The 72,089-nt window shown below is 36.7% G+C and overlaps 5 protein-coding genes across 7 annotated transcripts; 4 read left to right on the forward strand and 1 right to left on the reverse strand.

Moving 5' to 3' along the window:
• Positions 1 to 15,326: 15,326 nt before the first annotated feature.
• LOC129890640 (zinc finger BED domain-containing protein RICESLEEPER 2-like) lies at positions 15,327 to 16,519 on the reverse strand. The gene is made up of 3 exons (XM_055966152.1): positions 15,994 to 16,519; positions 15,473 to 15,873; positions 15,327 to 15,386 (listed from the first exon to the last, which is right to left on the reverse strand). Exons 1-3 carry the CDS (start codon positions 16,517 to 16,519, stop codon positions 15,327 to 15,329), a joined length of 987 nt encoding a protein of 328 aa, XP_055822127.1.
• A 2,298-nt stretch (positions 16,520 to 18,817) lies between these two features.
• LOC129889280 (profilin-2) lies at positions 18,818 to 22,430 on the forward strand. The gene is made up of 4 exons (XM_055964515.1): positions 18,818 to 19,119; positions 21,481 to 21,618; positions 21,997 to 22,139; positions 22,235 to 22,430. The coding sequence occupies exons 1-3, from the start codon at positions 18,997 to 18,999 to the stop codon at positions 22,129 to 22,131; spliced, it is 396 nt and encodes a 131-aa protein (XP_055820490.1). The 5' UTR covers positions 18,818 to 18,996; the 3' UTR covers positions 22,132 to 22,139; positions 22,235 to 22,430.
• Positions 22,431 to 27,052: 4,622 nt separating this feature from the next.
• Positions 27,053 to 30,346, forward strand: LOC129889281 (probable polyribonucleotide nucleotidyltransferase 1, chloroplastic). Its single transcript, XM_055964516.1, has one exon. The coding sequence runs from the start codon at positions 27,128 to 27,130 to the stop codon at positions 29,846 to 29,848; it is 2,721 nt and encodes a 906-aa protein (XP_055820491.1). The 5' UTR covers positions 27,053 to 27,127; the 3' UTR covers positions 29,849 to 30,346.
• Positions 30,347 to 30,483: 137 nt separating this feature from the next.
• On the forward strand, positions 30,484 to 33,463 carry LOC129889282 (uncharacterized). 3 transcript variants are annotated; one of them, XM_055964520.1, is made up of 3 exons: positions 30,484 to 32,290; positions 32,704 to 32,841; positions 32,984 to 33,463. In XM_055964520.1, the coding sequence occupies exons 1-3, from the start codon at positions 32,153 to 32,155 to the stop codon at positions 33,005 to 33,007; spliced, it is 300 nt and encodes a 99-aa protein (XP_055820495.1). In that variant the 5' UTR covers positions 30,484 to 32,152; the 3' UTR covers positions 33,008 to 33,463. The 3 variants fall into 3 exon arrangements, with proteins under 3 accessions (XP_055820495.1, XP_055820493.1, XP_055820492.1); XM_055964518.1 differs by having other exon boundaries at positions 30,484 to 32,517; positions 32,704 to 33,463; XM_055964517.1 differs by having other exon boundaries at positions 32,704 to 33,463.
• Positions 33,464 to 41,879: 8,416 nt separating this feature from the next.
• LOC129889284 (early nodulin-93-like) lies at positions 41,880 to 50,855 on the forward strand. The gene is made up of 5 exons (XM_055964521.1): positions 41,880 to 42,052; positions 42,161 to 42,281; positions 46,752 to 46,813; positions 48,742 to 48,817; positions 50,502 to 50,855. The coding sequence occupies exons 2-5, from the start codon at positions 42,188 to 42,190 to the stop codon at positions 50,585 to 50,587; spliced, it is 318 nt and encodes a 105-aa protein (XP_055820496.1). The 5' UTR covers positions 41,880 to 42,052; positions 42,161 to 42,187; the 3' UTR covers positions 50,588 to 50,855.
• Positions 50,856 to 72,089: the final 21,234 nt, after the last annotated feature.

The raw sequence follows: 72,089 nt of genomic DNA on the forward strand, positions 1-72,089 counted from the left end.
CAGGCACTTGGGGTGCCTCCGCATACCTTGCGGGTCGGCCTCTAGCCCTCGATGGGCGTACCTCTGATTGGGGCATCTCCGCATTATCAGTGTTCCTTTGGCTAGCAGTACGTTTGGGAGGCATTCTCTGTAACGTATAAACGCACGAATTAGAAATGAGTTTTATAGAGTTTAACTCTATCGCACGAATTCAGAGTATGAAAGAAGTGAAACAATTCCTTATGTCTTATAGCCTCCTAATTATAAGTGTAATGCACAACACACCCATAAGCAAGACTCTACTAAACACGGCTTCATAGACTCCCTAGGACTCTTGAACTCTGGGCTCTGATACCATGTTTGTCACGCCCCGGGAGGGTACCCTAGACGTGACCGGCACTCGAAAGTCATTTATGTCCTTCAAGCGAACCACCTAATTTAGTCACCCTATCAGTCAATCACATTCACTCAATAAAGGATTTAATCATAAACACACTATTCACATTATGGGAGCCGAAGGCCAAACAATATCAACTCAACAAAACAAATATAATACGACTCCTTAAAATAACAGTCCAACCTCCCCACACTCTAGTCCATGAAGCCTCTATCAAAGTCTAGGAGGTGCCAATGACAAGCCCATGGATACCAACAATCAAAATAAAGGAAACAACACAAAACTATACAGGGAGCTCAACATCCTCCGGAAACTAGGAGGACTCACCAAGTAGCTGAAAGTGTGTAGATCTTCAACAGTGTGCCGGTTGATAATCTCTAGTACCTGTCTCTGCATCATGAAACGATGCAAGACAAATGGCATCAGTATGTGGAATGTACGATTATGTAAAATGGCCGAATAAAACAACATCAGAAAAGGATCAACCAACTCAGAAATCTCAACTCATAAAGAAGAAACAACTCACTCAAGTGTCCTAAGTCTAACAAGAAATAGTTTAGATGGGACCAAATCGCATGCCACTCAACTCAACTAACTCGGAGTACTATCAAGACCTAAATGGGAGTTTCTCTTATCTAACAACCATCACTTATGAGCCAGTGATAGTACAATAATCAGACGTCATTGCCACGTCCATCCATACCTCGCCAGGGCATGAACGCCTCCCTAATCATGGATTCCATCGATTAGTCAAGTCCTATCATTTCAGGACAAAAAAATGGGAAACATCCGACTTTAATAGTTCGATCCCATGGGAAGCATCCGACTTTAACGGTTCCATCCCTACCTACGTTGGCAGCATAGTTTCTGGGGTTTGAGTATGGACTATACTCTCACCCTCTTCGGTGCTCGATACTCCTCCCATGACTCCATGCTCATATGACTCCATCCAATTATCTCAAACAATCCCTCACGGCTAGTTTCATTTAGAACCTTGTCGACTCATCAACTATATTCTCAATTCAACTCAATCGAGTCATAATGGCAAGTCTCATTTAGGACCTTGTCCACTCATCAATTCTATCCTCCAATCAACTCAATCAAGGCTAAATTAGATATGCATTTATAACATCCCACAAACATAACAAACCCTTCCTCTCCTCATTTGTCACCTCCTTAGGACTCATCACAACTCCAAGAATTTTTAACCAACAATTCAAGAGAAGTAACACATTTAAGGAGACATATTCAACATAATCACATAATTAAGGAAATCAACAAAGCATATTAACAACCCATCTCCATCAACTCATGCTAACATGAAGGTTTTACAAATTTCTTAGCTCAACAACATCAACACAATAAGAATCAAAGTAATTGGAGGGAAGACTCATTCAAACATAAACCTATCAAGAAACTCCATTCTTATGCACATCTAACCTCAAAGAAAGAGTAGGGCACATGGGTGGACTCAACCCATGCTTTGAGTAGCCTTACATACCTTAGAATAGATTCTTGAAGAATCCTTGTTGTTGGGTCTTCAATGGAAACTTAGAGTCTTGAAGCTCTTGGAGGCAAATCTTGTTGAAGAAGGATTTGGAGAAGAAGAGAGGAGAGGGAAATTTTCTAGGGCTTTTAGAGAGAGAGAGAGGGATTGAAAATGGTCCCAAAACGTGCTAAGGCTGATACATATATAATTTGGGACAATTCCCAAATTGCCCTTTTTCAAAAATTCTTAAAAATAGGTTGAAAACGCTCTTGGCGCGATAGTGGCGCGTTGCGCCATTGCAATGCCAGGTCGATTAGGCCTAAAACCTACATATCTATTAGTGGCGTGCCACGCCAAGGACCAAACTACTAAGGCATGTTCTTGGCGCGATAGTGGCGCATCGCGCCCTTACAGCGCCAAGGCCATAATTTTTGGGTTTTGGAAAATAGGCTTGAAAACCCGGCACATCTCGTAGTGGTGCACCGCGCCAGGGACCAAACTACTGAGGCATGTTCCTAGCGCGATAGTGGCTCATCACGCCACTGCGGTGCCAAGCCCAGATCCTCAGCAGTTGCAACCCAGGCCTAAAATTCCTGTCGAGCTAGTTCATCTTAGGATCATCATATCTTTTGTTTTCGAACTCCAAAATTTACATTCATGGTGGAGTTGGAAAGAAGACTCGACGACCTTTAATTTAATAGGTCATGGGCTACCCAGATTGTCGTCTTTCAAAAGGTAGGGTCGTTAGAAGCGACCCCTTATACGAACTCATCCTAAAACTTAGTCACGACAAATCTTTTGGACTTAGCTTGGTACTAGGGGTCCTTTGTGACCCCACATCACCTCTAACACTCCTTAATTCTCAAGGACTCATCTTAACTCATGCATATACTTCACAAAACTCGAGTTCGCCCCTACCCATATACAAAAAGGGTCCAAATCTTAGGAAAGATTTTTGAGGGGTGTTACATGGATCTTCAACAGTGCACCGATTGAAGATCTCGAGTACTTGCCTCTGCATCATGAAATGATGTATATCAAATAGCGTCAGTACATGGAATGTACAAGTATGTAAAATGGCCGAATAAAACAACATCAAAAAGAAATCAAACAACTCAAAATCTCAACTCAGAAAGAAGAACAACTCAATCAAGTGTCTTAAGTCTAAACATCACATACCATTCAACTCAATCTGACTCAGAGTACTATCAAGACCTATATGGGAGTTTCTCTTATTTGACAACCATCACTTATGAGCCAGTGATGGTACAACAAACCGATGTTATTGCCGCATTCGTTCATATTTTAACAGGGTATGAACGAATCAACCAATCATGGATCCAATCCAACCAAGTCCTATAATGTCAGGACAATAATTTGCGGAAGCATCTGACTTTAATGGTTCAATCCCTCCTAAGTTTGGCGACGTAGTTATTGGATTTGAGTTATTACTTACTCTTACCCAATTGATGCTCGATACTCCTCCCAAGACTCAATGCTCATAAAACTCCATCCAATCAACTCAATCAAATCATATCAACAAGTCTTATTTACAACTTTGTCAACTCATCAACTCTATCACAATCAAACCTCTCCCAATCATACTATCCGATCAATCCCAATCATATCTTTGAAGAGTAGATTAAATATGTATTTATGACAACATACAAACCTATCCAATCGTTCCTCTATTCATTTAACAAATCTTTTGGGACTCAACACAACTCCAAGGTTTTAAATCAATAATTCAAGATAAGCAACATATTTAAGAAAATTAACATTCTTTATCAAAATCAACATAGTTAAGAAATTAACAATATATGATCGACCTCTCATCTCAATCAACTCATACTAACATGTAGTACATCACTTTCTTGAATCCACAACATCAACATAATAGAAATTAGGGTGATATATGAAAAGGGCCTATTTGGACCTAACTCTACCAATAAACTTCATTCTTATGAATAATCAATCTCAAAGAAGATGTAAGGCACATGGGTGGACTCAACCCATGTTTTGAATAGCCTTACATACCTTAGTGAAGACTTTGAAGAAAAAACCTTGATGTTGGGTCTTCAATGGAAAGCTTGAAATCTTGGAGCTCTTGAAGACACTCTTTGTTGGAGAAGGATTTGTAGAAGAAAAAGAAGAAGAGAGGGAAATGTTAGGGCTTTTAGAGAGAGAGAGAGACTGAAAATGGTCCCAAAAATATCCCAAGGCAGATACATATATAATTTGGAAAAACTCCCAAATTGCCCTTTCTCCAAAAATATAAAAAAACAGGCTAAAAACACTCCTGGCGCGATAGTGGCGCATCGCGCCACTGCGGCGCCAAGTCAAATAGGCTTACAACCTGCACATCTGCTAGTGGCGCATCGCGCCAAGAACTAAACTACTGAGGCTATTTTATGGCGCGATAGTGGCGCGTCGCGCCCTTACAGCGCCAAGCCCAAGTTTTCTGTGTTTTGGAAAATAGGTTTAAAAAACCTGCACATCTCCTAGTAGCGCACCGCGCCAGGGACCAAATTACTGAGGCTTGTTCTTGGCGCGATAGTGGCGCATCACGCCACTGCGGCGCCAAGCTAGGGTTTCTAGCAGTTGTCACCCAGGCCTGAAATTCCTGCAGTACTAGTCTGTCTTAGGATAGTTATAACTTTGGACTCCGAACTACAAAAATTACAATCTTGGCGGTGATGGAAAGAAGTCTCAAAGACCTATAATTTAATAGGTAGTGGTCCACCTTGATTGTCATATTTCAGAAGATATGGTCGTTAGAAGTCGACCCCTTATATGAACTCATTCTAAAACTTAGCCGAGACGAATTCTTTGGACTTAGCTTGGTTCTAGGGATCCTTTATGACCCTATATCACCTATAATGCTCTTTAATTACTTGGAAACTCATCCTAACTCATGCATACACTTCACAATAGTCGGGTTCGATCCTACACGTATACGAAGAAGGGTTCGAATCCTAGTGAAGAATTTTAGGGGGGTGTTACATTATCTCCCCCTTGGGATCATTCGTCCTCGAATGATGAGTGAACCAAGGATGGAATCAGGGTACAAATCACAATCAGAATTCAGTCATGCAACCAGTCAAATTCTTAAAATAATCACTATCCAAACTCAAAAATGCACAAATGAATTCAAGTCAAGAAAATGGACATTCCCTTCAACATTCTCATCGGTAGGCACGAATAGATGTGGATATTTAGATTTCATATCTTCCTCCGCCTCCCATGTGGCTTCCTCCATAAATTGATTCCTCCATAAGACTTTGACTGAGGCAATCTCTTTGTTTCTTAATTTGTGAATTTGGCGATCAAGAATTTGGATCGGAACCTCTTCATAAGACAAGCTATCCTTAACTCCAATACTATCAATGGGGACTACCAATGAGGGATCACCCAAGCATTTCTTCAACATCGAGACGTAGAATACCGGATGAATGGCGGCTAGCTCCGAGGGTAACTCCAATTCATAAGCGACACTCCCTATCCTCCTCACAACCTGGTAAGGACCAATGTATCGAGGACTAAGCTTTCCTTTCCTTCCAAACCTCATGACGCCCTCCATGGGTGACACTTTCAGGTACACCTAATCATCCACCTCAAACTCTAGGTCTCTCGTCTTCACATCGGTGTAAGCTTTTTAACGACTTTGGGCTGTCTTTAGCCTATCTTGAATAACTCTCACCTTCTCCATGGCTTGGTGAACAAAATCAGGCCCAATCAACTCAGCTTCACCAACTTTAAACCACCCAATTAGTGATCTACACCTCCTCCCATACAAAGTTTCGTAAGAAGCCATTTGAATACTTGCATGATAGCTATTATTATATACAAACTCTATGAGAGGTAAGTGATCATCCCAATTTCCTTTGAAGTCAAGTACACATGCCCTCAATATATCCTCCAATGTCTGGATGGTGCGCTCTGCTTGGCCATCTATCTGGGGATGAAAAGCCGTACTAAGATTCACCTTGGAACCCAGTCCCTTTTGGAAAGCTTTCCAAAATTGGGAAGTGAACTGAGCTCCTCGGTCTGAGATGATAGAAAGGGGAACCCCTGCAATCTGACGATCTCCTGAATGTAGAATTTTGCATAATCTTCTACGGTGTTAGTAGTCTTAACTGCCAAGAAGTGAGCCGACTTTGTCATCCTATCCACAATCACCCAAATCAAATCATGTTGTTTTCGGGACCTCAGCAAATCCGTGATAAAGTCCATGTTGATCATTTCCCACTTCCATTCCGGAATTTCTATGCTTTGAGCTAACCCACATGGCCTTTGATGCTCGACCTTAACCTATTGGCAATTCGGACACTTAGAAACAAATTCTGCGATATCTCTCTTCATTCTACTTCACCAATAAACTTCCCTTGAGTCATGGTACATCTTTGTAGAGCCAGGATGAATAGAGTATCTGGAACTATACACTTAGACCATAATCCTCTCTCAAACATCATTGACATCTGGTACGCACAATCTATTTTGGTACCTCAACACATCATCTCCCCCTTTGGTAAAAATCATCACCTCTTGCTTGTGAACAACTTTCTTCTACTGGAGAAGGATGGGATCTTGATCTTGTTTCTTCTTTACCTCTGCCATAAGTGAGGATGCAGACCCATTCTGAACATTAACTTCGCCCTCATTGTTCTCTTCAACTCCCAATCGAGCTAACCTATGTACCTCATTTGCCAATTCTTTCCTTCCCTCCTCTATATGGGTAGTGCTACCCATAGACAACCTGCTAAGAGCATCAGCAAAAACATTAGCTTTACCTGGATGGTAGAGGATGCTCATATCATAGTCTTTGAGTAGCTCGAGCCATCTTCTTTGCCTCAGATTGAGTTACTTCTGGCTGAAGATGTATTGTAAACTCTTATGATCGATGAACACGTCAACATGCACTCCATACAAATAATGGCGCCAAAATTTCAGAGCAAATACCACAATCGCCAGCTTAAGGTCATGAGTTGGGTAATTCCTCTCATGAGTCTTAAGCTATCTTGAAGCATAGGCTATCACTTTTCCCCTCTGCATTAACATACAGCCCAAACCAACTCTAGACGCATCACAATAGATCACAAAATCCTCTGTTCAATCGGGCAAGGTTAGAATAGGAGTAGCGGTTAGCTTGGCCTTCAATTTCTGGAAACTCTCCTCACAAGCATCGGACCATTGGAACTTAGCCTTCTTTTTGGTCAGCTTGGTCAATGGCGATGATACGGATGAGAATCCCTCTACAAACCTTCGATAATAGCTGGCCAAACCCAAGAAGCTTCTAATCTCTATTGAGGATGTGGGTTGGGGCTAATTTTTCACTGCCTCAATCTTCTGAGCATCAACCCGAATGCCATCTCCAGATACAATGTGGCCTAGAAAGGCCACTGACGCAAGCCAAAATTCACATTTTGAGAACTTTGCATATAATACCTGGTCTTTCAAAGTTTGTAAGACAACTCTAAGATGATGGGCGTGCTCCTCCTTATTCTTGGAGTAAACCAAAATATCATCTTGAATACAATTACAAACATATCAAGATATGGTTTAAATACTCGATTCATGAGATCCATTAAAGTTGCGGGGGCATTAGTCAACCCAAAGGACATCACCAAGAACTCAAAGTGGCCATAATGGGTCCAAAAAGCTGTCTTTGGGATATCACACTCCCTCACCTTCAACTGATGGTAGCCCGATCTTAGGTCTATCTTTGACAAACAGGTGGTACCCTGAAGTTGGTCAAATAAATCATCTATCCTGGAGAGCGGGTATTTGTTCTTTAAGGTGACCTTGTTCAGCTGCCTGTAATCAATACACATTCTAAGAGACCCATCTTTCCATGAATAGGACGGGGGCACCCCAAGGTGAGACACTCAGCCGAATGAATCCCTTATCTAACAAGTCCTTCAACTGTTCTTTCAACTCTTTCAACTCAGCTGGAACTATTCTATATGGAGGGATTGAGATAGGCTGGGTATTAAGAAGAACATCAATCCAAAAGTCGATCTCCCTATCAGGAGGAACTCTAGGCAGATCTTCAAGAAAGACATCAGGAAACTCATTGACAATCGGAACTAATTCGAGGGATGGAGACTCTATATTATCACTTTTCACTCGGACAATGTGATAAATACACCTTTTTGAGATTAGCTTCCTGGCCCTAAGGTAGGAAATAAACTTACCCTTAGGCATGACAGGACTACCCTTCCACTCTATGATAGCCTCATTCGGGAATTTGAACTTGACAATCTAAGTCCTACAATCAATAGAGGCATAACAGACATAAAGCCAGTCCATGTCAAGGATCACATCAAAGTCAACCATGTCCAACTTAACTAAGTCAGCCAAGGTATCCCTGTGATGGATTGACACAGTGCAATCACTATAGACTTTCTCAGCTACGACAGAATCACCGATAGGAGTAGTTACGCAGAAAGGCTCACAAAGACATTCAGGAATTCTATTAAATTTACTTGCCACATAAGAAGTCATAAAAGATAGTGTGGCACCCGGATCCATCAAAATATAACAGTCAAGAGAAAGGACTCGAATCATACCCGTCACAACGTTTGGGGAGTCCTCCTGATCTTAGCGACTACCCATGGCATATAGACGGTTTATACCTCCGCTTGTACCTGAAGTAGTGCCCCTCTGATTACCTCTATCTAGTGGTGCGGTGGTAGAATAGTGGGCTCTATTCTCCCATGTTAGACACTCCCTCTGAAAATGGTCCATTTAGCCGCATTTATAACAACCAACCCTTTTCTCTCTGTACTCTCCCAAGTGGAGCCTACCGCACTTGCCGCATGGTGGCTTCCCTCTCGAACCTTGACCCACGCTAGCCTGGGATTGAGAACCCTAGGGTCTGACATTCTGATGACTCTGTCTCTGTTGATCATACCTGGGCTGCTGCATAGGTGCACTTGCAGTCGATGAGGCATAGCTAGAAGGCCTCTTCTGGAAGAAGGACTTGTTGCTCTTGTTCTGCCTCTGTTCATTCTCATGTCCCGCTGATTTTGCCTTCTTACTCAGATACTCCTCTTTTTCCTTCCTTTTCTCTTCCTCCACCTGTTGAGCATACACCATTAATCTGGAAATATCCATGTCAGAGATCAACAATGCTGCTTTGCACTCCTTCTTTACATGTCTCCCCAATTCGGAGACGAACTTCCCATCTTCGACCTCACATCTGGGATCATCTCTGGAGAAAACCTGGACAACTGGATGAACTTCAGGCCGTACTCCTTAACAGTCATACCTTCTTGTTTCAGATTCACAAACTCCTCCACTTTCACTTTCCTTAATTCTCGGGGAAAGAAGTGGTCAAGAAAGGCTCCTTCGAATTTATCCCATATAGCAGGTTCAACAATCTCACCCTTACCTTGTTCCCATTGGTTATACTAGATATTTGCCACATCCTTGAGCTGGTAAGACACCAACTCAACCCCCTCGATCTCCATAGCATATATAGCTTTCAGGATCTTCCACATCTCATCAATGAAATTTTAGGGATCTTCATCAATATTAGAACCCGTGAATGCCGGCGGATTCATTCTCAGAAAATCTCTAATTCTGGTAGCAGCAGACATCTTTTGGGAACTAGAGCTAAGAGTCGGTGAACCTTGGTTACCGTTCTGGCAGCCACTAATTGAGTGAGCATAGCAATCGCCCCTCGAAATTCAGCCTCTGAAGTAGGTGCAAGTAGAGTAGCAGGCACTTGGGGTGCCTCCGCATACCTTGCGGGTCGGCCTCTAGCCCTCGATGGGCGTACCTCTGATTAGGGCATCTCCGCATTATCAGTGTTCCTTTGGCTAGCAGTACGTTTGGGAGGCATTCTATGTAACGTATAAACGCACGAATTAGAAATGAGTTTTATAGAGTTTAACTCTATCGCACGAATTCAGAGTATGAAAGAAGTGAAACAATTCCTTATGTCTTATAGCCTCCTAATTATAAGTGTAATGCACAACACACCCATAAGCAAGACTCTACTAAACACGGCTTCATAGACTCCCTAGGACTCTTGAACTCTGGGCTCTGATACCATGTTTGTCACGCCCTGGGAAGGTACCCTAGACGTGACCGGCACTCGAATTTTATTGAATTTACTAGCCACGTAAGGGGTTACAAAAGATAGCGTGGCACCCGAATCCATCAAAATATAATAGTTAAGAGAAGAGACTCGAATCATACCATTCACGATGTTCGGAGAGTTCTCGTGATCTTGGCAACTACCCATGGCATATAGACGATTCGTACCTCTACTCGTACCTGAAGTAGTGCCTATCTGATTAGCTCTAGCAGGTGGTGCGGTGGTAGGATATTGGACTCTGTTTCCCCCTGTTGGACACTCCCTCTGAAAATGGTCCATTTAGCCGCATTTATAACAACCAACCCTTCTCTCTCTGTACTCTCCCAAGTGGAGCCTACCGCACTTGCCGCATGGTGGCATCCCTCTCGAACCTTGACCCACGCTAGCCTGGGATTGAGAACCCTAGGGTCTGACATTCTGATGACTCTGTCTCTGTTGATCATACCTGGGCTGCTGCATAGGTGCACTTGCAGTCGATGAGGCATAGCTAGAAGGCCTCTTCTGGAAGAAGGACTTGTTGCTCTTGTTTTGCCTCTGTTCATTCTCATGTCCCGCTGATTTTGCCTTCTTGCTCAGATGCTCCTCTTTTTCCTTCCTCTTCTCTTCCTCCACCTGTTGAGCATACACCATTAATCTGGAAATATCCATGTCAGAGATCAACAATGCTGCTTTGCACTCCTTCTTTACATGTCTCCCCAATTCGGAGACGAACTTCCCATCTTCGACCTCACATCTGGGATCATCTCTGGAGAAAACCTGGACAGCTGGATGAACTTTAGGCCGTACTCCTTAACAGTCATACCTTCTTGTTTCAGATTCACAAACTCCTCCACTTTCACTTTCCTTAATTCTCGGGGAAAGAAGTGGTCAAGAAAGGCTCCTTCGAATTTATCCCATATAGCAGGTTCAACAATCTCACCCTTACCTTGTTCCCATTGGTTATACTAGATGTTTGCCACATCCTTGAGCTGGTAAGACACCAACTCAACCCCCTCGATCTCCGTAGCATGTATAGCTTTCAGGATCTTCCACATCTCATCAATGAAATTTTAGGGATCTTCATCAACATTAGAACCCGTGAATGCCGGCGGATTCATTCTCAGAAAGTCTCTAATTCTGGTGGCAGCAGACAGCTTTTGGGAACTAGGGCTAAGAGTCGGTGAACCTTGGTTACCGTTCTGGCAGCCACTAATTGAGTGAGCATAGAAATCGCCCCTCGAAATTCAGCCTCTGAAGTAGGTGCAAGTAGAGTAGCAGGCACTTGAGGTGCCTCTGCATACCTCGTAGGTCAGCCCCTAGTCCTCGACGGGCGTACCTCTGATTGTGGCATCTCTGTGTTATTAGCATTTCTCTGGCTAGTAGTATATTTCGGAGGCATTATCTGTAACGTATAAACGCACGAATTAGAAAGGAAGTTTTATAGAGTTTAACTCTATCGCACGAATTCAGAGTATGAAAGAAGTGAAACAATTCCTTATGTCTTATAGCCTCCTAATTATAAGTGTAATGCACAACACACCCATAAGCAAGACTCTACTAAACATGGCTTCATAGACTCTCTAGGACTCTTGAACTCTGTACTCTGATACCATGTTTATCACACCCCGGGAGGGTACCCTAGGCGTGGCCGGCACTTGAAAGCCATTTCTGGCCTTCAAGCGAACCACCTGGTCCAGTCACACTTTCATTCATTCACATTCTATTGGTGGAAGACTCAATTATAGGAATACTATCCATAATATAGGGCCCAAGTCCAAATAACTATCAAATTAATAACTAGATAGAATAAAATAGACAAAACAAACAATCCAACACTTCCACACTCTAGTCTATGAAGCCTCTATCAACAATCTAGGAGGTGCCAATGACAAGTCCATGGCTACCAGTAATCAAAATAAAGGAAGAAAAACAGAGCTATATAGGTAATCTCGGTATCCTCCAGAAACTGGGAGGACTCACCAACTAGCTAGAAGTAAGTGGATCTTCAACGGTGCGCCGGTTGATGATCTCGAGTACTTGCCTCTGCATTATGAAATGATGCAGGCCAAATAGCGTCAATACATGGAATGTACGAGTATGTAAAATGGCCGAATGAAACAACATCAGAGAGAAATCAAACAACTCGGAATCTCAACTCAGAAAGAAGAACAACTCAATCAAGTGTCCTAAGTCTAAACAAGAATATGGTTTAGATGGGACCAATCATATACCATTCAACTCAATCTGACTCAGAGTACTATCAAGACCTATATGGGAGTTTCTCTTATCCGACAACCATCATTTATGAGCCAGTGATAGTACAACAAACCGATGTTGTTGCCGCATTCGTTTATACTTTGCCAGGGTATGAACGAATCAACCAATCATGGATCCAATCCAACCAAGTCCTATAATGTCAGGACAATAATTTGGGGAAGCATCCAACTTTAATGGTTCAATCCCTTCTACGTTTGGCGACGTAGTTATTGGATTCGAGTTATTACTTACTCTTACCCAATTCGGTGCTCGATACTCCTCTCAAGACTCAATGCTCATAAAACTCCATCCAATCAACTCAATCAAATCATATCGACAAGTCTCATTTACAACCTTTTCAACTCATCAACTCTATCACAATCAAACCTCTCCCAATCATACTATCCGATCAATCCCAATCATATCTTTGAAGAGTAGATTAAATATGCATTTATAACAACATATAAACCTATCCAATCGTTCCTCTATTCATTTAACAAATCTTTTGAGACTCAACACAACTCCAAGGTTTTAAATCAACAATTCAAGATAAGCAACATATTTAAGAAAATTAACATTCTTTATCAAAATCAACATAGTTAAGAAATTAACAATATATGATCGACCTCTCATCTCAATCAACTCATACCAACATGTAGTACATCACTTTCTTGACTCCACAACATCAACATAATAGAAATTAGGGTGATAGATGAAAAGGACCTATTTGGACCTAACTCTACCAATAAACTCTATTCTTATGAATAATCAATCTCAAAGAAGATGTAGGGCACATGGGTGGACTCAACCCATGTTTTGAATAGCCTTACATACCTTAGTGAAGACTTTGAAGAAAATCTTGATGTTGGGTCTTCAATGGAAAGCTTGAAATCTTGGAGCTCTTGAAGGCACTCTTTGTTGGAGAAGGATTTGGAGAAGAAGAAGAAGAAGAGAGGGAAATCTTAGGGCTTTTAGAGAGAGAGGGGGGGAATGAAAATGGTCCCAAAAATATCCCAAGGAAGATACATATATAATTTGGGAAAATTCCCAAATTGCCCTTTCTCCAAAAATCTAAAAAACAGGCTAAAAATGCTCCTGGCGCGATAGTGGCGCGTCGTGCCCTTACAGCGCCAAGCCCAAGTTTTCTGGGTTCTAGAAAATAGGCTTAAAAACCCTGCACATCTCCTAGTGGCGCACCGCGCCAGGAACCAAACTACTGAGGCTTGTTCCTGGCGCAATAGTGGCGTATCGCGCCACTGCGGCGCTAAGCCAGGGTTTTCAGCAGTTGTCACCCAGGCCTGAAATTCGTGCAGTACTAGTCCGTCTTAGGATAGTTATAACTTTTGACTCCGAACTTCAAAAATTACAATCTTGGCGAGGATGGAAAGAAACTCGAAGAACTTTAATTTAATAGGTCGTGGGCTACCCAGATCATCATATTGTAGAAGATATGGTCATTAGAAGTCGACCCCTTATATGAACTTATTCTAAAACTTAGTCAAGACGAATTCTTTAGGCTTAGCTTGGTTCTAGGAATCATTTATGACCCCACATCACCTCTAACGCTCTTTAATTACTTGGGAACTCATCCTAACTCATGCATACACTTCACAATAGTCGGGTTCGATCCTACACGTTTACGAAGAAGGGTTCGAATCCTAGTGAACAATTTTGGGGGATGTTACAGTAGTGCTTGCAAACGACGTGCCTAAGAACTCAACGATTATAACTTGGAAGACAACGGTGGAAGTTATGACACCTAGGAATATCCAGCTTCCAAAAATACCACGGAAAATATTTATCTTCTCCATGTCATGACTGTTTATTTCATTGAAGACCTGTATCAAACTCCGAAAAATAAATGATAACCTCTTCATAAAGGTACATCTCAGTGACAATATTACAAATACAAATCCATAGCACAAAAAATGTTCATTCTTTTTTGAAAGAGCAGAAGAAAGCAGTGCTGTTTGTAACGTTCAGAAATAGAATAAAAAATGCAGTATTTGAAGACATTTAAAGGAAGAAGATAATGGAGGAGTAGAAACTAGCTAAAGTTAAAACTTAAAAGAATTGAGTTTGTGCTTACATCTTTAAGTTCAACATATCCAGACTCTATCCTTGAGTTCTTTTCAAATGCTTGAAATATGTTCCAACCCCACTCTTGGTATGTCTTGTTTCCAGTTAAACGCCAGAGGTAAAATAGTGACTCAACTGTCTCTGGCCTTAATATGTTCTATGATGTGCCCACCCTCATATCCTGAAGAGCATTAAACAGGAAGAACAATTAAAGTAAGTTATCATTTATCACCATAACAAACAACAAAAACAAATATCATCCTGAACTAAACTGAAATCACTGACTTGGCCGTCATTAAAATAATAGTTCTCTCCTGTCAATTTTTTAGGTGTTGACTGATAAAAGTTATAGCAAGTCCAAGCAAGCTGTAAGAGAACACTAGGATATTCAGCAAAATAAAAAAAGCAATACTAGAAGTTTTTGACAACAAGAAACAATATTGTAGTCATTAAAAGCTCCTACAAACTGAAGAAATGAAGAACTCGTATAGAATATTGAATACCTGAAATGCATGCGGAGATAAAATTGATCATCAGAGCTGCTGTACAGATTTAGTCATTTACTGCCACCCTTCAAAAATCATAGAAAAATAGAACAAAATAGTTTGCTATTAGCTGCCAGTAAAATTCCTAAAAAACAACCCTGCCCCAAAACAACCCTGAAAAACAACATAAATAAAATTTCTGAAAACCTGCAAAGGCAGAAATGCCATACTTTTGATAGTTTAGTTACTGAACTAAGAAAATGACACAATACAAAAAGAAACAGTTTGAACTGAGAATACATCAATACATCATAGCTTGGAATTTTTGCTCAACAAATAGCTCTTCAAAACATCCATAACTGAACCAAAATCTGTTTTCACTATTTTCAGCTTGAACAATGCAGTCAATATCATCCATAGCTAAAAAGAATTTAAAATGTGTCAACAATTAAACTAAGTAAAAAATATAAAAATAAAATACAAAAACTGAAAAATATACCAAGTTCAAGTTTCATAAGATCATTAAAATCTTCTTCAACATTTATGGGATAAGGCTCATTACGACGCCAATCTTGAAGACAAATAACAGCTTGCACCAATTTCGGAGTCAAAAAACTCCTAAATAAATCAAGAATACGGCCCCCAGTGCTAAAGGCACATTTCGATGCCACACTAGAAATTAGAATTGTCAACACATCACGAGCCATCTTGGAAAGAATTTTATATCTAGGAGAATGAGCTTTCCACCACGACAAGATATCAAAATTATCGTCATCATCATTTGGCTCTAGTTCTTCACTAAGATACTTTTTCAACTCCAACTTACCACCCAAACCTGTACTATCTTGTTTGTTCCTCTTCATTTGAATTCTATTTCTAACATTTGATGATTTTGTGCTATTGTTAGAGATATATGTATTCGATGTCTGACCCGATAAATCAGAAAGAGAAGATGAGCATCGAGATGCATTAGAGAATTTTGCTACATACTCTTCAAACATAGATTTCATGTAAGTCACCATTTCATCTTTTATTTCACTCCCCTTTTCATCTCCAAACATATTCTCAAGTGCGTCGCCAACATTCTCAAGTTTGTTACGAGGATCTAAGATAGAGGCAATAAAAAATACTTTATTCATTTTTTCAGGAGCACCCCAATACTTGACAAACTTTTCTTTCATTTTTTCTCCCATTTTTGCCAAAGAAGGATCATTGTCTTCTATACACTCTCTTAAATAATTGTGAAGATCAATTATATCTTCAAAGTGACCATTAGAAGTGACGTAGAGTGAACCTGAAGCCTTCTTAGTTAGATCATAAAATCTTTTAAGAAATATTACCATATTTCTCACCTTTTGCCAATCATCACTTTCAAGTACACCTGCAACACTTCCATCTTCACAAACATGATTAGCAAGATAAGTTGACAATCCACCATCTTCAAGATAAAACCTATCAAATGCACTCTCAAAATGTTGTGCAGCATCCAACATCAAGTAGGTCGAATTCCACTGGGTTGAAACATCTAAACATAATGACTTCTTACTATCTATATTTTTTAGTTCACAACATTCTGCAAATTTTCTAATCCTTGCGGGAGATTGTCTAACATATTTCACCATTTGCCTAACACGTTTGATAAATGGACCAACTTCTTTCATGCCATCTTGCACAATAAAATTCAAAATGTGAGCCATACATCTCACGTGAAGATGGTTACCACATTTCATGTTAGATCCCCAATTAACCATTTGTTTGTGTAACTCTTTCACCATGACATCATTAGAAGAAGCATTATCTACAGTTATAGTGATTATTTTCTTCAATTTTCAATCAAGCAAACACTTACTAATACAACGGGTCATTTCCTCACCCTTACGACTAGTAACAACCTGAGAGTTTAAAATTCATTTATGCAAAAGCCAATCACTATCAATAAAGTGTACTGTCAAACACATATAATTTATTCTCTATATAGAAGTCCATGTGTCTGTGGTTAGACAAACTCTCGGTGATGTTTCTTTCATAAAGTTTTGTCTCTCTTCACCAAAAACTACATAACAATCCCTAGTCACTGTTCTACAGGAGGGAACTCGGAATAAAGGTTGGGGTTTTTTATAAACTTCTTAAAACCTTCATTTTCAACAAAATGAAAAGAAAGCTCATCAAGGATTAATTTCTCAACTAAAGCCCTCCGAAATACCTCTTGATCAAAAGTTCAAATTGCCCATCACGCATTTCACCTTCTAATGGAAAGTTTAAATTTGATTGTTTATACTTGGAATTGAAAGTGTTAACCTTATTTGGATTTTTAGGATAAGTTTTCAAGTGTTTATTCAGTTCACTTGTTCCATTTTTAGTTGATTCAGCTAAGAGAACTTTACCACAATGCTTGTACTTTGCTTTATTAATTCCATCTTCTATAAGCTTATCATAATGCGGCCAAGCAGCAGATCTTGACTCTATAGCTTTCCTCTTCACAATCACTGAATGTTGTTCAACTTCCGGTGTTGAATCAAGAGACTCAGTAAGAGCCAGAGGTGCGCTTCCACTGACATTGGTTGTTCGACTTGTTTCATCTTCCATCTAAACATAGAAGAGATTACAAATGTTATAAGACATAAATTGGAAGTGTAAAACCAAATAAAAAAAAGAATAGATTTTGCTCACCCCTGATAGAAGAATTTGCGCTAAACCTGTGTAACAATTCCACAAAAAGATTAGAAAATAAGGAACAGACAAAGAGCGAGCAGAGAAATAGAGCTTACACAGATGAATAACCTATTCGTCAACAACAACAGCCCCATTTGCCGCTACTAAACAATAAACACACTATCTCACAACAAAAGGTTGCCCAATATTCCCTTCCTTTCCCCTTTATTGTCCTAGTGTTTTCAAAAGTGCTTGCTTCAGCGCTTTAAGCGAGAAGCAGAAGCAAAGTGCACATAGGGCTTTTCTAAAGTGTGCGTTTCTGAGAAAGGTGAGAAAAACGAGAAGCATGCGCTTTAGTGAGATCTTGGTCTTTAAAAAATAAATTGTAAAAACATACTTACGAGTTACGACAGCTGCGACCTGCGACTTCTTTTCCGCCGCTCTTCGTCTTCGACTACTGGGACTTCTCTTCAAGGTAAGTTCTCTTCTCTAATTGTTTTCTTCTTCTCTGATCCTCTTTTTAATTTTTTTTTCTCTCCTCTTCTTCTTTTCTCTGTTTCCTATGCTGCTACAGTGCTACTCGATTGCACTGTTGAGTGTTGAGGTTGTGAACTTGTGATCTGTGTAGGACTGAAAGGCGAGCGCCGGCCGCCGAGCAGAGAAATAGAGTTGTGAAGTGTGAAGGACTGAAGGTCTCAACTGATGAGTGATGAACTGAAGGTCTGATTTCTGAAGCTACTGTGAACTAATTTTGTGAAGGACTGAAGTGAAGTCTCAACTAGGGTTGGGCATTTCAGATTTGGCTAGATGTACATATATTGACAATAGGCCTTTTTTTTACTCTTTTATGTCATACACACCTTTAGGGCCAACAATATACAATGGGCTGCAGAATTGGACTATTGGTCATTTACTTATTTAATTTTGGTATTCGGAAAATAGCGAATACCGAATGATAAAATTATAAATATCAAAATCGAAATATCGAAATATAAATTTCGGTACCGAATATCAAACCGAAATATCGAATTACCGAATATCGAAATAGCCGGTTCGATTCGGTAATTCGGTTTTCGATATTTTATGCTCAGCCTTAATTGTCGATACTCATCAATCTTTATAAGCATGTTATTACTATCAGGAGAGATTTTTATTTGATTTAATCTTGCATACTCAGTACATTTCCACGTACTAAATACTTTTTTAATAATTTATGATAATTGAATTTAATAACAATTTTTTGCATGGTTAAAAGTCATTTTTCTCCTAATCACCACTTTCATGCTGCATTTTACTAAAACAAGATGATCTAATTTGCTCAAACATATTAATAGTCATACTTTAGTCAAAAGGAGATTTGTATAGTTGTCCGAATCTTGTAATTATATTCTATCTACACCAAAAAGAAAAAGAAAAATATTGACCATTTACATTAAAGACGATATTATTTATGAGCTTAACATCAACGCAACTTCTAGAAAAGCATTATCACATTTATTAACCATTTTCTTCAAGCACAAACTATAGATCTTGAACTCAGAGGAATTTTGAAGAAGAAACTGAAACTGAATCAAAGATGTCGTGGCAAACATATGTTGATGAGCACTTGCTTTGTGAGATTGAAGGTAATCATCTCATTTCTGCTGCTATTATCGGCCAAGACGGAACCGTTTGGGCTCAATCTGCCAATTTCCCTCAGGTTTCTTTCTAAACCCACCTCCAGTTTTGCTAGATTTCATCTGGGTGACTTTCTTTTTTTTCCTGCTCTTACTCAAATTCAACCGCTTCTGAATTTTCTCGATGTTTTACTTTATTAGTTCAGAATTATGAAGTGGGAATTCTTGGCTTTGTTGAATTGTTATTATTAATGTTTTCGGAGGTGCTGGTAGCTTAGACAGATGAGTCTTATAGATAAAGGGAAAGTATTTTTGATGATTAATTAGTGTTGGAATGAAATGGATCTAACAGAGTGGAATATATGCAGAGGATTCATATACTTGATCTCAACTAATTTGGGATGAAGAGTAGTTGATTAATTACCTTAGGGTAATTTGCTCGTGGGATGGGGTTGCCTTTGTTTAACATCTATGTTGATATTGTTCATTACGATTATCGGATGAGGTTGGAATTAAGACTAATTAAAGAAAAATTGTTGAGTAGAAAGTAAGGGAGTGAAGTATTGTTTAGAATCAAATACTGCAATGTCTAGGAACACAAAATCTAAGCAAGAAATATTCTTGGTGTACTAGCATATTTAGTGGACTAGGAATAGAAAGTGGGAATTCTTGTTTAGTTGAATTGTTGCATATTTAGTGGACTAGGAATAGAAAGTGGGAATTCTTGTTTAGTTGAATTGTTGCATAATTAGTGGACTAGGAATAGAAAGTGGGAATTCTTGTTTTGTTGAATTGTTGCATATTTAGTGGACTAGCATGAAAACAGAAAATTGGGATGCCTATGGGAGAAGATTTTGGTGCTTTATTGTTAATTTTTTGGGGAGAGTGCTGGTAGCTCAGACAGATGAGTCTTAAAGATAGGAAAAAATGAAGTATGTTAGATGATTATTTTGTATTGAAATGAAATGGATCTGAATAGAGAAGAATGGATACAGAGGATCCATGTAGTTGATTGATATTTGTGTGCCTCAGAATTGTGGAAGCATGGTAAGGAGGAATATTAGATTATTTGGCTCTTCTAGAGCCCTTGGGTGCTTAAAACCTATAGAAGAAAATCAGTAAATTCCCATCAGCGTAAGACTTGGTGGACATAGTTACCTGAAATATGTGCGGGTGGGGGGTAACAAGTATCCGGTGAAATAATTAATGTGGGCATAAGTTGCCAAACTCCACCATTATCAAAGGAAATCAGGAAGTGTATGGGAATTGGGACCCTCTCTATGAAGATTGAGATGTAATTGTACAATATGGAGAGGAATTAACCTGGAATGATGTAAAAAAAACTTCAGGCGTTTCATTTACCCATAATCCTATAGTTGGTAAAGCTTCTATAAGCTTCACTCTGGTTGATCCTACTGGTGAGAGCCATATATATTTGGTGGAGCATGCTAATGTTCTGCTAATCCAACAAGGTGCCGAACTTATCTTCCCTTGGTTTTCCATTTTTATTTTTCTGAGAGAGTGTGGCAAGTGAGAGTGTATGGTCCCGTGAAGTACATGTCGAAAAATTAGAGAAAATGGTGAAAGGCTTACCTGTCTCAAAAGGTTAAACTAGAAGATGTGAGCATGTGACCCAAAGAAGAGGGAAGAAGATCAATGTGAAAGAGAGTAGCAAGCCAAAGGGAGCAAAGAATAAAGGTAGAACTCGAGAACTATTTCTCTCTCCAGTTAAACTTTTATTGTGAGGGCCAGTCTTATTCGAAAACCTCCAGTTCTGAACAGATCCCCCCCCCCCCCCCCGAACCTTATTTTGGCTTGGAACAATGGGGATCCTAGAAAAGGGATATAATTTCTGATTGATTGTGCTGAAGTTTCAGGTTACGGCTATAGCAGCTTAGCTAAATAGTTGAGACACTTTGTGTTCACGATGATTGCTGTTCTCGATTTGTTTTATGCTAGTGTGAAGATTACATCTCATAAATGTGGTTATGTAAATGGTAAATTGTGTACTTTTAATGTAGAAAATTTAAATTGTGTTTTCCTCTGTTTTTCGCTCTTTCCTTTCATGGTAGTTATCTCTTCTCTTCATTTTATTAAACTGCCTGCCTGAGTGCGGAGGTAGAAGCACAGACATGGATTTGGCCAAATTTACTAACTTTGTCTCAAACAATGTATTTGTGTTAAGGAAGTCGTTAAATATGTACAAATATTAAATTTATAATCCAGTTATCATCGTTCATAATTAGAACAGATAAATTTGAAATTCTGGCACCAGAGCCATCTCCCTCGTGCCCCACCACCATTCCCTTGGGAAGCGTGGTGGGTAAAGAGGGGACGGGTGGAATAGGCCAATTTTCTTTTTTCAGAGACGCATGATCATTTGTTTTGAAATTGTCTATTATTGAATTATTTGTTGAACTCATTGAAATAATGTTTTATGGCAGTTCAAGCCAGAAGAAATAACAGGCATAATGAATGACTTCGCGGAACCTGGAACACTTGCTCCAACTGGTTTATATCTTGGGGGAACAAAATACATGGTGATTCAAGGAGAGCCAGGAGCAGTGATCCGAGGGAAGAAGGTACATGATCCTTGTTTTTTTCAAAAAAAAAAAAAAGAGTTTAATTGCTTTAAGTCACTTTGGCCTCGTTGAGATGCTGGAACGACGTGTTGGGGTTTGACAAATCTTTATCCCTTTTCCCATTTGATACAAGCTTACATATAAGAGCTTCTGTTGAATGTTAAAATAATTAATCATCTTCCAAGTATCTTTTGGTCACAGTCATGAACTAAATGATACTTGTCAAGTTCCTTTGGAAATGGAGAGTTTGAAGACCGTTAGTTTCTGCGTTAATGTTCATTATTCAGCCAGTGTTTGTTTACCAACAAAGTAATCTGTTCTCTGTAATATTTTATATTCTTGGTGATGACTCAGTCTGGATGTGCTTGTTATTTTCAGGGTCCAGGTGGTATCACCATTAAGAAGACCAACCAGGCTTTGATCATTGGAATATATGATGAGCCAATGACTCCTGGACAGTGCAATATGATTGTTGAAAGGCTGGGTGACTATCTTATTGAGCAAGGTCTCTAGGCATATTGGTAAGTTGACTCCAACTTTCTGCAATTGGCATCAATTTTCTTTGTCTCTTTCTTTTATCCACACCTTAATTATAATGAGTTGAAACGTTTTGCAGTGTATTAGTATCATCCTTACAGCTGCTGTGGCCGTTTGGCCGTTAACAAGTCATCATGCGTGCTGTTTACTGAGGAGAAGTTTGTAATCATCAACTGCTCTATCATTGTATTTCTTTGTTCTATGATTTTACTGATATAAGCTTTTGTCATTGAGCACTTGGTTGGTTGGTTATATATAATGAAGAATTGCTTAAATTTGGATTTTTGATCTGTTATCATTTTTTTTGGCCGTGGTGTTTATATATACTATTATCTTTGCTGGGATCTCGATTCTTCAGTAAAAATGATATTTGTGCAATTTGCTCAGCGGTTTATGAGTTGTAGCGTAATGCAGGAGTTAACTTTTAAACCTTTTTGTACGAGAAATAAGTCACTTTGTCAATCTACAATTGACATCGTGGCTATATCAACCAACGTGAAACCCCAAAATAAAGATTTTTAGACCAATTAATAGCCACATTCAGCTCAATTATCATTCCAATCGTAAATGAGTACAAGATGGGGATGAATTCACTTCATAGCATTAGGCATAGAACATGCAGCCCTATAGCTAACATGTGTAAGCTACTGATTAAATCAGTCTTGCACTTCATTGGATAGGCCAGTTTTTGTCTTCAGGCTTGGTGGCACCGTTAGCTGGCGTACAAAGACAGAAAATCAACATTCTATTAAATCGACTTCTTTATCGAGCTACGCGTCTTCCCTCAAAAAGGAAGTAGTTATGGGGGGGGAGGGGGGGGGGGGTTATCCCTAAAGTAGATGCAAACGGGTTGAGAGAGCATATTTTGATAGAGGCTCACAGTTTCAGATACTCTATTCATCTAGGTTTCATCAAGATGTACCGTGATTTGAGAGAAGTAATCTGGTGGAGTGATATGAAAAAGGATATTGCAGATTTTGTTACAAAGTGTCTCAACTGTTAGCAAGTGAAGGTTGAACATCAAAGGTCTAATAGTAAGGCTTAAGATATAAGTATTCCCACGTGAAAATGAGAAATAATTAACATGGATTTCATAACAGGTCCACCTCATATGCATCGTCAATATAATTCTCGATGATTATAGACAAGGGGACTAAGTCAGCTCACTTCCTGCCTATCAAGGCCACAAATTTCGTAGAAGATTTTGTCAGATTGTATATTCGAGAGTTAGTCAGGCTGCTTGAAATTTCCTTGTCTATCATTTTTGATAGGGGTGCTCATTTCACCCCACTTCTGAAAATCTTTTCAGAAGGTTTTGGGCACCCGTGTAGATCTTAGTATAACTTTTCACTCACACCTTTCAGACTCTCAAGGATATGTTGAGGGCTTCCTCTACTGACTTCAAAGGTAATTGGAACAATCACCTTTCTCTTTTTGAATTTGTTGATAATAATAGTTATCTTTCCATTATTTAGATGGCTCCGTTTAAGGCATTTTATGGGAAGAAATGTAGGTCTTCTATTAGTTGGTTTGAGGTGGGTGACGTTGATTTGATAGGGACAAACTTGGTCTATCCATGAAGAAAGTTACGTTGATTAGAGAGAGGTTGAGAACTACTTAGAGCCGGCAAAAATCTTATTCGGTTGTGAGGTGAAGAGACTTAGATTTTAATGTTGATGATTGGATTTTCTTGAAAGAGGAAGCTTAATCCCCAATATGTTGGTCTCTACCATATTTTGAGAGTATTAAGAAAATAGCTTATGAGCTAGAGCTACTGATGGAGTTAGCAATAGTGCATCTCATATTTTACATTTCCATGTTGAATAAATGTCTCGGGGATCCGTTAATTATCATTCCTTTAAAGACTGTTGGGGTAAAAGACAACTTATCTTTCGAGGAGGTCCTAGTTCTAATACTAGATCGACAGATTGACAAGTTGAGAAAAAGAGATAACATCAATTAAGATTTTATGGTGGAATCAATTAGTCAAAGAAGCAAAGTGAGAACCAAAAAAGATATGAAAGCCAAACATCTGCATTTATTCACTCCTACCAATGAGGATGCTCGAGGTAACAACTTTCCTTTTTTAGTAACTCCTAGAAATTTCTTGTCATTATCAGTCACTTTGCAGTTATAAGTCTACGTTCATGCCATATATGCTTCAGTTGAGTTTGAAATGTTTAGTATAAATCAATCCTATCCAATCTAGTAGTCGGTTTCAGAAATCAAACAGATTGTTCTAACCATTCACATTTTTGTCTTTTTTTCAGTTGACTTCAAGACTTTATTCGAGGACAATATTGTAACACCTTAAATTTTGAATATACGAATGCGCAATACTTAGCACAGAAAAATCAGCTTGAAATTTTCAATCTCAAGTTCCCATAAATTAGTTCATGAGTCGTGAACCAGGTCTACAATTCGTGGACTTAGTTATGGAAACTAGTCTACTTGTCCTAGAGACCACGACGTGGTCCATGACTTGTATAATCAAATCATAAGTCGTGAACCAACTCATGGAATCAAGCTCCAAATCAACTCAATTCCCAGGTTCCCACGAGGCACAATGCAAGACAATTGGGGATCACAATCCATATTGTGGCCCGTGAAAACCTGTACAATGAGTTGACAAACTTTTCCTCTAAACCATGAGTGATAGCACAAGTCATGGAAATCAATCCACGATCTGTTCTATCAGAAAGTGTGTATCTAGAGAGTTGCAAAATTTACCTAGAAATCACGAGCTAGACCATAGATGGTTCGTGGGTCACTGTTTTCAAAAATTTTAAAATGTTTTATCAGGGGTAGTTTTATCCATTTCTTACTTTTCTAAGCTTTAATACACCCTTTTTAACACTAATTAGGGGAGTATATCAAATTAATCAATTGGTTTCTCCTCCATTCTACGCTTTAACTTTCCAAACTCAGAATAGACTCTCAAGAAAGACTAAGTCTAGAATTTCAGTCATTTCAAATCAAATTCCTCTCCAGAGTTTTTATTGTCTTAGGTATGTAAGGCTTTTGGTAATACAAAAAGCATTACCAAATTTTGATTATTCAACTAAGAATTTTTACTCACATTATAGCAAATTCATCATAAGTTTCAACTTTTGTTGATTTGCTTGATTTTTAATCCATATTGAACCAGTTTGACATGGTTAATACAGTTTTCTTTAACCTTGATGATTTCAAGCGGGAATTTCATAAGAAAATTGCATGATACATTTTGAGTTGAAGTACAAATTACTACATAGATGAATTTGAGCAACGTCTCATACTTGATTCAGACATACATATATTTTATCTAATTATGAGCATATCATTATTTATAAATGATTTTGGGAGGATTATTTAGAACCGAGAGAACGTGGATTCAAAAAATCCAAGTTTCATAGCTATGTGCCACCGTAGGATTTGAGTACACTGCTAATCAGTCAGCTTCTTTACCCCAAGAGGCTCAGTAGTGAACTCACATTAGACATATAAGTTTTATACCCTGATAAGGTTTAGAGAAGCCCATCCAACTAGGAATGTACGTTTGACAATATGAGCCCACATGGTGTATGTCAGTTGTAAGAAATTTCCCACTTAAATGATATTATTTCTATACATTTAAAATTTACTTCATGATTTCTCAAATTAGCAGTTCTAGACATATTTTCATTTCAGAGCTATAGAAACATATATTTATTTTTTTACAAATTTTGAAAGTTGATTCTCAAATGATCTTTCAATGTAGATTTTAAGATCTTCTTTTGATCAATTTCGTATATTCATAATTATCGAAACTCACCGATCTTTATAAGCATGTTGTTGTTGTTAGAAAAGATTTTTGTTTAGTTTAACCTAGCATACTTAGTATATTTTCACATACTCTACGCTCAATCCTATTAGGATGTAGATTTAAGTGTTGGCTTCAAGACTCGTGGCTAGACAGATTGCCGTTGTTCTAGTCAACAATTGGTGAGTCCTCCTCATTTAAGGATTTCATAGAGTAGTCAGTAGTTATATTTTTACTTTAGACAGTATTTGCGTTGAGGATAGCTGGGGGCCATGACCTCTAAATCTATGAGGTCAAGAGCATGTATCTTAATCTAACTCTTTTTAGGTACGTTTATTAGCAGTTTGAATATTTATTACTTGTTAAAATAAACTGAATTGAATGAAATAAATACCATAAAAATGCAAATCGGAATGGTTTAATATGTTTGCTAGCGTGTACGAAAACTCTAGCCTCGACTTCGAGAGTATCCATGCATGAATATGTTAAGCAAGTACTCAAGTAAGCAAGTAAACTTGGAGCTTAATAGAATAGTGCTTTGTTATATATATATATATATATATTGCTTGAAATCAAAATGTCTTTAAAAATAAATGAAGTAAACTATTTATAGATTATAATGGTGAGGCCTTAGCTAATGAAAAAGCTCCACTAGAATCATAGAGTACTAAATTCAATGGTCTCTTTTCATGTGGCGATGTCATTGGTGGTGCCATCAAATATTTCTGCCATTACAAATTCGTCTGCGCACCTGTACCTGCATCATTTTTGTTTCCTTTGTCTTTTCCTCCATTTCATCAAGGGCACGAATGCTTTCCTCTGTACCTTTGTCGAGTGTGTCTTCCCAAGGATCAATCCTTGAGACTTTGTGTATTCTTCGGACCTCGTCTCCATGCGTACATCTCTTATTGGCCATGTGACATAATCAAATTTTGCATTTGTGGCCATTAACTTGAATGATCAATACTTCACACACTTATATATTTATTTTATTGTTATTATCTTTATTAAATACAAATATTTCCTTTTTATTTTTAGCAAATGAAAAAAACAGTCAATACAAATATTTCCTTTTTAACTTTCTTATCTTCTAATCTAATTTTAGGGAATTTCTTTTTTTTTTTCGTTTATTTCAAAGGGATATCACCAATCCCTGTCTCACTAGCACCTATAGTTTGTGGGGAAGCAGCAATGTTCGCCAACCCTAGCTTCCATGGCCGACCTCTGCAGTTCGTACCTACAGTTCGCAATGAACTATGCAGGTCCTACGCTTGCCCTCTACAGCTACACAACAGAAGCTATCAGTTTCTTGCTTCCTCAACACTGGAAAACAGGAGGAAGAGAAGCCGATGCCGAAACGGAAGTCCAAGTTTTACTCAATTCTCCATAAGAGCTTCAGTTGAGCCTCCTCAGGACGTGTTTGTTTTAGCTCCGGAAGTTCCAGGTTCTCCCTCCCCATTCTCTGTTCGAATTCCCGTTGGCGATAGACATATAACGGTTGAGACAGGTCTTATAGGAAGACAAGCTAGTGGCGCTGTTACAATTAGAGATGGAGAAACTATTGTCTATACAACTGTTTGTTTAGCTGATGTACCAAGTGAGCCTGCTGATTTTTTCCCACTTTCTGTTCATTATCAAGAACGTTTTTCTGCAGCTGGTAGGACTAGTGGGGGATTTTTTAAAAGGGAAGGGAGGACAAAAGATCATGAGGTTCTAATTTGTAGATTGATAGATAGGCCTTTACGTCCAACCATGCCTAAGGGGTTTTACTATGAAACTCAACTACTTTCATGGGTATTAAGTTATGATGGTTTGCATCCACCAGATGCATTGTCAGTTACGGCTGCTGGTATTGCTATGGCTTTGTCACAAGTACCAAATTCACAAGTTATAGCTGGAGTTCGAATTGGTCTTATTGATGACAAGTTTGTCCTGAATCCAACCATTAAGGAAATGGAAAACTCCAAGTTGGATTTGTTACTAGCAGGGACCAAAGATGCAATATTGATGATTGAGGGGTACTGTGATTTCCTTCCGGAGGATAAGTTGCTTGAAGCTGTAGAAGTTGGGCAGGATGCTGTGCGGGGTATCTGTAAGGAGGTGGAAACTTTAGTGCAGAAATGTGGAAAGCCTAAAATGTTTGATGCAATCAGATTACCTCCTAAAGAGCTGTATAACCTAGTCGAAGAAATTGCTGGCAGTGAGTTAGTGGAAGTTCTACAAATTAAAAACAAGATTCCAAGAAGAAAGGCGTTATCATCATTGGAAGAAAATGTAATAAGCATATTGTCTGAGAAGGGTTATATCAGTACAATGGAAGCTTTTGGGTCAACTGAGACGATGCCAGATTTGCTAGAGGAGGAAGACGAAGATGAAGAAGTGGTGATTGATGGTGAAGTTGATGAGGGTGATATTCACATAAAGCCAGTTGCAAGAAAAACTGTGCCATTACTGTTCTCTGAGGTGGACGTGAAGCTGGTATTTAAGGAAGTTACTTCCAAATTTTTGCGGAAACAGATTGTGGACAGAGGTAAGAGAAGTGATGGAAGGAGCCCTCAGGAGATACGATCGATTGATGCACGCTGTGGCCTGCTTCCTAGGGCACATGGGAGTGCTCTCTTCACTCGAGGTGAAACACAGTCATTGGCGGTGGTAACACTTGGAGATAAGCAAATGGCACAGAAGATAGACAACCTTGTGGATGAAGATGAATACAAGAGATTTTATCTTCAGTACTCATTTCCACCCTCGTGCGTTGGTGAAGTTGGGAGAGTAGGGGCCCCATCTAGAAGAGAAATTGGTCATGGAACGCTTGCAGAGAGAGCACTAGAACCAATACTGCCTCCTGAAGATGACTTCCCTTACACTGTTCGTGTTGAGAGTACCATCACTGAAAGCAATGGCTCATCGAGTATGGCATCTGTATGTGGTGGGTGCTTAGCTTTGCAAGATGCCGGTGTTCCTGTTAAGTGTTCTATTGCAGGTATTGCGATGGGTATGGTTCTGGACACAAAGGAATTTGGTGGAGATGGAACTCCACTCATCCTTTCAGACATATTGGGTTCTGAAGATGCATCAGGGGATATGGATTTCAAGGTTGCTGGAAATGATGTTGGTATTACAGCATTTCAGATGGACATAAAGGTTGGAGGAATTACACTGTCAATCATGAAACAAGCTCTCTTACAAGCAAAAGATGGTCGAAAGCACATTCTTGCTGAGATGTCAAAATGCTCGCCACCCCCTTCAAGAGAACTGTCAAAATATGCTCCACTCATCCATGTTATGAAGGTTAAACCAGAAAAAATAAACCTAATAATTGGCGCCGGTGGAAAGAAGGTGAAGAGCATTATTGAAGAAACTGGTGTTGAAGCTATTGAAACACAAGATGATGGTGTGGTGAAAATAACTGCAAAGGATTTGTCAAGCCTGGAAAAGTCAAAAGCCATCATAAGTAATCTAACAATGGTTCCAACTGTTGGTGACATATATAGGAATTGTGAAATTAAATCTGTTGCGCCTTATGGTGTTTTTGTGGAGATCGTGCCTGGACGAGAGGGATTATGCCATATCAGTGAGCTGAGTGCAAATTGGCTAGCCAAGGCTGAAGATGCTTTCAAAGTTGGAGACCGCCTGGATGTTAAGCTCATAGAGATCAATGACAAGGGGCAACTTCGCTTAAGTCGACGTGCATTACTTCCAGATGCTGAGACCGAGAAACAAAGTACAAAGCCACGGAGTGCTAGCCTTTCAAATGACAATGTAGTTTCACCAAAAACGTCAGACAAAGGTAAACCTAAGAAAGCTGCAACTGTATCAAAGGAGAGTGAGGGTCCTCTGAAGGAGAACACAGTTCCTGTCAATGTAACAAGCCCAGCGAAAGAAGCAGCCAAGAGATCAGTAAGTCCGTAAAAAGATGGACCAGACAAGCCCCAACCAAATATAAGTGGCGGCAACATCTCCAGCAAAAGTGGAAATGCAGTAGTCCATGGAGAGTCAAAAGTTGTATAAGAAACCTATATTGGAGGAGTAATTTAATCTCATTTTCTTGAAAATGTAGCCGGTGACTGTCCTCTCAGTTGAATATAAAAGGGGATGGAGTGTTGGGAAGAATTGAGTAATTGGATTGGCTGAAATTCAGATAGTTCTTTTTTCTGTCAAATTGAGAGGGGTTATAATTCAAGCTGACATGAGAGTTAGCAGGTTGGTTCTGACGGGTTTAAAAGTGGAAAAAATGTAAATGCAGTAATTTTATTGGCGATATATGCATCCCGTGATCAAGATGCATGGTTCTGAAAGAAAGACCAGTACGATCAGCTTATACATCCATGAAGCTTGTTTTTTCATCTCTGCTGTAACCATTCTGAATATGATTGAAGTTAGTTATTGCAATATGTTTTTCACTCTTTCCTTTCCTGGTTATTGTCTCTTCTCTTCATTTTACTAAACTGCCCGCCCGAGGGTGGAGGTAGAAGCCCAAATTAAGGATTTTAATGCTTTAAACGACCTGTTGGGATTGGACAAATCTTTATCCTCTTCCCATCTGATACTAGCTTACATAAGAACTTCCCTTGACTGTTAAAATAATTAATTATCTTCCAAGTATCTTTTGGCCCTACACATTATTAAACAAGTAAGAATACATACACATTACATAGAGATCCCAGATGCTCCTGTCATGAAAATTTCGCTTGGTCTTTAGTGAAAGCCATGTTTTACTGGTGTCTTTTTTCCAAGCATCAAGAAAGTAATAGAAACATCCAGCACAGTGAACAGCAAAAAGAGTCACACATATAAGCTTCAGTACTCGAAACCGAAAGTAACTGAACTTGCTGTTTTTCTCCAATCTCGCAAACATGGCACTGACTCTTCTGAGATGCCAGAGACGAAGCATACTCAAGTATCCATATGATTGAAGAATGTGGGGCAATGCTTTCCTAATAAGTTCCAAAGGGATGGTGGATATCAAATCAAACATAAACCTGGATTTTGTGTACCTCAAAGCGATCCGCTTTGGGTAATCAATCATACTGTAAGTTGATTTATCAAGATAGGCAACAAAGGATGTGAGGATAATGTCAAGGGGAAAATACAATTAGCTATGTTATCTAAGATGGCAATAAGTCCTTGAGGTCTTTCTAGAAATCCAAACTGAAAAAGTGACGTCCATGCTTGTAATGAATTAGAAAAATAATCTATTAGGACTCGTGTCAAGACTTGTGTTATTTTCTTTTCATTAGCTATTTTATAATAGCAGTCTGGAATCTCCCTTTTGTTCTTTGGTTACTAAATTGATGAACAATTTGATTGTGAGTTCCTTTTATTGATCAATACAAAACTTAGTTTGTTACATTGGTGCTTTAATTGACACCATCTACTATGGTGGACAACGAACTCCCGGCTTTCTGATATTCACCGATGAGTTTCACTTCATCCATATCTGGTATTCATTCTCTTATCGAGTCCAATCAGAAATTGCTTCAAGCTTTGTGCTCGCAGGCTGCTTCATGCATTCTCGGCCGACTCTGGTGGAGTTGGGTTGATGTAGAGGCTACAATGCAAAGGGTTGGGTTCTTCAGGCGGAGCTCTATTTTGATTTTTATGCCATCTCGGGTTCCTACAAATTATATTACGTCTTTTCCTATCTCGATGGTGATGCCCTTGAATGGTTTCATTGAATGGATCGCAACAATCAATTAGTTGATTGGAAGAATTTAAAGAGAGTGGTGCTGCAATTTCTGAATAGAGGTGTTACTGCGCCAATGTGGTGTTTGGTTGATCCTTCTCAGGCCCGTTTTGACTACGTCAGTTCTGCACTTATGGTTCCACCAGTGACTCAGGTATTTTCATTTGCCAATATGTGTCAATACCCCTACCTACTGTGCATTTGAATCAACTTCCAAAGTTGGAAACTCGGATGCAGAACAAGAGTTAGGTGAAATGCCTCAGGCAGAGGATTCACCATTTAGTTCAGATAATGAGGTACTTGTGTCTACAAGAAGGATATGCAGTGAATACTGAAGCCCACCTGTTTGATGAATGTTCCAACAAGCCAACCACAAGGTGTTCATCGTTGACCCCGAGAGTCACTCTGCTCTAGAAGATGAAAAATCAGAGGAGGAAAGGTTCATTGAGTGCAGTTCAAGAGACTGGTTGCTAACGACCAAGAACTTGTTCTGGAGGATTTTGCACCAATCTTAGCGAATGTTCAGTTAAATGTTCCCGTTTCTACAAGTGGCAGTCTATCCAAATGCACATCCGATTCTATCATCCATGGCTCATGCTTATGCACCAATTTCAATGCTTCTGCTCCTTCATATGGCACCGGACAACACAACACATATGAACTCTGAGGTGAGAAGCTTCCATTTGGTCTAGTTCTTGATACCTCATGTTGCTATCATAGGAGGACGTGCCCATATCTCCATTTTGTGCTTGAACCAGTAGTAGGTATTTTACCATTTGAGAGTGTTGTGGATGCTTGGGTTGATACTGGGCAGGACTTTATGAATGATTCAGATGGATTTGAAATGGGTGTCGAAGGCAGTGGTATTCTTAAAACTGCTTCTTCACCTTACAAGGTACTGGGAGAGTTTGCCGAAATTTCCTTTATGTTTTCTGTTGTTGGTCAAAGGCAACCCACTTCTTGGCACACTTGTATTTTTGGTCAAATATGGCCCTTCCTTGCTAATTGGAACTTTATTTCTCTGTCTCAAGTAAAGGATCAGATTAGTAATTTCTTCTATTTTTCCTTCCTCACTCTACAGATGACAATTGGTGGTTTTGGTTCTTTTCTTATCGCAAACACTAGTGGTAATACGGCATCATTTCTGGGTCATTTTGATGACCGTGCATTCCCAAAGGAGTTGGAGGTTCATAACAATGGTTCAATTTTCAGTCCTGTGGTGCGTGCACTCTCCGACACTAAGTTTACTGCTGAATTGGCAAATATTGTTGATCTATGGATGGTTCTTCCGTACCACACTCTTGATATTGTTTCTATTGTATTCGTCTGTGTCTATAAACTTGTTCTGGTATTTGCCACAGGATCACAATACTTATACCTTGTGAGGGAGCTAGTGCACTGGAATAACGCGGGACAATTAGGTGAAGCCAAGAATGCTCTCACCATGGTCCTGTTCCTCATTGAATACATGGGTCATATTGTTAATGTCTGTCTAGATGTATTTTATATCACAATCGATGTGTTCAATGGAATGCAGTCTCGTGATATTCATGGCTCCAGGTTACGGTTTATGGGTGAAGTAGCCTTATTGCCTGAACTTCTTCAGCATGCATATGATCTTGAACAGGATGCACGACTGTGTGTGGCAGTGTTTTGAGAAGCGAGAAGCGGAAAAAAGTGACAGGGGCTCGCTTCACAGAAGCGTGAAGCGAAGCGCATGCTTTATTCAGAAAAAGCGCTATTTAGTATAAAAATATAAAATATAAAATATGCATAGATAATAAAATATGCCCCATTGGCATATTCACTTCAACTTCATCATCCATTTCATCATCATCAACAAGATTAATCATGGATGTTTCAGGATTCATTTGAGTTTTAAATTCATTTTTTTCGTAAAATGCTCTTTTATTTCTTCCTTCACACTATTCGGGACCTTTAGACACACTTTAACATCTTATAACCACCAATAAGATGCTTCTTGTGACGAAATATTCCGCCATTATATGTCATATCACAAAAAACACATTTGATTTTTGTGTTACTTCCCATGGCAATTCCATATGCCCAAGCTGGATTCCTTTTTTGTACCATTAAAAAAATACAACTTACTACAAAGAAAAAATAGAATAATAATTCAGTCACACAAGTCAAATTATCAAAACAATAACAGAGCAGCTGCAGCAAAATTAAAAGAGCAAGTACAGCAAAATTAAAAAAATAATAATAAAGCAGCCAGACTATGTGGAAAAAAACAGAGCATATGCTTTATCTTAAAAAAAAGCCCAAACTGCTGAATAAAACTTGAAAAAAATAATTATTCGCAGACGGCAGTTGCGCAGAAATAGAAAAAGAAGAAGAGAAGAAGAGATGAAGAGAAGAACATCGCAGCAGTTGCGCAGACGGCAGAACTGCTGAATGGAAATAAAAATAGAAATAGAAACAGAAGAAGAGAAGAAGAAAAACTCACCTGGTTGAACTGTCGAAGTTGAAGAAGAAGTCGCAGCAGCTTGAAACAATTAATTATAAGTTTTACAGATTTTTTTTAAAAAAACCCTAGTGCCGCTTTTTCAAAAAAAAGTGAGCTTTTTTCTCGCTTCTAGATGAAGCGTGCTTCTCGCTTTTTCCATGAAGCGCACGCTTTTTTGAAATCGCTTCGCTTCACGGTGTTGAAGGCTAGTGCCTCGCCTCGCCTCGCTTCACACTTAAAGCGAGCGCTTCGGCGCTTTTTCACAACACTGGTGTGTGGATAGGAAAGTTGGATGGTTATTCTACTTTACTGTTGCATATGTGTCCTTTTTGGTTCCTCTCTTAAGACTTCCTACTTTGTCTTGTATTAGGGGGTGTTTGGATGGACTTTTTAAAGTGACTTATAAGGTAAAAATTAAAAGTCATAAGTTAGGAACACCTAATTTTTGGCTTTTCTCTTTTTTTTTTTGTTCTTTTTCAACTTTTTCAGCCTCACTTTTGTGCTAACCAAACACTTCCAAAATTAAAAAAGAAAAGACACTAGCCACTTAAAATAAATCAATCCAAATAACTTCTTAGTCAAAGGCTCGACTGTTCCCTTTTACTGAGATTTACCCTTTCGAGTCATGTTTGGTGTGAAATCTTCTGCTTTTCGCTCACAATCTTTTCTATCTTCACCATTGTTATCGTGATATTTTTACTGCACTTTGATCTTTTTTCTCCTGTCATGATGACAAAGTTGTGGTTGCTAACCTTTTTACAAAGTTTTGCTCATCGACGAAGTTGGCAGAAGCTTTGGGGCCATTGCATATTGGAGCGCGGCATTGCCGACCTGTCCATCATGGCTGGTCAATTGAAGGAGGTTATGGCTGTGATTTGCATTTTTATTGAAGGATTTTTTGGGACTTATTTGACATTGCTGCAGCTCAATGGCCCTTTTCATTTGGGATGGTGCATATTTGTACAAAATGGTGGCACTGAAAGTTAAGGGTGCTACTACTTCTTTGGAAGATGGTTTCTATGGATATTTACCATGTCTTGGATTTATGTTTTCTACAGAAATTACTTCCAATATAGCCACAATGGTCACAGTACCTTTTGTGATGTCTTGCTAAGTTGCTATAACCGATATGTAAATAAAGGGTTCACTGGTCATCTGCAAATAGCTTCTGGACTGCTTCCCAGCAGTGTATTTGAACCCCAAAGGCTAGGGTGTATACTTACATTGAATCATAGAAATGCTGCTTACTTTTATTAAGGCGTTCTATATGGATTCTGGGGGTTTGGATGCCGTATCGTTGGCCAAGAAGTTGCAACTCTGATGCAACTATGTTATGCCTATAGGACAAGGTATATTGACCATACTGTTTGCACATCCTGACGTTCAAGCTGTTGTCTCTGATTCCATAAAATGTTGAGCAAGAGTTTGATTGTCGCTGGGGGTTCCATTGATGAGCAGAACCTAATGGTTAATGTTTCTCTGCTTATTGTTATTGCTGTAGCAAATTTCCAGTATTTCATATTCTCCTTTGGCCATGGAAAACACTTTGATATGGAGACAATTGGTGTGGAACTTGCTACTAACATTGTGCCAAACCCAAACCTTGAGAGCAAGGTTCTTTTTGAGGGGCGGAGGGATGTTATAAATCTAGCCATGGTGGCATTTGCGGCCCTGGAAAGATGCCTATATATAGAAGAGAGAAATAATCTATTAGGATTCATGTCGAGACTTGTGTTGTTTTCTTTTCATTAGCTATTTTGTAATAGCAGTCTGGGATCTCCCTTTTCTATTTTCCTTTTGTTACTAAATTGATTGACCTATACAAAACTTAGTTTGTTGCATTTGGTTTCTGTTAATGTTCATTATTCAATGCAAGGTGTGTGTATACTGACATAGTATTCTGTTCTCCATTATATCTATTTTCTTTGTGGTGACTTGGTCCGGATATCATCTCATCTCTGCTCTGTGCTTGTTATTTTCAGGGTCCAGGTGATATCACCATTAAGAAGACCAACCAGGCTTTGATCATTGGAATATATGATGAGCCAATGACTCCTGGACAGTGCAATATGATTGTTGAAAGGCTGGGTGACTATCTTGTTGAGCTATGTCTCCTCTAATCTTATTGGTAAGCTGACTACAACTTAAAAACAGTAAGGGTTGTGCGGTAGTGGTTTTTTAACCAGCTCAGAGCTTCATATCCTGTTAGGATTTCAGCCATTAGCGCATCATATGAAGCTTTCAGTTGTGCACTAAATCCAATAACAAATTTCCATGAGTATCATAGATTAACATACCCGCTCCTGCCTTTCCCGAGTTAAGATGGTAAACATTGAAATTTTGTGGGACTCTAGTATTCAATTTCAGTTAGGATTCTTGGAGGATACTTTACCTAAACTCTAAGTTATGCCTATATAAATGGTATTATTTTTCCTTAAAGAGTGATCTCGAATATTCCGTAAACTCTTGGAATATTCATAAGCATATTTTGTGGATCTTCTTAAAGTATTTAATTATCAACAAGAGTCTGACATATTTTGATGTCCTTATGAATAGGCCAAACCCATCGGTGGTCCCTTAAAGTTGGCACCAACTTTCACTTAGACACCTAAACTAGGAGATGTTCATTTTAAACACCTAATGTAAGGGTTTGATGTGTCATTTTGACACTTTTTACACAGCTGGCACCTCGCGTGTTTTCTACTTACCTGAGGCACGTAGAAGCTATTTTTTCATCTGATGTGGCATCAAACAAGGCCTATAACGGTCATATCTCTCTTATCTATATATTTATGCCCCTTCTTCTTCATTTTTGCCCTAATTTCTTAGCTTCTTTCTCTGATTTGGAAAAAGAAAAAGGTAAAAATCAGTTCTCTCTTCTTTGTTTTTCTCTCTTTCATGTCACTCTTCTCCTACACTTCCATGTCGAGCTTCTCCAACTCTTCCATGACCTCTTTGGATGAATGTCGATATTGTAAATGTGGTAATGAAGCACTATTAAAGACTTCTTGGACCCAACTAAATTCAGGTCGTAGATTTTTTACTTATAAACTTTCAAAGGTAAAGTAATTCTTTATGTTAATATTTTTACTCATATATTGCAACTTTTATTCAATGTGAATCTTAAAGATCCATTTATTTTTGGTAAGTACAACAAAAGAGGAATAAGTATTTTCTGTTAATTGTGGGTTTCTAATTTTTTTTTCTGATTGATTTTGTAGAAAATGGGTGAGTGTGATTTTTTTTATTGGTATGAAGATGGACACCCTCCTCAAGCAAATAAAGTGATCTGGGGTTTGTTGAAGAAAGTCAAGGCTTTTGATGAAAAAATAAATCGAACAAGAAATATATTTATTGTTGGTGTGATCGCTACTGGATTGGTAATGTTTGGAATATGGAGATTGAAGCTTAATTGTTAAAATGTGTTGTGTTGTTGCTGTAAAGTTGTCTATGTTTTGGATAGGTGGTGGTGTAGTATTATTTTGATGTTGTTGTTGCTGTAAAGTTGCTGTGAAGAAATGATCTTCATGTTGTTGTTGCTGTAAAGTTGTTGTGAAGAAATAATCTTCATGTTGTTGTTGCTGTAAATTTCTAGCTAGGCCATATTTCTATGTATTTTGATGTTATTGTTGTATACAATTCACAATTCACATCTTGTTTAAGTGAATACATATTTCACTTATTAAAAGTTCAAAATCCTACAATGTAACTCAAAAATAGTGGGCTGGTTAATACCAAAAACATTATGTGACATGACAATTTCACAATGTAACTCAAAAACATAATCCACAATGAACACAAAGTTAGCATTATGCTAAATACCACGATCAGTGGACTGGTTTAACAAGGTTACAATCCTCAAAAGTGATTACGTTACACTTTATGTTAAGTTTAAGCTATTAAGCAATCCGCAAAAAATATTCAAAACTTCAAGCTGTTGTTACTTTTTTTTGTTTGCCATTTGCTGCAACTGGTTGGTAGTGACTGCATCTCTATTTTTTCATCTCAAGCCTCTAGGCTTAAAATCAGGGTCTATGCCTGTTGAACTTGCATCCTTAAAATTTGAATCTGTTGGCAAAATTCTTTGACTTGAAGTCCCTAACTGTTTTTACAGAAAAAGAGAAACCAAAATTAGTAAGTAAGCTGCATACACTACTAAAGATTACTATGTAACAAAAGGAGAAAACAACAATAGTTCAGCAACAGCTGCATGAAAACCCTGCAAAGAAAACAAAATGCAAGTCAATACTTAATAGATAATCTAATAGCTTTAGCAAATGTAATATGTAATTACCTTTTACATATCTGCCATCACATTAAGACCCTGTCCAGTACCCAACTGCAGGTCCTCTTTCAAGTAATTGATAAAGAAACTCCAACTATACTTAGTTTCCTTATCCATAACTGCCTAGGCTATAGAAAACATCTGATTGTTTCCATTCTTGCCAACTGCTACTAGAAGTTCACCCTTGCAAGCACCCTTTAAGAAACATCCATCAAATCCTATTATTCTTCTACATCCTTTCTTCCACCCCTTTTCAATGCATCCAAGCACACATAGAAGTATACAAACAAATTCTTTCCTAGTGCAGTTTCTCTATCCATTCTTAAAAAAATAAAACTACCAGGATTGGTCTATTTTATAACCTCTGCATAATCACATAATCTTGCAAATTCCATATTCCACTCACCCATGGATTCTTTAAGAATCATTAGCTTTACCTTGTAACAGATGGTCCTACCCACATACAATCCTAACTTCTCCTTGCACAATTCTTGTATTTTCTAAATCTTTATGGATGATTGTTTAGTTATTTCATCCCTGAATTTGTTTGCTAGAAATTTACTTGTACACATTTTGTTCTTATTTGATGGAGAACACTTATGTATAGGATGGTAGTTCTTGATCAAAAAGTTACCAGAATATCTATCAGTTGAACCGTAGCACAACCATTTGCATTTTTCTTTGAATTTACATTTAGCCCTCACTCTATGAATTTCATTAGGCCTTAACTTAATTTGATAATTATTTTCTACTGCATAATTTGCCAAAGCCTGTCTAAATTGTTTAGCATTTTCAAAAATCATTCCAACTTCAAAAATAGAGACTTCACATTCAGCATAATACCTGACATTTTTACTCTTCCTTCTTCCTGGTTGATCAACACCCCTAACAACTTCTACATCCTCCACATTTGTGCTATTATCACTATCACAGTCTGAGCAATCAATATACTCTTCATCTCCTCCTAATATGCCAACATATCTATCCTTCTTATTTCTTCCAATATCTTCAAAGCCTCTATCAATACCAGTTTCACCTACTGATATTTCTTCAGGTACTTTCTTTTTTCTCTTAGGATTAAGATTTCTTTTGTTCCTCCTTTCAGATCTAAAGGATCTCAATTCTTCATCAACATCTGAACCATCTTTATCAGGAATGACATTTATATCTGAGTCACTACTATGCAGATCTGACTCATTCACATCTGAAACATCCTCAGTCTCATTCACATCTGAAACAGCCTCATTCTCCACATTTTCAACATCAACAAAGTCTGGCCATGGTAAAAGACCAGCTGGAGTTGGCAATTCCTCTAACTCATCAATTTCATGGACCACATAAACATGAAATTCATCACCATCTATTAAGTCTTTCACATAGTCTAACAAATGAAAATTAGAAGTAACTTGGACAAATTCATTGTTAATTTCATTTTGACAGTAAAAATCCTTCACATTTGTGTACCCAAGGTCTTCAAAGTAAAAAAGAAACTCGACAAGGCTAAAATAATCTTTATCAATGATAACGATAAATACATCTACTTCTCCTCTATAAGTAGGGTTAGGATCTGCGATAACATGACCCCCATGATGAAAACATGTCAATATATAGTCGTCCATATCTCAAAAAGGAAATACCCAAAAAGCCCCTTACTTTATCAGTGCAATTTCCAAAAAAAACCTAGTTACAAAATGCTAACAGAGAGTGGACACAACCATAACATACACCTTCTTCTTCAAGGATGAAACATGCAAACACGAGAAGTAGTTGATAGAAATGTCAAAACGCCCAACAAAAATGCAATCTCCAACACTTGATTTCAACCTTTAAACCTGGAAATTGACAACATAAACTAACATAACAGTTAGTACTAACTAAGAATTGAATGAAAATCAAGAAAGATTGAACTTTCATATAATTACCTAGGTTTTGATCGGTGAAGAAGAAAGAGAGTTTTGTTTGAACTGAAGAGACGATGGAGTGACAGTGTTGAAGATCAACTTTTGGCCATTTAATCTTAAAGTTATATGACATGTAAAATTGATAGTGTTGGCAGGATTTAATTGGTCAACTAATTTATGTGGAGACAAGTGTAATACACGCTCTAGACTCCAACTTCACATTATTTAAAAAGTATCAAAATGACACATCAGACCCTTACATTAGGTGTCTAAAATGAACATCTCCTAGTTTAGGTGTCTAAGTGAAAGTTGGTGCCAACTTTAAGGGGCCACCGATGGGTTTAGCCTTATGAATATCTCATGTTATGAATATCTCATGTTCTCTTATGATCAATCATGATTTCAAATATGTCCTTTTTATGCTTTAATCACTATGGTTTTCTCATGAATTCACTTATCCTCTTTATCATGTTTTTAAAGATTGATCATTGCATTTTATGATTTATATTGCATGTCATACCTCATACTTAGTTCATTCAAAAGTACTAACGCATATTTATTGCCTACATTGTCTCATAATGTACGGGTTGAGGATAACGCTCCTATCACACGTGGCTAGTAGAGTTTCTTATCGGCGAAGTCTTTGGTGAGTCCTCATCTACCGGGGACTAGTTATGAGTTGCTTGTTTCTTCTTTCAAAGATGTTTATTTCTTTCATGTTGAGGGTGAGCTAGGGACATGTCTTAGCCCCCGCCATTTTCATGTAGTAGAGGCATTTGTTGGACATATTTTCGAGTCTATATTATCAAATTCTTATACTCTTTATGACTCATGATTTAGATTCCTTCCTATATTATTTTTGACACTTACTTTGCCTTATGTATGTTTTATGATATGTCAAGAGGCTTGGTTGGAGCCCTTTGGGGTTTCGATTGCCGTGTTACGACTAGATCTTAGGTCGGATTGTGACACAGTGAATGTTAATTTTGATTACATCCTTTGTGGGATGAAGCTTCAAGAAATTTAAATGAATCCTCTTGTGAAAATGATAGATTATCCGAATGAAAATGATACATGTCCAGAAGGTTCAGAGCTTAGAAGAAATTGTGAATACCATCGAAGAAAACAATGTTGATAATGAAGTTGAAGACAATACAATACATATGAAACCAACTACACATAAGGAATCACTTATCACGTCTAGAAGATAACTTCAAAACTTTTGAATGTAATAAAAAAAGTTAGAGATGAACTTCAATTAGATTTAAATTTTAACAAAAAAAAAACTAAAATCACAATTCACTAAAGTATCTTAGATATTTTTGTAATTTAAGAAATTATTAATTTATAATATTAATGAGATCATATATTCACGTAGAGGTCTTTTAAAAATATATTATTTTATTATATTATAGAAAATTGGTGATTTTTTCAATGGCCTAAATCGAGATCCAAAAAAATATTATCTTAAAGAATTTATTGAGTATAATTTAGAGATGTTATACTAGAGTTTTTTTTTTCCAAAATTTGATGTGATTCACCATTGGATAATAAATAAATTTTAAGTAGTCAGTCACTGCAAAAAGGAAAATAAAAAATACAAAATACGCCAAAACTGCTGTCATCTCTGTGTGCTGACCGCATTTTGTATATTGAAGTGAATACAACTCGCCGCCCTCAACTGCAGCAGCATATCAACATCAACATCAATATCAATATTCCATTTGGCTTTCTCCACCATATCAATCATCATTCGTCTCAACTAAATACTACGGTCATTTTCTTGATCCATCTTTCTGCTAGCTTCCTCTTTAAAAAGTTGAATACTTGTGTTTTTTTCTTACAATAATAAAATCTATCTGGTTTTATTTTTCTGAAACAGATTCTTCTTGAATTTTCAAAAAGAGAAATGGGAATTTCATCAGAGATGAGAAGGGAGTCTTTGTTGATTGCTTCTGCTTATGAGGAGGACAGAATTCGCAAGTCTAGGGAATGTACTCAAGGTATCAAATTTTCCCAACTTTTTCTAGGTATTTGCAGAAATAAAAATTGGGGTTTTAGCTTTGTTTTGTGATTAGAGTGTTTTTTTTTCTTGATTGGATGTTACTTTACTAGCATTTTGTAATAGATCCTCCTCTTCTTATATTTTCCTCTTTTCAGATTATAAAAATACTAGTTTAATGTTAATTTCTCATGTTGGTTGTCCTATGTTCTGGAGAAAAGCTAGGAACTTAAGTGTTAAGTAGCATTTTTGTTGGTTCTTGCCTCTAATTTAGTATTCTTATGAAGAGTTTAATTTGCCTTTCTGGAAAACTAGATGGACCCCATTTTATAATATGGAATTTTTTTGCTGGATCATGGGGTGTGTTTGGTATGAAGGAGGATAATTTCCTAGAAAATGTTTTCTTTGAGAACAAGTTGGTTTCTAACTTTTTTCTCTAGTGTTCAGTAAGTAAGCAAAAAGTGTTTTCTCAAGAGAATTTATATGTAATCTTTTTTTTTCTTTCTGAGAAGGACCTTATAGTGGGAATTCTCATGCTAATAGTTAATTGATTCTGTTTATAACATTTCTTCAATAAAATCCTTTATAATTGTGATGATGGTATGCATTGGGCAACTTTAAGTCTTAAGAGGGCATTCAAGTATTTGCTATTGCATGTATATTCTTCAAACACATACATATATGTGCACATTTTTGGATTGAGTTTATATTTTATTCAAAATAAACTTTCATGCAATTATCTGACAAAGTATTGAAATACTAAGCTCCATAACACATCCCACATCTGATTATTCTAGTCCCTACTCCCTAATAACAAATGTTTGCTCAAATTGTTCTTCTTTTTCCTTTTATCTTTTTTTGAGAGAAGGAACACATGGAGTTGATAATAAACAGATATATCGTGCATTTTTGTCACTTCAAAAAACCCGTGTGATCTATTTCTTTTGAAGTTCTATACTGTAAAGTCTCTTGTTGCCTACCTTATCAAAAAAGAAAAAATTGCTTGTTACCTCTTAAAAAACTATAAAGTTGCTTCTGCTTTTTGGTTGGTTAAAGTGATCAGGTTTCTTACATTAGATTGCTTCTTCTGGACCTGGTTTTGAAATTGGTTCGCTAGGGATAGATCTCTTCATAGTCATGAAGGAAAAGAAACTTTGCGTGAATGATATCCTTACTAATTTCAAGTCTGTTAGTCTACATTATTTCACCTCTCTCTCTGTAGGTTGTTATGAAGACTTGTAAAAAAAAGAAACAGCAGCTGTTAGAAAGTTGCCTCGAGTTCTATTATGTTAAAATTGATTGAAAATTTGTAATGCTTGGTTTTAGGTTAATTCCTGTTATAAATTTTTTAGTACATTCAAAATTTTGAATGCTCAGTTTTTTATTTTATTTTTTTATTTAGTTGTGGTATGTATATTTACTTCAACAACTTTTCTGCTATGTTGACAATGTAAAAGAAAGTTCTCTAGTTCTTTTTTATTTGAGAGTGGTATAGTATAATATGTCATCAGCACAAAGAAAGTGCTGGAAACCATATGGACATTACAAAAAAGCAAAAAAAGTAGGTCCTTGTTCTTCTTACAAGGCCTATATGATATCTAGCAGTTTATCAACATCTTTTACAAATTCTTCTTTACACCAAAAAATGAAATAAAAGTAGAAAGTTCATTTTGATTTTGTGCACAATGTTGGATCCTTCTTCAAGCATCTTGTGTTTCTTTCCTTCCAAATAGTCCACCATATGCAAGCAAGAATTCAGCTCTACCAATTTTTTTCCAAACAGGACCTCAATCATTGTTCCAGCAAGCTAAAAAGTCTCCAGTGGACTTGGGCATAATCCACTTTGTTAGAATAGAAATAGGTATATACAATTCTACTTAGAATAGAAATAACAATACGAATAGTAATAGGAATAGAAATAGTAAATAGTATCCTATTTGGTAAAGGATTGTATTGTAGTGTTATAGATAGGGTCTATGTGTAATAATGTAGAAACACAATTCAATAATATTTTTCTTCTATATCTCTCACATGGTATCAGAGCCTCTACGATCTTGATAGAGAATCAAAAAGCTTTCGCTGCCGGTCGGTGGCTATTACCCATATATGCCGCCCGTCTAGTCAATGATTATATTAGTAAAAGTTGGGTCACCGTGTATCTTTTGGTGACTATTTTATCATATCTAATTTTTATAGCACCGTGCCATCTTTCCAGTGACTACTTTCGCATATCTGATTTGCGTAGAACCATGCATTTTTACGGTGACTATATTCTCATATCTGATTTTTGTATCACTGTGCCATATTTCCGGTGACTACTTTCTCATATCCAATTTGTGTAGCACCTTGCATCTCTTTCAGTGACTACTTTCTCATATCCAATTTGCGTAGCACCGTGCACCTTTTCGGTGACTACTTTCTCATATCCAATTTGCGTAGCACCGTGCACCTTTTCGGTGACTACTTTCTCATATTCAATTTGCGTAGCACCATGCACCTTTTCGGTGACTACTTTCTCATATCTAACATGTCTAGCTCCATTCCATCTTTCTAGTGTCAACTTTCTCATATCTGATTTGCGTAGCTCCGTGCATCTCTCCAGACTACTTCTTATATTTAACTTGTATAGTATCGTGAATTTTTTCTAACTACTTCCTCATATCTGAGTTGCATAGTACCATGTGTCTTTTCGGTGACTTTTTAGATTTGATTTTCGTAGTTCCATGCACCTTTTTGGTGACTTCTCAAATCTGATTTGCGTAGGGTCATGTCATCATTCGGACCCTACCCATATAATTCTCTTCTTCAGTAGGGTTGTGTGTCTTATCCGACCCTATCCATATAATTTATTTTCTCAGTAAGGTCATGTCATCATTCCGACCCTATCCATATAATTTTATTTCTCATATTGTGACCAACCATCAAATCTAATAATCCAGTCCATGAGCATGTTCCTGCTAGTTTTATGGTGAATTTCTTGTTTAACATTTACTCATTTCTTAATTTCGAGATGATCCATATATTTTATACCAGATCCCGAGCATTTTCCAGCGACTATTTCATTGTTTCCAACAGATCTGAGCTTTTCTGCATTGTTTTCTTTTTGTTTCAGATACTTTTGCCAAAAAAGGATATACTTAGATATTTGGGCTGGATTAGAGTGTCCCCTGACTAAAATAACATATGTTCCTTTTTCTATCTATGGTTGTCGTGATTGACCTTTTAATCAGTTGGACATTAAGAATGTTTTTCTCGAGGAAGAAGTTTATATGGAGCAATCACCTGATTTTGTCCTCAGGAGGAGTCTGGTAGCCTTGTATGTCGATTGCGTAAGTCACTCTATGGTTTGAAATAGTCTTCTCGAGCTTGGTTTGGGAAGTTCAACACTGCAATTCAGGAATTTATCACTCTGTACTTTATCAACGTTATACGTCAAATCCAGTATTTCATGAGAAGACCAAACATATTGAGATTGATTGACATTATGCATCAAATCAAATATTTCATGAGAAGACTAAGCACATTGAGATTGACCGTCAATTTTGTGAAGTCGAGCGATCAACTTGCAGATATCTCACCAATCCCCTCATCGGTCCTCGTATTAATTACATTTGTTACAAGGTAGGTACGTATGACTTGTATGCACTAGCTTGAGGGGGAGTGTTAGAATAGGAATAGGTATAGACATTCCTATTTAGAATAGGAATAGTAATAGTAATAAGAATAGAAATAGTAAATAGTATCCTACTTGCTAAAGGATTGTATTGTAGTGTCTATAAATATGGTTTCTGTGTAATCGTGTAGAGCACAATTCAATAATATTTTTCTCCTATATTTCTCACACAGTTGATGCCTTTCATTTGAAAAAAAATTGCCACATATGTCAGTGACAGGACAGGGTATAAGGAGATGAGTAATGCTCTCTGCTCCCTTCTTACACAAATAACATATTGAGCACAGTTTCATTCTCCTTCTCGTCAAGTTATCTTGAGTTAGGCATGCTTACCTTGCAATGGGCCATGAGAAACATGCCACCTTGCATGGTATTTTTACTTTCTAGATGTACTTCTAGGACCAATTGTTGCTCTGCTGTCCATAGTGATTGAGTGCTGTATATGAAGATTTCACTGTCCAGTCTCCTTTTCTATATTCTGCCAAATCAATCTATCTTCACTTGTTGTATTACCTTGAAAATGGCTCCAAACATCTGAAGAATTCAGCTAATCTGGTAATTTCCCAGTCATTTAAAAGTCGCCTAAATCTTAGGTTCCAACCTTGATGATCCAAAACTTCATGAATTGTTGATTCAGGCTGCTGACTTGAGCCGAAGCTACTCGATCTTCTTTTGCTCTGCTAGTTAATATACATGTTATATGGGAAGGTTGCCTCTTTATGAATTTTGGTTAGTACCATTTAGTGGAAAAGATATGTCTAATACCTGGTTTGTTTGTGCATTTTACTGAACTTGCAGAGGGTGTCCGTGCAGGAACTAAAGCAGCCGCAATTGCATGTGTTGCTAGTGCTATTCCTACGGTTCGTGAATTGGTGTTCTTCTGGTTATTGATTATTGTCTGCTAACGTCTAAATTCACTCCTGTTAAATACGAAGTGTTCACAGTTGCATGCAATATAATTTACCCAATGATGAATCGGGGTCGAATCCTACAGGGAATAATATGAGGACAATCAAATTAATGAGGAATTATCTCCAGTTAAGCTAAGCCAAACACTATGCAAGATTTGATAATAAAACTGATAAAGATAAAAAACTAACTAGAAAGAACAGTTACCATTGTCAAAAAAAAAAAAAGTAACTAAAAAGCAAAAAAAGTGATCAATGGAGGCACTCTTAAGCAAAGGGAATCAAGGGAATAAATTAAATCAAGGTTAATCCATTGGATTTAATTAGCCTTGGAAATCAATTACCCAAAAGTGTTGCTCAACAACTAATGGACTCTTGACTACCCACTAACCGTTTCTTAACAACTTAGCGAGTCTATCTTAGCTAGTTCTCTCGAATCCAATAAGAAGCATTAAGCACATTTTAATTTCAGGCTACACTTTGATTCTTCCTATGCCTAGGTTAAATCTATTAGATAAGGTTTTAAGCTGAAATCGTGTTGATTAATCTAGCCCTACCTCAGCTTCCTCTCTCGAATTTCATCAAGTCTAATAGGGGATGTCCTATGGTTGTTCACTCCTTTTGGAAAGAAATGATAGCACAAGATTATTTAAATTAACAAAGGCCCATCCATAAAATCACAAGTATTCAAAATTAATACAAAAGCAACAAGATAATAATCAAAACTCTAATATTTTTTAATCTCTAGTAACATAAAATACAACAACTAAAACCAAATATCTCATTACAATGCAAGGAATTAAAGAAAGGAGTAAGAAACTCTCATAAACTTTGCTCCAAATCTTGAATCTCCAAGGTTTGGTTGATGGATCCTTGCTCCGTAAGCTTGGAATTTAGCCAAAGTACTCTGAAAATCTTCTAAGGTTTGAATTTATACATTCCAAATTCTCGGAGTTGAAATTCCGTTTCTGTCCAGTTTTTTGCTCAGAACTACTCCTTCACGTGGGATTGACTATCGCTTCACTGTTCAATGTCTTCGCAGACCTTCACGGTTGCATCTATCACGTCGCGGTCGCGGGTAACTTCTTGACCCTTCGCGATCACGTGAATGCTCTATGTGAACGCGAAGGGCAGTAACTGAGCTGATTTTCCTTTTCCTCATTTTAGCTCCTTTTGACTTGTTTCCACTTGGTTTCTTCCAATTCTCTTTTCAAACATATAAAACTTGTTAACCACCATAAGTGCACTAATTTTCTCACTATTCTTCATAAAAGTCTAAGTAAAAAGAAGAGATAAGTTGGTAAAAAAACTTATCATTGCCCAGCATTTTTAGTTTTAGACTAACTCTTGCTATTATAGAATTGCAATTTTGTATTTGAATTTCATTTTGGATTTAGTTTGTTAAGAGTTCCATGTATCTGCAGTTCTCTGGTTCTGATAGCTATTGATGGTCGAAAAGTAGTTAGATAGTGCTGACTGCAACTCATGTGAAGAAAATAACATTTTCCACCATCAATCTCCCAGTCATGAAAAGGGAAAAATGAGACGTCATGGCATACCTGATTTCCAAATACCATTTTCAACTTTTTTCCAAATTTCACAACTTTTATGTCCAAACACCTACTTACTGTGTGTGAGTTATTTTCAATTGTCAGCTTAACTGTGTAGTAAAAATGATCTTGCTCTAGATAAGTATGACTTTAATGACATCTTATCTTTCATGGAACAGACCCTTCTTTATTGATATCTACTCTTCTCTTTCTAACACTTCGATGCTGTAGCAAATTGTTGTGACGGAAGATATAATCATTAAAAGGGAAAAGTTATCTTTCTTGTCTCAGTTGTCTCTATCTTATAAATCTTGGCTCTCTGATTCTCAGTTGGTTGCTGTGCGGACAATTCCTTGGGCAAAGGCAAATCTCAATTATACTGGTCAAGCACTCATCATATCTGCTGGTATGACCTTAACATATGTTCACATAGTTTATTGATTAGTCCTTCAACTGTTGATTGTGTGAGGGGTCTGTGATTATCTACCAATTGTATATCTCCCATCTTAATTGACTACATTTTGTGTGAATTATTATCTTCATCTTCTTCTTGTTTCATCTTTTTTCCTCAAGCGGGAATGAGCATGTGCATTGTGCATGAGTATCATGCATGTTAAATCAAATAGCAATATTTTGTTTAATGCCTATCTATCCATGAGATTTTTAGGATATTAAACGATACTATTAACAGGTTATGATAACATATACGCCAATCAATGTTTAAGAGAAATTGAAAATTTAACTATAAATAGGTTCTGGTAATTTGTTCCAACCAATTTCATTTTCTTTCACACCAATTTCATTTTCTTTCACACGAAAACTTCATACACTAAGGTTAAGCAATCTATAGATCTTCTACCAGAAAACTTTTAGTCTTTTAGGGAACCTGGTCAGAAATAATCTTAACAATAAGAATTTTATTTTACCCTTTGAAATTAGTTATGGAATATATTTTAATGACAGAAAAAGAAAACCTGTATGTGTGCATGTGGTTATGTTACACTTCTTCTTTTTCCATTTATATTCTTGGGGTTTTTAACTTTTTGGAGAATCCCTCAATTACTCTAGAACTTTATTTTATCTTTTGACTTATTTAAACTGTTTTTTTTCTCTTGATTTAAGGCAAATGATGGGAGCCCCTGAACTTTTAGAACATCCAATTAAGCACATCAACTAATTCTAGTATTTGCTAAACCCTTTAATTTTGTTTCAACTTCACAACTCGACGAATTTTTGTAAGCTTAAAGTTAATTATCTCTATTGAAGAGCCCTTATTTCTATCATCCTTGTAAAATGTGGAAGAATTCAGTATCCTTAAATGTAAACACGAGAGTACTACTCTTTTGACAAATTTTGTGAACAAATATAAATAAAACCTTGTGGAAATGGTTATAAGATATGATAGAAAAGTTATTAGAGTGTTAGTCAATATCAAGAACATATTTCAGCATAAAAGCGCCTTTTCTTTCTGCAGGCGGAGTAAGTGAAGTCCTCCTTCTCAAAATATTACACTTTTGGATGCATTGTTCGGATGAAAAACGCAATTTATGAACTTATCTCAGATGCACTATAAAGACCTTCCATTAAGGATAGTTTGCACTGTTCTTTTTAAGTGATAATTTACCGTATTTTGATTGTGTACGTACCCAAAGGCATGTAATACTGGGTGGGTACATCTTCTGTTACCCTGTGTTAATTGTTCTTGAAGTGCGGTAGTCTCTTTAAGTTTCTGAATGCTTTGGTCATCTTCCTGTGAGAAATTTCATTGTCCAGTTCCTTTCTTCTAGTAAGTGTAGTTTGGACATGTCGATGCAAAAGCCTCATCTTACCACAATCATCTATTAATCCTATCACCACCGAGTATTAATTATTTCATTTTTGTTGCAACCTCCTTTTGTTTTTGGTCACCAGACATCATATCATGTACTGTACTTGTAGAATAACATAGCATGTTAGGTGATGTTCTACTTCTATGTAAATCCGTAGTAGTATAGTTTCTCTGTTTGTTTGCTTTAGTTTTCTTTCTGCAGCTCCTAACATGTTTCTCGAAGTCCCTAGTTTATATTCTATTGTTTTCTTTCTTTGAACAGCTTCGATTGCTGCATACTTTATTACTGCTGACAAGACAATCTTGGAATGTGCAAGGAGAAACACTCACAATGATAAATCTGATTAAAAGACACTGGTCGGGAGATCCTAATGCGCTTTTTGTGTGTGCTCCATTACTGTGTACTCTGTCTTAAAAGGATATTAATGAAAGTTTTATGAATTTCTTCATCTTTGCACAAATTTACTAGTTTTGGATTTGCATCATTTATGAGTAATTTTCTTCTTCCTTTTATGATAATCTTGTTACTTGTTCTTCTTTTTGCATCATATATGAGTGATTTGTCATTCTCAGATGAGAAGCTATCAACTGCTGATATAATGATTTTTCTGGTGAATATTCAGCTGTTCTGAACAGTTTGCTTTAGCTAGTAATCTAAGAGTAGAAGAGTTTGCAGTACTACTACTTTCATGGACGGCCTAGAAGAAGCTAACTTATTAGTACACATCAACCATCCTGGTACAATGATCTGAGGTTGGATGTGCTTTACTTACAGGGCCAAGACGTATCAAATATAATTTTGCTTGTCTGATAAAATACAGAATAGAGAAGATACAACGATTACCAGACAGTGGAGGTGAATAAAACTAGTTAAAATGTGTAAGAGTTTCAGAAAGCAGAATAAAACTTTTATTTGTACGAAGATGTTTCATGAGAAGGCATCAAGCAGATGCAAAGCTTACAAAAGAGTATGCTTATAAGGAAAAAGGTTGCCTATTACGTACTTGACCAAATAGTTCATTATCTCTTTATCCATTGGGTGACCATTACTTAGATTGAGCAAAACAGAGGAGGAAGGCTATGGAAGACCAACTTTGCCTTTTAGGAATACGTACATACAAGGACAAACCTGGAAAAAGGGCAGCCTCTGGCAGAAATGCAAGGCAAGGCTGCGTACAATAGACCCTTGTGGTCAGGCCCTTCCCCGGACCCCGCGCATAGCGGGAGCTTTAGTGCACCGGGCTGCCCTTTTTTTTTTCTTTTTCTATTTGGATTGGGGAAACAAAAATATTCCTAATTCATCAATACTTTTCCTATTTGGATTTGGGGAAACAAAAATAGTTTGTGCTACTTTTATGTATTCTTAATTTTTTCCTAATGATAATTATATTGGATCGTGGTTACAACTTTAAAAGAATTTCAACTTTTTTTTTTGTTTATTATCTTCATTTTGTCTCTTTATTTTTAATTTCAATTGCATCAACTTTTTCAATTGCATGTATTTTATCTGCAATTAAACATTTTTCAACTCTATATCCTAAATATATTGTATCAATTTTGAAAGATAATGTGGAATCTTCATTCACTCCCTACCAATTTGTGATAAATTTTGATTTTCTTTTTTGTACCAAAACAAGTAATATGTTATTTAAAAATAATAAATAGGATACACTTTACTTTGTAATATTACAAATCTTACTAGATTTTTGTGTGTCTAAATACATGTATCTTGAGATATATTAAGTCAAAATTATGTGTAATTTGTTCTAGATTTATTGTATTCAAGTGAATTCGTATGTATGTAGGATACATTGACAAGTCTCGTTGGCCTCCCTCACATCTTGCTCACCATTCTCTTATTTATCTGTGATACATGACATCTCGCTCGCCTCTCTCCCTATTTTTAGTGTATCTGATAGCAAAAATACATATATCTAAATATATTTTCCTCAATATATGATATGAAATTCTTAATTAATAGTAAAATACATAATTATTTAAAAATATAAATAAAATTAATTTATATAATATGAAGTTATAGCTAATAAGATAGTTTCTCCACAAAATAGACATTTCGACACCATCACAATTGCTCTTTTAGTATTCCTAATAATTATGTACTCTCCACTTTATAAAGACTATTTTGTAGTATATACTTATTGAGTACATTAATTTTGGGAACGTACGTTGCACATTTGATCTCTATTATTGTATAAAATTTATATAGACCTAACTCTTGTTGATAATGAGGTAGTAACTTTATTTTATCGTATTCTACCAAGTTTGTCCCTCGAGTTCATGTAACTTAAGAAATGTTGAAAGAATAAATTATATTAAATACCTTTTAAAAAACTCTATTTATAAATAAAAAGTGTCATTACACGTTTATTTCAAATGTGGAAAATAATATATATATATTTGTCACGATTCAAAAATTGAGGTCATGATGACATGCATCCCAACCTCCATCTCGATGCATAAGCCGAAAAGTAAAACCATAAGAGACTCCCAAAGGGGAGTCAGACCAGAAATAAACGCGAAATAGAAAACACCAACTAAAATACCCCAAAACCTGGTGTCATAAGTTTTAAGAATATCTAAATGCAAATCTGAATCTAAATACACAGTTTAAGTCTCTGAATATAGAAAAGACTGTAAATGAAAGATGGACTAGCGGTGATCTGAATCTCAATATCTCACCACTGATCTGATGATGATGAATCTGCGAGAATCAATTACCGCGTTGGGTACCCTGACTAGTATCTGCATCAAAAGGGACACAAAAGTAGGGGTGACTACAATCCACATGCACTCAGTAGGTTTAACCGACTGAGTATACAAAATTAGTCAAAAACTATGAAATAAACTAAGGAATGCTTCATCCTGCACATAGAAAAGTCACACTCTGATTACGCTGCCGCCAATTTATATAGAACAGCGTGATTAAAGTAAACAGATAAATATAGTGCAGTATCACAGTTAAACAAATAGGTCAAGTATCACAGGTATCAATGTAATGTAATGCAATATGATGAATGCAATGATATGATAATACGGTAGGATCAAGGCTGTAGCACAACTTGTCGTATACACCTGCCGAGCTGTACCAAGCAGAATCCATGGGGTCTCACAGACCATATACCTCGTCATAATCTCAATGTATCAACAACCTCGCCACCCAACTCATGGCCAAGGACTCATGATACTAATGTCTCATTCAATAGCCACCTATGTCGTAGTCAAGAATATAAAAGATGTCACATTTTCTATTTCAAAAGGGTTTCCACAGATCTCAACTTCCCAATGATTAATAATAGTATGAATGAGGATGAATGTAATCACAATGTCTAAGGCATGGATGTAATATTCAACTCAACATGTAGCACAAGGTTCAAAGTTCTCAAAACTTAACTTAAGCATGATATTCACCCTCAATAAATAGTAATGGGAAGAAAATACATCAATTAAGTGTTCACCCCTTTCTCAATAATATCCCACTACTCAAGCATGCTCGAAATCCTCAACTCAACCCCTTAGATGGGCATTACCAGTCAAATAACCTCTACATATCTCTACTCAGTTAAGTCATAGATTATATAGTCTCAATCATAGATAAAATATCACATAAAGCCCACACAGGGGCTACACAACACATATAAGCCCTCACACGGGTATCACATTATCAATTATCAGTCCCAAACTACACTACGGCCCCATTCCAAAGTCTACAACATAGAATTTGACTAATCACCCCAACTCAGCCCCAAGAAGGATAGCCAAACCTACCTCGATAGCCAAAACCGCACTCGAACACCTCCACCGGATGATCAACTCTTGAATTCAATGCCCGAAATGACAACCCACCATAACTAGTAAAATATACGATCATAAGGAGTCCAATGACACCCATATTGATAGGTTTTGGAACTGGGGGTAAAACAGTCCAAAAATTGATAAATTTCGAAAAGGGTCAACTCTAGAATTTTAGTTTAAAATCATATTCTACACGAAAATTGGAGTTCAAAGATGAAAAATCCATAACAACGGAGTAAGATTTGAGGTAGAAATCAATATTTAAAGGTTTCATGAAAAACCTCCTAAATTTGAGTTCAAAACCATGAATTTCAAGGTGAAATCATAAGATAATAGAAGGGAATCGAAAGATTTAGGTTATAAATACTTATCCAAATGAAATTATCACAAAATCCACTTCAAAAATCACCCCTCCAAGCTCTTGGAAATCAAAAATGGTGAAAATTAGTGTTTTCCTGAAGTTGAACACTGTTCAGGTAAAAAATGACCTTCGCAATCGCGATCCATTAATTCTCGCGATCGCGAAAGGCACGAAAGAGAATAACACATGGCTATCGCGAACCCCCCTCTAGCGATCGCGAAGGTAGAATTCCTGACACATCGCGATCGCGATGAACAATGGAGAGCTACACCAAAAGATCAGAATCTGCAGTTTGCCAAGTATAGAACGCTCTCGGTTGGACCTTCGAAAATTATTCGGGGTCCAATAAAAATAAATCAAATATGATACAACATTGAATTCGACATTCCAGACTCAATAAAACCATCGAATTTCAAATTCGAGGTCTTCTTGACCCGAAATTCGATAAGTCGCAACTAAACTAGTTTTGACATTTGAAATATCCAAAATGCCCTCGGAACTTCTAAAAATAACAATGAAGCCATTTCTAATGTTAGAATCACCCCTCAAAACCACTGAAATTATCAAAAATCTTATCCGAGTCTCCAAACTCAATTTGTTGACCAAAGTCAAATTAACTCATTTAAAACTTTACTTTTCAACTTAAGACCTCAAATTCACATATCAACCCCAAATTTATTTCCGATGATTCTCCTAGGCCAATTTTCCCATTTCAAAGTTGCTGGAACTAAAAAAAAAAAAAAAAAAAAAGTTGCTGGAACTGACAGAATCTTATTTCAATACCCGTAGATCCATTTAGTACCGAAAACCACTTTTTCACCTCTTAACTCTATAAAACTCAAGAATATGCCGATTTCACTATCTATGAAGGCTTTAAGACATTCAACCACAAAAACTAAACAAATAATACTCGGATGTACTAATAATAGGGGTAAAATGGTAATTTTGTGCTAATTTTTGAAAATGACCCTCAAGGTCATTACAACATTCACCATTAAAAAGGATGTTTATCCTCAAACATAATATAAAGGAAGGTAACTGGAGTCTCATATAGCTGAGGGTACTAGGACTGCATGTCAGACTCTAACTCCCATGCCGCCTCCTCAACAGGATGATGCCCCTAATGTACCTTGACCGAAGGGATCTCCTTGGTCCTGAGCCTATGAATTTGTCTATCTAGGATAGCTATCGGCTCCTCCTCATAAGTCAAATACGGACCCAACTCTACCGTATTATAAGAAATCATATGGGACTCATCCGGTATGTACTTGAGAAGCATGGAGACATGAAACACCGAATGAAAAACTGACAGTCTAGAAGGTAAGGTCAAATCATAAGCCACCCCACCCACTCTCCTCAAAATCCCGAATGGGCCAATAAACCTCGGATTAAGCTTGCCCTTCTTTCCAAGCCTCATCACACCCTTTATGGGTGATATTTTAAGCCACACATAATCACCCACCATAAACTCTAAGGGTCGAATCCTCCATTAACATAACTCTTCTGACGTCTCTTGGCTATCAATAATCGACCCTGAATCAAATGTACCCACTCTATAGTATCTTTGAGTAAGTCAATATCCAATACATCAATCACAACTGAATCAAACCACCCAATGGGTGACCGACACCTACGACCATACAATGCCTCAAATGGTGCCATTTGAATGTTGGAGTGATAGCTGTTATTATAGGAAAACTCCATTAAGGGAAAGTGTTGATCCCATCAGGTACTAAAATCAATAACACAGGCCCCAAGCATGTCCTCCAACACCTGAATAGTCTACTCAGACTGGCCATCGATCTGGGGATGAAATGTTGAACTCATCTCTAGCCTGTACCTAAACCATGCTGCAATGCCTCATAGAAGTGAGAGGTGAACACAGAACCTCGATCCGACACAATAAAGATAGACACCCTATGCAACCTAACAATCTCACGAAGATAAATCCCAGCTAACTGATCCGCATTATAGCTAGTCTTCACCAAAATAAAATGGACTGATTTGGTCAATCAGTCCACAATCACCCATATAGAGTCATACTTACCCAATATCATGGGTAATCTAGAAACAAAGTCCATAGTAATACGCTCTCACTTTTACTCGGGAATATGCATCTTTTGCATAGAACCACCCAATTTCTGATGCTCATACTTCACCTATTGGCAATTCAAACACTTAGCCACAAAATCAACAATGTCTCTCTTCATGCCACACTATAAATAGTGTTGTTTCAAGTCATGAAACATCTTTGCTACTCTCGGGTGAATCTAATACTTGGAACAATGAGCCTCTTTCAATATTATACGTACCCAATCACCAACCTTGGTCACACAAATACAACCATTTATCCTCAAAACTCCCTCCGGATAAAGAGAGGCTGATTTTGCATCACCACTCAATACTTTTGCTCTAATGGTCCTTAACTTGTCTTCCTCAAACTGGTGTGCCTGAATCTGGTCCATCAAGGTAGAGCTAGCCTCCACAAAAGCCAAAATGCTAGGATATGCAGAAATATCAAGTCGTACCAATTACCTAGACAATGACTGAACCTCCAAAGCCAAAGGCCTCTCATCCGCCTTAAGGAAGGACAAACTACCCATACTAGGTGCTTTGCGACTCGAGACATCCTCTACCATATTATCTTTACCTGAATGATAAAAAATGGTGATGTCATAGTCTTTTAGTAAATCCAACCACCTACACTGTCTCATGTTCAGATTAGGATGGGAAAAGATATACTTAAGGATACGGTGGTCAATAAAAACCTCACAATGCACACCATAGAGATAGTGCCTCCTTAACTTCAGAACGAACACCACCGCCGCCAATTTTAGGTCATGGGTAGGATAATTCTTCTCATGTACCTTCAACTGTCGAGAAGCATAAGATATAAATCTACTATTTTGCATAAAAAAACCACCCAAGTTGACTCCCAAAGTATCACAAAATATAATGAAGGCCACACCCTCCTCGGGTAAGGCTAGAATAGGTGTCGAAGTCAATAACTCCTTGAGCTTTTGAAAGCTCATCTCACACTCATCGGTCTACTAAGATGCCATAGTATTTTAAGTTGGCCTAGTCAATGGGGTTGCAATAGAAGAGAAGCCATAGACAAACCGACGATAGTATCCTGCCAACCTAATAAAACTCCAAATCTCGATAGCTGAAGTAGGCCTAACCCAATCACGAATTGTTGCAATCTTGGCTGGATCGACCATAATACCATCCTTGCTCACCATATGACCCAAGAATGCCACGGACTCGAGCCAAAACTCACATTTGGAGAATTTTGCATACACTTTCTCCTCTCTCAATCTCTGAATGAGTGTCCTAAAGTACCTAACATGGTCCACTTCATTCTTGGAATATACTAAGATGTCATCAATAAACACGATCATAAATAGTCCAAATAAGACCGGAATACCCGATTCATCAACTTCATAAAAGCACCAGGGGCATTAGTCAACCCGAAGGATATCCGCAAACTCATAATCACCATAACAGGTCCTAAAGGCAGTCTTCGGGATATCAAACTCCCGAACTCTCAACTGATGATAACCCGACCTCAAATCAATTTTTGAAAACACTAATGTACCCTGAAGTTACTCAAATAAATCATCGATACGAGGAAGATGGTACTTGTTTTTGATGTTGACTTTGTTCAACTGTCGATAGTCAATACACATCCTCATAATACCATCCTTCTTTTTTACAAATAAGGCTGATTCACCCCTCGATGATACACTAGGCCAAATAAACCCCATCTATAAAAAGTCTTCGAATTGTTCTTTTAACTCCGCCTGAGCCATCCGATAAGGAGAAATAGAGATGGGCTTGGTGACCGACTCCAAATTAATCACAAAATCGATATCATGGTTAGGAGGAACACCCGGCAAGTCTGTGAGAAGTATATCCATAAACTCTCTTACCACCCTCGTAGTCTCTAAAGAAGGTGACTATGTAGTAAGATAACGTACATGAGCCAAATAAGACAAACAACCCTTTTCCATCAAATGACGATCACGAATATAAGATATCACCCCTTTTAGATACGAACTTGGATTACCCTTCTACACTAAGCTAGGCATACCCGAATAAGCTAAGGTCATGGTCTTTGCATAATAATCTAATATAGCATGATAAGGAGAAAATCACTCCATACCCAATATCATATCAAAATCAAGCATGTCTAATAAAATTAAGTTTGCACGAGTCTCTCTACCTGAAAATATCACCAAACACCCCCGATATACCCGATCTACCACTAAGGACTCACCTACCGGAGTGAAAACAATAATAGACATAGTAAGAGGCTCACACACATAATTTCTACCCACATCAAAATATGTCGACACATAAGAATAGGTAAACCCTGGACCAAATAATACCTCAGCAGGATAGTGGCAAACCAGAAAATTATATGTAATAACTATATTAGAGGCCTCCGCCCCAGATCTACCTGGTATAGCATAACACAGCTGACGGTCTCCTTTGTCCTGTGAATCACTATGAACACCACCTCTAGCTCCAACCTTGGTACCCTTGGTGCCACCTTTAGTGCTCTGTGTAGTATCTCAGACGGCTGGAGTGGGAGTAGAGTGAACAAGCGGTGTCCTGGACCGTCCAGTAGAAGGAGAATGTTTGGGAAAATTTTAGGCCTTATGCCCAAACTCATCACATACAAAATAGCCTCGAGGTCTTAAACACTGTCGAGGAAAACTAAAAGTGTCAATACGACCTCCGAAGCCCGAAAAACCACTATAACCTATTTGACCCGACCTAAATCCACCTGTACCATCTGAGCCCTGAATAGCTGCCTGGACTGGTCTTTCCTGATAATCGTGGGTACCTAAACCTGAATACTCCCTGCCTCTAGAGGAGTGGCCATCAAACTGACCCTACCAACGGAACCTCTTGGCCTCGCCTTATTATCATGTTGAATGCTCTCAATCATCCTAGAGTGGTCAATAGCACTCTAGAAAGTACCACCGGATAGTATGAGGGAAGTTGTAGCCTCCTGAAGATAACCTGTGAATCCCTTCACTAGTTTGCAGATCTGCTCAAACTCGGTGGGAATAATAGACATTGCATAATGAGATAACTCAAGGAAGTGAGCCTCGTACTCAGATACAGATAAGGATCCTTGCTCCAATCTATCAAACTCATCTCGACGCTGGTCACAGAGGCTATAAGGCACAAACCTCTTAAGGAGCACCTCTGAAAACTGCTCCCAACCCATCATAGGGGAACCAACAGCTCTATGGGAAATAACTGATCTCCACCACTCCTTGGCATCCCTATGAACTGATACGAAGTGTAGGCTACTCCATGTGCCTCAAGAATACCAAGTTGAACAACCTATCCTAACACTCAGTCAGAAAATCATAAGCCTTCTCCCCCGCCGTACCATAAAATTTGGGAGGTGCCAACCAAACAAATCTCTCAAGACTCTTCTGCTCAGCTACCGACATGGCAGCACTAGTAGAAACTAGAGGAGCTACAAATCTGGAGGGTATGATAGAAGGCACAAAAGAAGATCCCAAAGTATGGAACCCAACACTAGGCCCCTAAACTGTGGCCTAGTACCAACTGCGATAGGAGAGCCTGAAGTACTTGGAAGAACACCAGGAGTCAGAGCACTATCCAATCTAGCCAATAATCTAATCAATAACTCTTGAAGCATAGGAGCACTATCAAGTACCGCTGGAGGCTGGGCTAGCCTCTACTCCTCAATCTGCTGCTCATAATCATCCTCGTGCTCATACATCGGCTTAGGCGATGGCTCTCTTACTCGGCCATGAGCAAGTGCTGCTCCCCTAGATCGACCTCATCCCCTGACTCCACCATATCCTCTGCCTCGCCCTCAAACTAGAGCTCGAGCTGCAGGTGCAACCTCACTTTCAGCGACTCCGACTTTAGTCCTTACCATCTGCGTAGAAGGAATAGATTAGAGGTATACAACACTTAATATGAATAACTCGCATAAAAGGAATCAAATGAGGGAATTTATCCTAACAAGTATCTTATAGCCTTTCGAAGATAAATACGGATGTCTATGTACTGATCCGCAAGACTCTACTAGACACCTTAATCTTTAGCTTATGAGATCGGTGAATCTAGCGCTATGATACCAATTTATCATGACCAAAAATTCGAAGTCATGATGGCATGCATCCCAAACCCTATCTCGATGCGTAAGAAAAAAAGTAAAACTATAAGAGACTCCTAAAGGGGAGTCAGGCCACAAATAAACACAAAATAAAATACCCCAAAATGTGGTGTCATAAGTTTTAAGTACATTTAAATACAAATCTGAATCTGAATACACACTTTAAGTCTCTGAATATATAAAGACTTTAAATGAGAGATGGACTAGCCGCAATCTGAATCCCAAAATCTCACCACTGATCTGATGATGATGAATCTGCGAGAATCAACTATTGCACTGGGTACCCCTACTAGTTTCTACATTAAAAGGGACACATAAGTAGGGGTGAGCATAATCCACATTACTCAGTAGGTTTAACTGACCGAATATATGAAATTAGTCAAAAAGTATGAAATAAACTAAGAAACGTTTCCACCTACATGCAGAAAAGTCCCACTCCATCTACGCTGCCGCCAATTATATAAAACGGCGCGATTAAAGTAAACACATAAATACAGTGCAGTATCACAGTTAACAGATAGGTCAAGTATCACAGGTATCAATGCAATATAATGCAATATAATGAATGCAATGATATGATGATACGGTGGGATCAAGGTTGTAGCACAACTTATCGTATACACCTGCCAAACTGTGCTACCATAAAGGAACCATGTGGGTCTCGCAGACCATATACCTCATCACAATTCAATGTATCAACTACCTCACTACCCAACTCATGGCCAAGGACTCATGATACTAATATCTCATTCAATTGCCACCTATCTCGTGGTCAAGGATACAAAAGATGTCATATTTTCTTTCTCAAAATGGTTTCCATAGTTCTCAACTTTCTAATGATCAATAATAGTATGAATGAGGATGAATGCAATCACAATGTATAAGGCATGGAGGTAATATTTAACTCAACATGTAGTATAAGGTTCAAAGTTCTCAAAACTTAACCTAAGCATGATATTCACCCTCAATAGACGATAATGGGAAGAAACATTAATTAAGTGTTCACCCCTTTCTCAACAATATCCCACTACTCAGGCATACTCAAAACCCTTTACTTATCCCCTCAGAAGGGCATTACCAGTCAAATAACCTCTACACATCTCTACTATGTCAAGTCATAGATTATACAGTCTCAACCATAGATAAAATATCACATAAGGCCCCCACATGGGCTACACAACACATATAAGCCCCTACACGGGCATCACAATATCAATTATCCATCCCAAACTACACTACAACCCTATTCCAAAGTCTACAACATAGAATTTGACTAATCACCCTAATTCAGCACCAAGAAGGATAGCCAAACCTACCTCGACAGCCGAAACTGCACTCGAACACCTCTACCAGATGATCAACTCTTGAATTCAATGTTCGAAATGAAAAATCACTATCACGAATAAAATATACGCATCATAAGGAGTCCAATGACACCCATATTGATAGATTTTGGAATCGGGGATAAAATAGTCCAAAAATTGATAAATTTTGAAAAGGGTCAAATCTAGAATTTTAGTTCAAAATAAGCTTCTACACGAAAATTGGAGTTCACAGGTAAAAAATGCATAACAACGGAGTAACATTTGAGGTAGAAATCCCTATTTAAAGGTTTCATGAAAAACCTCCTATGTTTGAGTTCAAAACCATGAATTTCAAGGTGAAATCATAAGATAATGGAAGGGAATCGAAGGGGTTATAAATACTAACCCAAATGAAATTCTCTGAAAATCCACTTCACAAATCGTCCCTCCAAGCTCTTGGAAATCAAAAATGGTAAAAATGAGGGTTTTTCCGAAGTTGAACACTATTCAGGTAAAAAATGACCTTCGGGATTGCGATCCACTAACTCTCGCGATTGCGAAAGGCACGGAAGAGAATAACACATCACGATCACGAACCCCTCTCTCACGATCGCGAAGATGGAATTCAAGACACATCGCGATCGTGTGGCTTAAGGCCGCGATCGCGATGAACAATGGAGAGCTGCACCAGAAGATCAGAATCTGCAGTTTGCCAAGTGTAGAATGCTCTCAGTTAGACCCTTGGAAATTATTTTGGATCTGAAAAAAATAAACCGAATATGCTACTACACTAAATTTGAAATTTCGAACTCAATGGAACCATCAAATTTCAAATTCGAGGTGTCCTCGACCCGAAATCCGATAAGTCGCAACTAAACTAGTTTTGACACTTGAAATATCCAAAATGCCCTTGAAACTTCTAAAAATTATAAAGAAGATATTTCAGTGTTAGAATCACCCCTCGAAACCATTAGAATCATCAAAAATCTCATCCGAGTCTCCGAACTCGATTTGTTGGCCAACGTCAAACTAACTCATTTAAAACTTCACTTTTCAACTTAAGACCTCAAATTCAATATCAACCCCAAATTTCCCCATTCCGGAGTTGATGGAACTGACGGAATCCCGTTTTGAGACCCGCAGCTCCATTTGGTACCGAAAATCACTTTTTCACCTCTTAACATATGCCCATTTCACTATCTATTAAGGCTTTAACACATTCAACCACACAAACTAAACAAATAATACTCGGAGGTACTAATGATAGGGGTAGAATGGTAATTTTGCATCAATTTCTTAATATATATATTATTGAAATGAAGTACTATAAATGTAAACTTTAGAAGATGAAAAGAATGCATGATAATTTAAAAAGATATTCATTTGAAAATGAAACTACAATAAGTTACTTACAATTAAAGGCTAATATAATGAACTTCAGTATTTTAAGATAAAATTCCAAAGATAATATATATATATATATATATATATATATATATATAAAGTAATGATTCCTTTATATTAAATAGATAATTCGCTACATGATTATCATTTAGTTTGATTATCATTTAGTTTGAATACTAAATTGACTTCGAGGGAGTAGTATTTATAGCCAACAAATTAAATTTAAAATTGACCTAAAAATCTGAGAAGTCTCTCTTGACACTTCAAGTATTACCAATTTTTAGTATGTATTTAAAGGGTAATTATCTATTTATTGTGAGTGAATTTTACATATTTGTATGTTGAAATTTTATGAAACTTTTTAAGCATCAACAAAACTTTTAGTTGATCCAATTATGTCTATCTGGCTTTTCCACTATTAATTGTGTTTAAAGAGCTAATTATTATTTTGTAATTATGTTTATTTAAAGTACTCAAATGCATTGCAATTTCTCAATGAATAAATTTAAGTTTAAAGAGTAAAAGACATTTTTGTTTGCTAAAAAGTTCAATTTTTTCAAATCTTTAATGTGGCTGATAAGATTTTTAAAGAAATTACTATGAAATCTTCAAACAACATTCAATAATTATATTAAAAAATCACAAAATCTCTGCCTGAAATAATAATATCATATGGTATGCTAAACTTGCTACTTTATTATGTCTAACTAGTTAAATAACATATTCGATCTGATAAAATAACAAACTAATAATGAAGTGTATACATGAATAATTGGGCAGTGTAATAAGCATTTTTGTCCAACATTACATGTTCTATTAATTTATCAGAGTCTCACACAATTAAAAAAATTATGATACGAAAATTTATAATAATTGAAATAAAGAATGAAAGTTAAAGAGAAAATATTTATAATATCAAATAAATTAACGTGGAAAAAAAATAAAGTACACATGTCATCATATCATACAAAATAAAAAAAGTTTAACAATAAAGCAATATATCAATAAGAAAAAAAACGACCAATAAATAAAAACTTACATAAAAACTATAAGATGATGAAACATAAAATGTAGTGAACTAACATTTGCTATCCAATTTATAAAGGGAAAAATTATGTACATGAGAGGTTGTGAATAAATGTGTTTAATGGTAGAAGCTAATAGGTTTTACATCATTGTCATTAAGAAGTGGAAAATGATAAGTTGTAATATCTAATCATGTATTTGGTCTAGTTTAATTGTCAGTATTGAGTTAGTAAAAGATTTTTTAATTAAAAAAATTAGTGAAGAACATTTTCATAATCCAATTTTAAACTCAAAATCTTCCGCTTTAGTAATATATGATGATGATATGATGATGATGTACATGGCATGTGATATGATAGTTCAAAGAAGATGGACACTATCTTTAGCATGATGATTGATGAAAATATGTCAATTAACAATATCCTCGTGTTGGCATACTATTGTTAAATTAATCACAATAAAACAAAGAATAGAATGATTTTTAAGGTAATGTAAGGTCTAGCCTCCCTTGCTTGTACTTGTTTGTGAGTTTTTTATTTTTTAATAAAAGGTCGCTAGACACTCTGTATAGTAGTATAAATCCGAAAAATACAAAAGAATAGAATGATTTTTAATATTTCATGTAAGAATACTTGTACCGCTAAAGGTTTCTATTTGCCGATACAAACAATTGTCATTTAATTAATATCCTAATATGGAGGACTTGAAAATTAATTAAAATTCTAACTATTAATTTTTTACTTATTAGTAAAAGGTAAGAATGCCTAAGACTAAAATGTTATTTTTTAAAGGTTTACCTTTTGGAACTATATTAAAAGTTCTAATATGACAAATGGTGAAGAACATTATATACCAAGAACTTACAGATAATATACGGAAAACACGAACTCTGTATATGATTATTAATTGTGATAATTTCAGTGTACTTTTATTAGAATCACTTTTATATGTTTTAAAAGGCTTTTAATTATGACGTGTTTGTCCTGAACTATATTTTTGCATTGTGATCTTGTAGATGAGTGATGTCCGAGTATGCAAGGATGTTTAATTTGTGTTTCTGTGCATAAAAGGTAACTAATTTTTCAGAAGATATGACCATGAAAATATATTTCTAATCAAGTTTCAACTTCTAAGATAGATATTATGCATGCCTAGCGTATTTCTGAATGTAGTTCTAAGATGTACAAAATTTATTTATCATAATCCTTTTGGTTATTGTTAATTTGTTAAAAGTAATTGTGTTATACCTCCCATTTGGATTGACGCCAACTCTATAAACTTTTCCTGATCCTCCACTCCCAATCTCAGTTAAATTTAATTAGCAAAATTTCACTTTCTGTGAAGTCTAAGCTTCTTTGAGAACAAAACAGTTGACTCATTTTCTTCTTATTTCAAAACTGTCCGCCCCGGACATCTGCAACGTCCTCCTTTGATATTCTAATTTGGGAGAACTAAAAGACTAACCCATTCGGTGAATTGGTTTCGAGAGCATTCCGCCAGTGGCTAGTCATTGGAAGTGTAGAGTTCTTCATAGTGTAGCACAAAAGAACAAGTAGCAGACCTCCAACTGGGTAAAGTATGACCAGGCCGTGATTCTGGTAATTGACACTTGAGATGGAACAAGAAGTAGAGAGAGTTGGAAATTTGGGAGACAAAGACAACACAAATAATACTCAATACTTAGTAGAAGAAAAGTGGAGGAAAGATGATTTTCTATTCAACTTTTTCTTGCTACAATATGGCTAGATTACATGACTATTTATAGGTGAATTTATCCATGTATCTAGCCTAGCATACATCTAATGTGAACAAGTTTATTTTTTCAACATCTCCCCTTAAACTTGATTCACTACTCCAAGAGCCGTTCGCAGCTTCTGAAAAATATCAACCTTTCACTTTTGGAATTTTTCTCTAGCTTGTAAATCTATTTGACTCCAATGGTGCTTTTTCCTTCTGAAAGTTTTGCCAACTCCTAAATATTGTTCTTTTTGATTGTCCTGATTTATTCATCCATCGCATCTCTCCATTTTGGATTACCAACAACATCTTCATAACTTACAAGCTCGTTGTCCACAAATAAACAAAAGTGAGTTAAATCACTTAAATTTTTTGTTACTTCTTCTGTTGTGTCATACAAGTCTCAAAGACTCCTAGACTTTCGAGGTACACTGCTTAAACTTGATTCTCCAACTTCTTGAACTTGCGATGAAGGTGTTGTAGGCCGTGTAATAGGTTGATCCACCACTTCTTCATCATGTTCATCATCAATGAATGGACTAAAAGAGTAATCTTTCTCTTTAGATTTTCATTCCCAAGCACTATCTTCATCAACTTCTACATCTATGCTTATGGTAACCTTGCCATTTCTTAGTTTGTATAATTAACTTATAACCTTTAGATCTTTGTGCATAACCAACAAAAACATACCTCTCACTTTTTTCATCAAGCTTAGATCTCTTCTCATCCGGCACATGAACATAAGCAATGCTTTCAAATAATCGCAAGTGAGCAACTTTTGGTTTGAAACCACTCCAAACCTCTTGCGGTGTTTTTCCACGAACTCTTTTGGTGTGACAGTGATTTGATAAATACACTGCAGAAGCAACTGCTTCAGGCCAAAACTCCTTTGGCATATTTTTGCTTTTCAACATACTTCTTGCCATGTTGAGAATAATTCGATTTTTCCTCTCCACCACGCCATTTTGTTGAGGCGATCTTGAAACGGTCAAAAAATGACGTATTTCATTCTTCTCACAAAAAGACTTGAATTCATTTGAAGCGAACTCTCCACCATTATCGAACCGAAGTGACTTTATTTGGTAGCCACTTTGTTTCTCCACCATGCCCTTAAAATTCTTGAAGTTTTCAAACACCTCAGATTTTTGCTTCAAAAAATACACCCAGGTTTTTCGAGAATAGTCATCAATAAAGAGAAGGAAATAATTACTTTTACCAAGTGAGGTTGGTTTGATAGATCTGCATGTTGACACCCAATTTTGGCTCTCCACAACGTAAATTAGCTATCGAGTCTCTTTAACTTTCGAACATTTTGAAATAATTAGCTTTCATAAAAATAAAGATAAATTCATGTTATTCTTAACTATTTTTATCTTTTTATATAATTTTAGTATAATATACATATTTCTATATAACTATATCTTTGATTACTATTTATGTGATTATTCAAAAATCATCTCAAAAAGATTTTATTTTTAACTAAATACAATGTTAATTAGATTAGTTTAATTATAGTTTGTATTTTTGAAATTTTTAGTTTATAACTTTTAAAAAATAATTAAAAATGCCCATTCTCTCACATCAAAAATTCTTGAGAGATTTGAGATTTTTGGACTCTATATAAAGACTCATATTTTTATTGTTGAGAGGGGAAGAAGTGAGAGGGTTTTTAGCCACCCCAAAGTTAGATATTTTCCTTACTTAACTAGGATTTTGGACTCTTGTCCCCAACCTAAAAATTGTGAAAATTTCTAGCTTTCAATCTATATTTTTCTTCGAGGAAAATAGGAGATTGAAGACGAAATTTATGCTAAGAACAGAGTTCTTATAACTTAAACCCACGAAGGTTTGAGTCTAAAATTTTAATTTTAATTTTTTTGGATTGAAATTCCGTCAAGCTCCTAGGTGGTAGTGAAATCGTCTTCCGCTCATCATCTTCAGTCTTGCTGCCCGAAAAAAGTAAAATCTTTTCTCAGCTTTAGTTTGATTTAATTATTTCATGTTTTATATTTAATTGATTCGTAATCTTATTTTTTTAGTTAGCATGTATTAAGAATAGTTAGATTAATGAAACACATTTCTTATAGTTAGCATGTGTTAGGATTAATTAGGTAGCATATGTTAGGATTATTTCATGAAAACTCTTAGTTTTGTTCATTAATTTTTCAAGTAGTTTTCTTTGACAGTATAGATTTTCATATTTTCAATTTCTTCTTTTAATATGATTTAGATAACAAAAATATGCTTAAGTTATTATTTAGTTGGAACTTTCATAGCCTAATTGATTTAATTCTTTCTTTAAAAATTGAGTTAGTATTGCGTATATATTAATTCCATGTCCTTTAGTTACTTGAATATATTTCTTCTTTCGTTTTCTTTATCTATATATATACATGTTGTTAGTCACCTCTAGGATGCCCATCAATTTGATACCTTAAAATATCATGATATATTCCTTGGTTTAGCTTTAAAATGAGTAGATGGCTATGTAATTTTATTTTGGTGCATGTGATATCAATTCAAGTCCATCTTCGGACTTCATCCTTGCATATTATTGAGTTTTGAGTCTTCCATTATCTTGCTCGAATTGCTAGAAAGTTGATGCATGGAAAGTAAGTTAATATACATGGTTCAAATATTGATATTGGATTGTATACACGGAATACGGGTGAAAAACAGTATTGTACACTGATATACAGTATATATATAGTCTGATATGCAAGAAAATAATATTTTATACACTAATATACAATGTATATATAACATATACAGGAAATAAACAGGTGGTATACAGTGTGTATATAGTTTGATATATAGAAATAATGGTGTATATAATGTATACATCATATATATAGTCTGATATACAGTGTATATACAACTGTGATATACAATGAAATTGGGCTTAAGGCCCAAAACGCTGATGGCCCAACAGTTTAGTCCAGACGTATAGAAACTAAGTATCAGACCATATTTTCATGTGTTATATATTATTTATTTATATTGATTCGGGTTGTAATAATTTATTTACTTATGTTATTTATGCTTTCTTAGCTATTAATTTTAATTTATTTTAACTTAATTAGATTCTCCTAAAGATAAATCAATTCATGTTAATTTATTTTTTAAATTATTTTCTACCTTTATTTAGTCATTTGATAAACTTTTACTTTTTTTTATACATGTATATTATTTTCAATGTTTAAGTTTGATCATTTTTTAAAAACTAATTTTAAAGTATTTATTTCCTTTTAAATTAATATTTTCAAAAGTTAGTCAAATAATTTTTCAAATCATCGGATAACCGCGCGTTAACGGCCACTTTGAATGCTAACACCTTCTCAAAGTGGAAATAAGAATCTCTTACCCACTTTTTCTAAATTTTTTTAGATTTAATTTGTTAGAATATTTTAAATTATTTTTTCTTAATTTTTTAAAAAAATTAAGTGGCGAATCTTTTTTTTCTAAAATTGATTTTTTCTCTAAAAAGTTAAAAATAATTTTACATCATCTTTTTCCGACATAACAGAAATGGTGACTCCGTTGTGGACTTTAATAAGTTCTAACCATTAGATTTGATTATTTTGCTATGTTTGTAATAATTTTTATTTGTTTAAATTTCATAAATTATAATTGTTGCACTTCATGACATTAAATTTCGCCAAATGGCAAATAGTTTGCATTAGGATTAAGGACGGTTACGTAGTCACCTACGACTGTTCCTTCAGAAAATAACCATTACTTCTTGAATTAATAAACAGGTAGTTGGTTCGTGGTCGTCCAACACCGTTTATTATATTTAGGTTGCAATTTTTTCGGTTCGGGTAACCAATCTCTTTTCAAAGCTCACTCTAGTCCACTTAGCATAGAGCAAAACCAAAATCTTGATTTAGTGCATTGGCCTAAGGCGACCAAATACCCAAAGCATATTGGGCACATTAGAAAGACCACCTTGAATCCAAAAGCAACCCTCGTCCTAAATGGACGATCATACTTATGTGCTTAAATTTGAAGATTGTATATGTCATTTGACAAACCATTGTCCTTCAGGATTGGGATTGTAATAGCTTAGTCTAGACAAAGAATGATCTTCACAAGTTGTTAATCTATCCAAAAAGCGTTGGCGTTCAGAGATGTCAAGAAGTCAAAAACGAATGATATTTCACAAAGTCTTAGTTTAGGATTGTATCCCTACATGGGACTGATTATTTGTATCCCATTTTCCATATTATGTATCTCCATTCAGTTTATTCATAAAGTTTGTATAAATACTATTTTTGGGGCAATAGAACGTTTCAAATGGCGTTATACATACTTCAAATCATTAGGCCTACCCTTGGCACAAAAGGGTCACATACCTGTTTAGGATGCACAATATTTGTTTATGTGTTATATGTCATTACTGTTTGTGTGAATATGTTGTTATGTTTGGAGACATTCTATTCCACCCATTTTCAAAATATTTTTTTTAGAATCCTTTAAACATACAAATATCAAGTCACTATCAAAGTCCGTCCAAACAATCTTTGAGTGTTGAGTTTTCCAACAAAATATTTGAATTCCATTCTCAAAATTCTAAAATCTCACTCTCTCATCTGAGAAGAGGTTGATATTTCTTTTTAATTTGGAAAGTGATTCAAGCTGGTCCAAATACGTAGGACCTAAATTTTTCATTGTGAGATACGTAGGTAGCCTTTCAAGGCTCGGTCTCTGTCTTTGAAGTTTTTAGTTTTTCCTCAAGAAATTGAGAACTTCTTCTGCATCTAAGAAGAATGAGGGTACAAAAGTTGAAGCGCAAAAAAATTGTGATTCAACACAAGTCAACCTTTCTCACATATCAATCATAAAATTATAATGGGTCAATTTTTGTCCGTTTAGTCTTTCTTCACCCATGGATTAATTTGTCTTCAAACAAAGCAATATTTATATGTTTAGTTCTTTGTGTGATATTTTGCATTAATTATTACAAACACGAACTAATTCTTCTTTTTTTCAGGGAGAGATTAATTTTATCGAAAATCAAACTTGCTTACTTCTCAAAGATCGAGGGTTCAACAAATTTGTCTTTTTTCCCTTTGCAGAGATTGTTATCAAAGGACATCGAACAATAAATAAATGGATCTCAATTTTGAGAAGTCAATACCCTCTCCCTATTTCTTTGTACACAGGAGAGATGACGTTATTTCTAGAGAGGGAATCACAGCAATTCCAAATTGAATGCAATATTCAGCCACAAACTCTAATCCTAGTCTTTTTTCAATTATTTAATCTAAAAGGAACCATAGCCCTTTCTCTTATGGATCTTGCAGGAACAAAGAGTTAATGGTAAATAACGCTATGGCCTTGAATTTCATAAAACACCAATACACAGCCGGAAAGATAAATTAGGGGAGTCTTTGACTATGAAGTCTTACTCCTATATTTTGTTACTTATTTTTATACTGACCCCACTTTCACACTCTTCTCATATCTTTACAGGAAAATCATCCACGATAATAGTCGGGGATGGTAATAACAATGAATGATTCTGGTAAATATTTAGAAGAATTCAAGTCATAAGAGGCAATCTCCAAAAAGAACACAACAATAGGTGATTCCTATAGAAAATTAGAAGACCACACTAATGCACAATCTCCAAAGAACATCTGAAAAGTAATACAACTATAGGTGTCCTCACTGATAGTTGAGAGGACCCGAAATGTATTGGTGTAAATGGGCAAAAGACACTCTCCAACTGAAGATGCTAACGAGCACTAGACTTGCGAGACGTCACTCTGAATTTGTCTAAATCTTTAAATTATTTTATATATCATATTTGCAAGAACTACGCACACCTGATTCTCATCTCGATGAGATATGTAATTAGCCCTTCTTGGGTTTGGTATTCCCCTTTTAAAAAAAATTGTACATATTTTAAGATTCATATTTTCTTGATTGGGACGAATACAGTTAGGACATGCATGCGAAACATTCAGTATTGTGAAAGTGATTAACTTTGTGGTAAATCATAGATTCTTTTGGTACCTTTCATTTGTA

The sequence above is a fragment of the Solanum dulcamara genome, chromosome 5 (genome assembly GCF_947179165.1).
Source record: "Solanum dulcamara chromosome 5, daSolDulc1.2, whole genome shotgun sequence".
In the NCBI taxonomy this organism is placed as follows: domain Eukaryota; kingdom Viridiplantae; phylum Streptophyta; class Magnoliopsida; order Solanales; family Solanaceae; genus Solanum; species Solanum dulcamara.

Excerpts from the sequence above, each read along its gene's own strand:
- LOC129890640 (XM_055966152.1), bottom strand. The coding sequence starts at position 16,519 with ATGGTTAATTGGGGATCTAACATGAAATGTGGTAACCATCTTCACGTG. Across the intron at positions 15,874-15,993 it reads TCACAATTATTTAAGAGAGT|ATCCTCGTAACAAACTTGAG; the intron begins GTATAGAAGACA and ends CCTCTATCTTAG. Across the intron at positions 15,387-15,472 it reads ATAAAATTCTTTCCAAGATG|GAGTTTTTTGACTCCGAAAT; the intron begins GCTCGTGATGTG and ends TGATTTATTTAG.
- LOC129889280 (XM_055964515.1), top strand. The coding sequence starts at position 18,997 with ATGTCGTGGCAAACATATGTTGATGAGCACTTGCTTTGTGAGATTGAA. Across the intron at positions 19,120-21,480 it reads AATCTGCCAATTTCCCTCAG|TTCAAGCCAGAAGAAATAAC; the intron begins GTTTCTTTCTAA and ends GTTTTATGGCAG. Across the intron at positions 21,619-21,996 it reads CAGTGATCCGAGGGAAGAAG|GGTCCAGGTGGTATCACCAT; the intron begins GTACATGATCCT and ends TGTTATTTTCAG.
- LOC129889281 (XM_055964516.1), top strand. The coding sequence starts at position 27,128 with ATGTTCGCCAACCCTAGCTTCCATGGCCGACCTCTGCAGTTCGTACCT.
- LOC129889282 (XM_055964517.1), top strand. The coding sequence starts at position 32,153 with ATGTTCCCGTTTCTACAAGTGGCAGTCTATCCAAATGCACATCCGATT. Across the intron at positions 32,291-32,703 it reads CAACACATATGAACTCTGAG|ATGACAATTGGTGGTTTTGG; the intron begins GTGAGAAGCTTC and ends CTCACTCTACAG.
- LOC129889284 (XM_055964521.1), top strand. The coding sequence starts at position 42,188 with ATGGGAATTTCATCAGAGATGAGAAGGGAGTCTTTGTTGATTGCTTCT. Across the intron at positions 42,282-46,751 it reads GTCTAGGGAATGTACTCAAG|AGGGTGTCCGTGCAGGAACT; the intron begins GTATCAAATTTT and ends CTGAACTTGCAG. Across the intron at positions 48,818-50,501 it reads AGCACTCATCATATCTGCTG|CTTCGATTGCTGCATACTTT; the intron begins GTATGACCTTAA and ends TTCTTTGAACAG.